The sequence below is a fragment of the Aedes albopictus genome, chromosome 2 (assembly GCF_035046485.1).
Source record: "Aedes albopictus strain Foshan chromosome 2, AalbF5, whole genome shotgun sequence".
NCBI lineage: Eukaryota > Metazoa > Arthropoda > Insecta > Diptera > Culicidae > Aedes > Aedes albopictus.
In genome coordinates this window covers 846,714-918,802 of record NC_085137.1, presented here as the reverse complement: position 1 = coordinate 918,802, position 72,089 = coordinate 846,714, and the positions used below count along the sequence as shown (strand labels likewise).

Sequence of the window (72,089 nt, the reverse complement as noted above, 5' to 3'; positions counted from 1 at the left end):
ATTTTTCATGGAAATATAATTATTTTTCAGTTCTATGTTGTCAAATAAAAATGTTCGACGCTTCAAGCGATTTTTGGGGGTGAAAATAAACGTTGCCCTTGGAGAGGTTATGAGAAATCATTTCTAGTCTTTAAGTGGATTAATAAGGCTATGTGGCAGGTTGATTGTTACTCAAACTGGAGAAGGGCTTTCTAACATGTGCAGGCGGTAACCATGGTAGGGTAGGCCTAAAGAGGTAGCTACCGGCATAGACCGTCAGACTTAATTAGAGTCCGAACTCTGGTCATAGAATGTGTGCTTTATTGATTGTCTTCGGCTTCAATAAGTTTACAAGATTATTCCTATTTTATTTCGTATGTATGCTAAAGGGAGACGACTGGAGCGACTACTCATGATTTTTACGTCAGCACAATTTAGGCCAAGATTTAGGCGCACTTGTTGGACCTACCCGGTTGTGCAATTTGAAACCTTTCGTTTCGGATGTGCTTGGGTACGGACCGCATGCGGCGGGATATGGAAAATGGATAACAGCGATGGGTTTGTTGTCACATACGGTTGTAATTACATTGCTATGCATTTTTTGGAGTACATTGATCGGTTCAAGTTGGATGGCCTTTGGGTTTATTTATCGTTTATGGTTTCGATCTAACAGTGGTTCACAAACGCATGCTACAGCTATTTATAATCCAAAATGCTTCCTCAATATCTAAATTCACAATTTTATCGCTAGTACATACATAATACACCATAAAAACGTGTTAAAACTTTTTGGCCATGAATTGGACCCTGTTACTCCAGTGTGAGACGGTTATCAAGCAGGCCCAGTTCGAAGCCTTTGGAGATGAGGTGATCACGATACAGAACAACCAGACTCAACCAGTTGATCAGCGTCAGCGCCTCGAACGTTCAAGCAAGCTGTACAAACTGTCTTCTTTCCTGGAAAATCAAGGCGTAGTTCGAAAGGAAGGACGGATCGACGGGTTCTCTGATGCGACGCTTGATTTAAAATTCTCTACTGTGCTACGTTACCCAGCTCATCTTCGATTAGTACCATCGGCGGTAAAAATATTCCAACGGAGAGACGTGAGAGTCGTGAAGTGAAGCGATGGGTCGCCCTCTTCACCTGTCTGACAATCAGGGCGATTCATTTAGAGGTCGTCACCAGTTTATCAGCGGAGTGCTGCAAGATGTCATTACCTCCAACCCAGCTTTTGGACGATAGGTAGACTCTTCACACCAGCAGGTTCCTGTGTCAACGATTGCTGGACCAATTCTGGACGCGCTGGGTGAAGGAGTATCTACCCACCATCACCAGACGAACCAAGTGGTTCGTCTGCACCAAGCTGGTCTCTGCCTGTGATCTGGTGGTCATCGTGGACGATCGAGTCCGTAACGGCGATGACATAGTGCCGCTTCAAAGTGAGAGTGAGAGTGCGCGTCCAAAGGATTTTCGACGACCGGTGGCAAAACAAGCCATCCTAGATGTTGCTGGTAATGTTCGAGAGGACACGGAGCAATACGGGTCGAGGAATGTTCAGGACGGTGCCCTATCGACCGAATGGTTTCCCACCGTGTATCTACTGCCAACTGTGAGAAAAAAAAAAAAACTTCGTAGCCGACTTTGATCCACAATATAGTTACTATCCTGGTACACGGTTTATATGGGAAAATACAAAAAATGGAAAAACTCCAACTCCTGTATACTTTTTGAGATCCACTTTGGTCTCATATCAACTGTGCAAAATTTCAGATCGATCGGAGATACGATATTTTAGCGCCCGCCATTCTTAGTTTTTCATACGATTTACTATGGGGAAATTGTACTTCTGCAAAGAAAGATCGCTTGGAGTCACCCCTAGATCCCTAAAAATAAGTCGATGAATGATTTCTGTAGAAAACTTCACGAGGAATCAGACCTCCAAAGACCGCAAACCGATGCGACGTTCGTGGAAAAAGCTATCAAGCCTCACCCGATCGATAAAATGACGAGATTTTATTATTTATTGTTATTCCTTACATGTTGAACAGCGTTGGCATCCCATTCGGTTTTCAGTCAATAACTTTTTCCACACGCCTTAGATCGCTTTGCGGTCTTCGGAGGGTTGGTTCCTCGTAAAATTTCCAATAGAAATCATTCATCGATTTATTTTTAGGGGTTAAGGGGCAACCTGTGGCGATTTTTCTTTGAAAAAGTGGTTTTCCCCATAGTAAATCGTATGAAAATTTAAAATGGCTGGCGCTAAAATATAGTTTCTCCGATCGAGCTGAAATTTTGCACAGTTGATAAGGGACCAAAATGGAACTCAAAAAGTGTACAGGAGTAAAATGTCTTTTGGTGTCCCACGCTAATAGTTACACAACACAGTACAGTTTCTACAGTACAATTTGGATGTCGGATAGCAACCAGATTAAAATGGTTCTCGAGAGTCATCTGACCGGTACAAGACGACGTGGAGCGCAGCGAGCTAGGTGGGTTGACCAAGTGGAGGACGATTTGCGGACCCTACGCAGAGTGCGGAACTGAAGACAAACAGCCATGGACCGAGTGGAATGGAAACGGCTACTATGTACAGCAGAGGCCACCCCGGCCTTAGCCTGATCGGTAAGGTAAGTAAGAGGGTTCAAAATTGACTGAGTTACACCAGCAAGTGCCCAAAATAGGTGCTCCTGTCTAAATTGTCCCAGGCCCTGCGTGAATTTATTTTCATTATCCAAAACTCAATTTGTTCATCCAGCACATGTTTGTTTTGGGCACATGGATGTCAAAGCTTTTTCAAATTGAGATGGTGTTTATTGAATACTAAACTGAGAAACAGGCTTTGTTCCAGTTCAAGGCACTTTAATTAAGTTTTGTGTGGTACTACACTCCGTACTATGATGAAAAAAGTAAAGCTTACTAATTTCTTGAGGAGTTTTTGCCTGAGTTATATGCGCATAAAGATAAGCTATAACGTTTCTAACGATCTACTATGGTTCTTACATACCTAAACTGTACAAATTGCTAGCTGTAAAGAACTTACCCTAATTGCTTATTAACGAATGACCTACATGTGGATTCAAACAAAGTGGGTCGTCGTTCTAAAATATCGACCCAACATGCGTCATAAATCATCTTTTCCGATATGTATCCAATGGATCCATCGCTCATTCGGCGGAGGCAGCCCACCAACTGACGGCATCCTTTTTAATCAACCATTAGAAACCCAACCCCATCCTAAAGTTGGGGAAGATGGGCTGCCATCAGCAATCAACGCATAACGCTTTTCGATGATGGAAAGAAAGGCACAACCAGCAGCCACCAGCAGCGGAAGGCTTGTCATCAATCACAACATCATCGCTGGCCCTCCATGCGTCGTCCTCGACGTCGTTATTGGAACGGCGGTGCGGTGATGAGTTGCTCGTCAATTGTAGTGTTTACCCTTCTCTTCACCTAACAAATTGGAAAAACGACGGCGGCTCTTTTCCCTAGCAGTAGCAGGGTTCCATTATTAGAGCGCGTAGGTGTATCTGTATCTTCATATTCGAGTCCGCCGAACATTTTACAGCAAAGTACATCTCAAACAAACGACCTAACGAAGACAAAACACCGACCGGAGTGCTTTCAGGGCTGATCAATCAATTCTGGGTTGTTTGTTTTGGACGCACTGTAAACTTGGGTTGAAAAAGAGCAATTAAATCGATTTAGTTCGTTCTCCTCATCAAATAAAGAAAAAAAAATAGTCCAAGGAATGAATAGGCCTGGCAAATAAGTATGTCAATTATCAAAAACATACCACAGCGTTCCGTTTAAAACGATTTACATAAAAGTGACCAATTTGAGTTGCCTGCAAAACAAAATTTGCAAAAACTTCAAATTTGTCCATGTTTTTACCTCATAAACCTAACAGAACAAAACCAAAACGAAGCAAATCGTATGTTCCGTTTGTAAGTTATGCACGGTCCCACGTATGCCACTGCATTTTTATATATAAAGAAGATTAGTTGCTTAATTTCATTGAGTTGTTTCACTTTGACAAACTTTGAGGCTTATTTGAAGTATTGATATGCTTCAAAAGCGATATCCGAAGTTTGTAAAAACTTTCAACTAGTCACGCTAATATACATTTAAGAATTCATTTGAGCACAATTCCTTATTAAATACCTACCACATAGCTTCGTTAATTTCAAGCCATTTTATAAAGTCTTCAATCATGAAAAACCATAAATCTGCTTCCAGACCAAGTCCCAGAGTCATATTTTTGTCGATCAAACAAACTTCATAAATATAGAATCACCCGATTCTGTCCTCGTTGGCAAAGCACCCATCAGGACATATCGAGCCAAATTCGACATGAATTTTTAATCGTATCGATGTGGGTATGTTCGGATTTGCAGAGTAAAAGTTTTGCAGAAGAACTTTGCGCCGACTTTCGATCTCAATTCGCAGGAAACTGCTTCGTGGCCGGCCGGTTCGTTCATCGTAGCTAACTGGACGGGGCGGGCACGTTTGATAGGTACTGAATTATTCACCTCTCAGCAGGCTGTACGTATATGCTTGATTTGGTGAGAGTCAACCATGGAGTTGGTAAAAGGGTCATTTTGGTGTTGCGCAATCCATAGTATATCATTGGGAAGACGTCTAGGCCAATCAACTTACCATTAACAGCAGTGTGATATACTTTGAGTTTCTCAAATTTTGAATATATGATTTAAAATTTTAGATACGTTTCATTCGAAATTTCTGACGGTTAATTTTAGAATTTGAATCTCGATGAAGTCTTTTGGAGCAGCGAGTTATTGTACAGCTTACAAACATCTCTTTATTGATGATTTCGTATGTAACGTTCAACAATTCACTTTATAATGGGCGTAATGTACATAACTTCATGATAAAAGTCGTCCGTACACTGTTTCTGATGGTATTTAGAAGCTTCTGAGCTTTTATTAATCAAGTCGCATAAATTTGTAGGTGGTAAAGTTCCAGACAGCTGTTATGGGAATTGCCTTCTGCTTGTCTGAGGGATAGGAAAGGAAGATTAGTTGGACGAGAACCGGAGTAAAATGTTTCATGTGTGTTACATAACACATTCAATGCAAGCTGACTGTATTGTCACCAGTGAGCAATATGGAAGCTACGCTTCCATAAACCGATTGCAAATAGGATGTAATTTGTGATTCCTATGAAACTGCAGCTTTGTTTCGATGTTGAAATGCAACTCAACTGACAAGATGGAAGTTGTGTGTGTGCTTTTAGAGTAACTCATTTGGACCAATGCACATTGGGCAAAATCAAGCCCAAAAGTGGGAAAAATAATAACTTTCTCAACCCTCTATAGGAAACCTTTAATGGTGATCCATTTCTGAAACCTGGGGTCCATTTGGACCCCAAATTCGTTCTTCTGTATCGCATCCTGATTTATTAGAATATTGGTGTCTTCAGTAAAGTTGTTGGGTTGGTCAAGAACTTACAGATGCTGGACCGTTTAATTCGGAATTTCATATATAAGTGGCGCTAGTGAGCATGTAAGTATTCAGTATTTGAGCACATAAATATCAAGATCATGATCACATATAATTTTGGTATCTTCAACAAAGTTGTTTATTAGGTAAAGTGTTTACTAATGATGGGCCGTTTGTTTGAAAATTTCACACATAGATAGCGCTACTGTGTGCAAATTTTATATTGATATATTCCAGGATCCTGACCAATGAGGTACAGATACAGGTGGCGCAGATAAACATTGCAAACCACTAGTTGTCTCTTTTGTTCTCCCGCTGATCAAATGCAACTCAATTAGTGACGTCACTAATTGAGTTGCATTTGATCAGCGGTAGAACAAAAGAGACAACCAGTGGTTTGGAATGTTTATCTGCGCCACCTGTATCTGTACCTCATTGGATCCTGACCACCTAGAATGATGGTATCTTCGGCAAAGTTGTTGGGATGCTCAAGGACTTACAGATGGTGGTCCGTTTGATTCGGAATTTCACACATAGGTGGTGCTAGTGAGCATGTAAGTATTAAGCACAGACAAACAGACGTAACACTTCGAACATTTTTCGATTCAAATCATAGTCACGAAAACATATTCGCCCAATGCTAAAAGGCCTATGTTTGGCCGACCACCAACTAGGTGGCGGTAGTGAGCAAACGTCAAACTCGAACAAAAACGATGCGAGCGCCACGGTTGGGCAGTTGGCCAACTATCAAATTTTGAAAAAGACCGTTAAATCGGTGTACGATGTGAATTATCAGAGTGTTACGTCTGTTTGTCTGTGTATTAAGTATATGATCACATTTATATCAAGATCCTGACATAGAAATTTGGTGTCTTTGGCAAAGTAGTTTAAAGAGTCAAGTGTTTACTAATGATAGACTGTTTGTTTGAAAATTTCACACATAGATGGCGCAACTAATCCTGCAAATTTTATATTTCATATATCAGGATCTTAAGCACCTAGAAAGATGATATCTCCGGCATAGTTGTTGGGTACGTCAAGGACTTACAGGCGATGTAGCGTTTGATTTGGAACTCCACGTTTATGGCATTGGTCAGTATGCAAATTCTATATGTCATATTTTCAGGATTCTGAGCTCAAAGAAACATGGAGTCTTCGGCAAAGTTATTTGGTAGATCAACGACTTACAGTTAATCGACCGTATAATTCGGAACTCTACCTATAGGTGGCGATACCGAGCATGCAAATTAAATATCTCATTTATCTCAGGATTCACTACCATAACTTTCAAGTTTACCCATTTTGTTGAACAAGTTACTTTGCGTCGTGGCTCACGCTGCCCAACTAGTAAGCTATAATTAGTACAAATTTGGGCTTGATTGGTTAGCTCTACGTGAAGTTGAAGTGTTTCTAGTAAAATTCTTCTAATTCCACTGCAGTCTAATAAACTTCTATATCTTAGTGCTAAGTTAATCAAATTTAATGAAAATCTGAAAATGTGTGACCAATAAATTGGTGTTTATTTACCATTTGACATGACTTAAATTTGTCTAAAGGGAAAAAAGTTACAACAATGTTGAATACATTTTTAGAAATTGTAATCATTTGCAACCTATTTGAAACCTATTTGTAACTAAATTTGTAACTAGCACCGCCTAGAGTTGAAATTTTGCATCTTCAAACGGTAAGCTCTTAATTTACCAAACCGTTTTTCCGTGGAAACCATCTTTCTAAGTAACCAGCGTCCTGAGATTTAAAAAAATATAGGCTCTTTAGTGCCACCTTGACCAGCTTAACAGCATTGTCGAGCACAACAACACTCCAAGTAATTAAAAACCTGAAACTCGCCCTGGGATATATGGGTGAAAATTTGTGTTACTGTTGTGTCTGTTTGTTTGTCTCTGATATCACAAGATGTGATGTCTCTTAGCTTTATTTTTGGGATCCACTGGTATGCGTTTGATTCATCAAAATATTTGAACAGCCCCCTGTGAACACTCTGCGTGTGCACTGGAGTTTTTTTTCTGAGTGCGCTCAGAAATAGTGCACTGGGATTATGACTTGCAGGTTCTTGTGCTATATGAGATATAAAAATTTCATGCCCACTGTCGCCACCAATTTGCAAAATTCAGAGTAAAACGACTCATCATTTATAAGTTCTTGCAACTTATTTGCAGAATCTTCAATTTTACTAAATAAGCTGAATCCTGATGTAAAAATGATTCAAAATTTGTATGCTCACTAGCGTCATCTAGTGACAGAGGTTCTCAAACATCTTTGCTGAAGATACAAGAGACGGTAAAAGAGTTATTAGGACCCTGGGATATTTGAAGTATAAAATTTGCATACTCAGTAGCGCCACCTATGTGTGGATTTCCGAATCAAATTTTGCATCATCTGTAAGTTCTTGACATATGAAACAACTTTGCCGAACACACCATCTTTCCATGTGATCAGGATCTTGAGATATATGAGATGTAAAATTTGCATGCTCACTAGCGCCACCTATGTGTGGAGTTTCAAATCAAACGGCCCATCATCTGGAAGTAATTGCAAAACACAACAACTTTCTCGAAGGCGTCATCTTTCTATGTGATAAGGATCCAGTGATTTATGTGATACCAAATTTACATGCTCACTAGCACCACCTAGTGGTGGAATTTCGAATGAATCGATCCATTTTATCTGTAAACGCTCGACTTACTGAGCAACTTTTCCGAAGACGTAACGCTTCTACAAGCTCTAGATCTTCCGATAATTTCGTTTCAAGACATTATGTTATTAAATTGTTCATGCCAAATAGCGCAATCTAGTGAGGAAATCTCGAATGAACCAATTCACCGCCAGATGGTGCATCACGTACCGAACTAATTTACCGAAGACATGAATATATACATGAATAAAACATCAGAATCAAAAGATATAGAGAATTCAATTTGGGTTCCAAATGGACCCCAGGTATACAAAATCGCCCGGTTCAACTTTGACATGGAATAAAAATCAAAGTATGTCATGAAATCAACTTTATTTTTGCTTAAATGATAGAACTAGGTCTAGTTTGAAGGTATTGAAAAAATAATGTCAATATGTTATACCCAACTTGTTCGCCATTACTCCAAAGTTGCCTGGGGTCCAAATGGGCCCCAGGTATCCATTAGGAGGTAATACAAGAACCAATGTGACCATCGAAGGGTTATTCGAAAGCAAATTTTCTCAAGAATTGGTTAGTGGATGATTCATGTACGGGTAACTACTCTGAAGCGAGTTAATGAGCCCGTATTACACCAGTTCCCCATCAAATTTGAGAATTTCTGTTATTTTACGGCATTTGTTATGATTTTAATGATTATTTTGCTGGGATACCATCGCCCCAATTCCATTGAGTAACGTTACATACAAATAGTCATTAATATGTTGGTATTGTAGGGTATTGTGAGGTTAATTAGCCAATTTTCAAGGTAGAAATTCATTTTTTATTTAAATTAAACAATTTTTACGTGGCAATAACTAAATAAATAATCGAATACTTATGGATTATTCCTAAAGAATCCACTTTTGGCGAGTTTGATCTCAAAGTACTGGTAATATTTGAGTTTTCACGCATACAAATATGAGTTGTTCTCATCCTAATACTACCGATTCCAAACATTTCCAAACGATGAACCATTGCTAATATACTCCAAATATATCCTAAATGTTGTTTGCGCATAGCCTCATAGACGGGAGGTGGCGGCAGCATATAGTTTAAGAGCTTAGTTTACCCAAACTCCCCAATAAACTTATTTTTTTATTGTTTTTAAATTAAATCAATATAAACTTGAAATTTCTATTCATGATATGAGCTAATATTGATTGAGAGCTATCCAGTAATATTTGTGCATCCTATTAAATTTGGAAATTTAGGGTACAATGGGGTTGAATGGTAGTCCGAAGCACCTTCTTACTCCGCAAACATATCCACAACGTGCCTGACATCCAAGAGATTGAGGAGAAGGTTGGCCGGTTGAAAAACAACAAAGCCGCTGGAGCAGATCAACTATCAAGCGAGCTTCTAAAATACGGTGTAGAAGCACTGGGTCATTACCAAGATTTGGGAGGAGGAAGTATTACCGGAGGAATGGATGGAAGGTATCGTGTGTCCCATCTACAAAAAGGGCGACAAGTTGGATTGCGGGAACTACCGCGCGATCACACTACTGAGCGCTGCCTACAAGATACTCTCTCAAATTTTATGCCGCCGTCTATCACCGATTGCAAGAGAGTTCGTGGGGCAATATCAGGCTGGATTGATGGGTGAACGCACTACAACGGACCAGATGTTCGCCATCCGCCAGGTGTTGCAGAAATGCCGCGAATACAACGTGCCCACACATCACTTGTTCATCGATTTCAAATCGGCGTATGATACAATCGATCGAGAACAGCTATGGCAGATTATGCACGAATACGGATTCCCGGATAAACTGATACGGTTGATCAAGGCGACGATGGATCGAGTGATGTGCGTAGTTCGAGTATCAGGGACACTCTCGAGTCCCTTTGAATCTCGCAGAGTGATGGTCTTTCGTGCTCGTGTGTGTTCAACATTGCGTTAAAAGATGTAATAAGGAGAGCGGGGATTAACACGAGTGGTACGATTTTCACGAAGTCCGTTCAGCTGCTTGGTTTCCCTGATGATATTGATATTATTGCTCGTAAATTTGAGACGATGGCGGAAACGTACGTCCGACTAAAAAGTGAAGCCAGTCATCCGACCGGTACAAGAAGACGTGGAGCGCAGCGAGCGAGGTGGGTCGACCAAGTGGAGGACGATCTGCGGACCCTACGCAGAGTGCGGAACTGGAGACAAACAGCCATGGACCGAGTGGAATGGAGGCGGCTACTATGTACAGCAGAGGCCACCCCGGCCTTAGCCTGATCGAACACTCGAACACCGTGCTTCAAGCTACGGAGTCACCCGACTATCTTCGTCGCCAGAAGGTGTAGAACTGAGCCGTTTTAGAGCGGTCTAATGGACATTTGAAACACCGACACAAATAGTATTACGGTGGTCCCTACAGACACTAATATTTCCTTATTGCTATATGTTGACAAAGTCTAAAAGTAGATTCTCCTTTTTCTAGCCTTTACGCGATATATAAATTCAGCAAGCATTGCAACGCTACCATCTAGCATTTGCTTACCATACCGCACCGATTTACGACCATTTTAAGCTACCCACTATTGTCTCAAATTGATGGAAAGTGACACCAGCTTGGCCATCGTACTTAACTATGCCAAACGTCGTCCGCCCGTCGCCAGATGGAGCTGCTGTCGAAGGAAAAATGCAAATTTTGAGTAAGTGCAAAATCTTCTGCCAGCCAACCCGTTCGCCAAATGCCGCCGAAGGACACGACGATAAATTGTTGGTCTGCACGGGAGGTTAGATCGAGCCTTCTTCTCTTGGTGCATCGTGCTAGGCACCATCGTCGTCGTCGTCATCGTTCCGGGCGACATTTCGACAATGTGCTCAAGGTTTACTTTGCGTGACTTTGTGTGGACCGAGAGAAACCACCACGGAGGAAGAAAGTGTGGCATCACCAACCAGAACTAGCTTTGCACGCTTCTTCGAAACAAGGAAGTGAGCTGAATTAAGGAGATTATTAAACTGTCAGAGGTGGTGTGGTAAACGGAAGTGCCATATTTGAGGCGGAATTAAGATAATTTTAAAATTGACTCAGTCGTTTGGAGGCAACGGAATGTGCAATCAGTGCACGACTTCTTTTTTGTTGGCGGGACTTTGCAACTTGAAAAGATTTTGAATCTCAAACTGAAACAGCTTGACAACCCAAATTTAAGTTGAAATTGGTTAATTAATGTATCGGTTCAACCCTATCCATTCAACGGCATTGTTGTAAAATTACGAGAAAATGCTACAGATTCTCTTCTCATAAAATTTACATGATGACCGTTATTCCGTATGAACGTTTGTCGAACACAGGCACTGAAACCCATCGCTATGCTCGATTTCAAATTCCCATGACATCAATAATGGCAATAAAATATTGAAATTGCATTGATTGTCTGCCTACCAGCTGGGTTGGCCATCGTGCTGATTACAGTCAGTGGACACGTTGGCGTCGAGTACAAATGAACGAATGGGTAATTTTAATCAATTCCACCTTCTGCTTGCTGTTGGACCGTTCATTGCTGCTGTCTGAATTTTCCCAGTACTCGGTATGCTTTAAATTGGAGCAAATGCAATTTTTTACCCTTTTTATGCTTTCGCAACTGCATTTTCCCGCCAGGCAACGTGTCATACCTTGGTTATTTCAACAGTAGTAAAAACACGTGACTATTCAATTGACACACAGTTCATGGAACAACATGATATTTCATGCATTCTTATGTAAAACAACCTAATATAATTAACTTTTTCTCTAAGGCAGCATCCATTTAATACGTAACGCTAAAATCGACATTTTTCGACCCCCCTCCCCCCACCGTAACGCTTTTTTGTATGAAAATCTTAAAATTTTTGTATGGGCCGTAACGCTCAGCTGTACAGTATTGTTCCGATTTTATCACGCCCCTTCTCAAAAATTCTTTAGAATATTTTTCAAAAACTATACGCATTATCAATAGTTTTAACGTTGCAAAACACGCCTTCAACATTCATCTTCATAAAGAGGGGAAACACTTGTTCTCAAATGTAACAGTAAATTAATGAAAAATAAAGGACTGATGGGCAGAGGGCGTGATAAAATCGGAACATTACTGTACTCCCCCCCTACCCCTAGAGCGTTACGTAATTTGTGGACGGCGCCTAAATGATGCTTGCGTATACAGGCTTGGTTCTCTAATGGCTTCTGGTTTAAATGCAAATCTGCTGTGTGCAGCATAGTTGTCCCATGTTCTATGGGAATCCCTATTAACATGGGAAAACTTTGCTGCACACGGCAGAACAGTTCAAGGATTCACAAGGGTTACAGCCCCTTCTATTTTGTATTTTTCTATAGACTGTTTAAATACACTTTGTTTATTAAATTGAATGAACTGTTCTAATGATTTTACCAACTTTTTTTCAGAATATAGCATATTGTACTCCATATTTTTATATTTCCTTTCAATTGTCTTGATTTAAAAAAAAAACAGTCGAGTTCTCTAACAAATAACTTAATTTTTTGAATTTGCATTTGCACAAAGGTGTTTTTTTTAAGATTTCAACATTATTTATCACTAAATACCAAAGATTATCTAAATTTTTATCACATTCGCTTTCTCAACAAGTTGTCTAAGGAATGCCTTAATCAACATTTGGGAAATATCGATAAAGGCATTTCAGGCCAAACATATCTAAAGGTCCTATCTGCAGAAGAGAGACTCTCTTTGGTTTCCCTCTCTTTCGTTAATTTATCAGCTGTTTGTTTGAATTACGATTGTCTCCTTGCATAGAACGATGGTCAAAACAATCTTCTTTTGATTTGTACTACAAAAGTAGTGTACCATTACATTGCAATAATTGAACGAGAAAGTGAATAAAGAGAGCCTCTCAAATACAGATTGAAATGTTTGGCCTGATTTCCTCAACATTTTTTCGGAGATCAAGTTTCTTATTTTTTAAAGTTTTCTACGGAACATAAGAACTACCACACAGTTTCTTAGCTTTCCTGAATGAATTTTATCTAAACAAACTTATTTTTTCAGCTCATTCGATTTTTCAGATGGCAAAGCATGTCATACCATAAAAACGAATGCAGTAAGCAGTAATTAAGACATTCGTTTGCTTAACGTTTGTTGCTACTGGTGTTGTTGAGAAATTTGAAACAAAAAAATTTGTATTGAGAAGGCCCGTAATGGTGGTTATTGATCAAATATTCCAGTTAAAAATTACTCTTACCAATCGAGAAGTATCTTTTATTATCGGTTCAGCCATTTTTATTGTTTTTGGAAATTAAATATTTTATCTGTGAGATTTTTTTCTTTTCTACTATGCTACTTTTTTTTACCAGTTTGTGTAACTTCAAATTTTAATCATCTAGTTTACAGAGCCCTATTTTTTAACTTTCACCTGAAACATCAACCAAATTGGAATTATTTGCTTCGTTAGCATGTTTAGTATAGGAGCTAGAAGAATTTTTTTTTGGATATTGTGCTCAAATTGAAATGACAGTTAATCGTTAGTGTATTTATAATTTCTGAAACAGTCTATATGTACTTTCTCACTCTTCTTCACATGCATCTGTTCTAAGGCAAGCAAATTATTTAACAACGTCATCAAATTCAAGTGTTACACCACTAAGCCTGCCTCTGTCTCTATTGGCAATCATGCATTTTATCTTGGTTGAGTTTGTCGTCAAGCCTATTCTTGCTATCTCCTATTTCAGATGAGCATAGACTTCCGCTAACTGCCCTACGATCGCTGCCGATGAGCTGAATATCATTCGCCAAGCCAAGAAATATGCGTCAAACTAGGCTTCGGTGAAAAAAAAAACATGAAGCCGAAGATGAGCTCCCTTCAAGATCACACACACTTAATTCGGGTTGCCAGGTCGATTTATACGTCACAGTTGCTGCTTTCTCAGACGCAACTGTAGAGAACTAGGTGTTGTCGTTAGTAATTGATAAGAAACTGTTAAGCGTGCTTTCGTATAGAGCTGGAACGGATGTGGTGGACAATGATGATAATGATGCTTTGGTTGACAATCATGAGTACGCTACGTGCGCTTGAAAAGTTGTAGAAGTCATAAACGACAGAGATCAGGAAGAGAAAAGGCTATTAACTAGCCGATGACGAAGATCATTGAGGCGTCGACGTTTCGGCCTCTGGATTTGGCCATTTTCAAGAGTCTCTTAAATTATGTGTTAAAATTTTAACATTTAACAATCGCTTCGAAGTATTGGCTTTGCATCCTTTTGGGGGCAACGAAAACATAGCTGACGGTAATCTATGCTCCCCTTGGAATTCTACAACTACTCTAAAACGCTTTTGGGATAGTGTGAATTCTGACAAGTATACATTGAAGAATCCTGCCAAGATTCTATGAAGGAATCTTTGAAAAAATACCAGGAAGAATCCCTGAAGAAATTTTTCTAGAAACCTCTAAAGCAATCCATAACGAAATCCTGATGAGTGATGAGGAGGAATTACTGGAGAGATCCCGAGAGGAATCACTGAAAAAGTCCCGGGAAGAATCTTTCAAGGATTACTAGCAGCAATCCTGGCACGTATACCTAAAAAAATCTCACAAAGATTTTTGGAATATATCTCGACAGGAATCTTTGAAAGAATACAAGAAGAAATCCGTGAAGTAATCCTGAAAGAATCCTTTGAGGATTTTCTAAAGTACAAAAATCCCTGTAGTAGTTCCTGAAGGAATTCCTAAGAAAACCCTTAATTGAACGCTTATAGCCGGGGTTTTCAGATTAATAAATTCAGATTAATAAATACAAAGTACAACAAAACAAAGTCAAACCGCAATCACTTTACAAGCGAAAAACTACCGAATGTTCAAACGTTGAATCTACGACATATTTCTACACTCTCAATACGAACTTTGGCACCACTTGCGAGACCAGAGGAGATGCAGCGGCATGCAATCACGCACAAGACACTACACGCTAAAACCGCTCAGCACTAAAGTGCATAATTTCCAGACTACACCAAAAATATGTAACCCTCACACATTTACAAAATCATCTCCAGCGTCCACAAAATCGTGAAATTCGCAAAAAAAATGTACGGTGAATGTGTACTTGTTACACATTTTTGGTGTTGTCTGGAAATTATGCACTTAGCGTGTAAAACATATCCGGAAGGCGTTGTGATGTCTAACGATTGAACTATCATTCTATCCACGAAAATTAAAACTGTTTTGTTTATTTTATCATAAAACAAAGGAAATAGAACGCAATAAAATCACGTTATATTAAAAAAAAAAGATGAGCTCCTTCGATTAGGTTATAGAAAATAGCAATATTTTATTCACTAGACAACCCAATCCACCCCAACTCACCCACGAAAGAGCCATTTGGATGGTGAATCACTGGCGCGAAAGTAATGTGACGAGCAGATAATAACACTTCTGCACGCGGCAACGCCTACTACTTTTTATCCATAATGCTACTACTTCGGTGTACCAACATAAATATTGTTTATCGGTTTCACTGAAAAGAAGGCATTCACTCTAGCAATCATGATACTGCTTAGGAAATTATTTCTGATTAACTAGAGCTCTGCCTTTAGTAAAATAGTATGAGATCCCAATGCATAGTGTAAAAAACAGTGCAAACCGGCACTAAATTCTGTATCTCACGAATGCATCCAATTTTCAAATGAACAAAACGGTTTTAGGCGTAAAACTGTCTGAATAATCGAATGAAAGTGGTTAAACAGACCGCACGGATTATTAACCTGCTCGTTTTGCCCTAATTCGCCTGTTTTTATTGACTTTTATATGAAAGTAGCTCTAAAAACTTATGATGCGATTTTCCTTGTAAAAATTTTCTGATTGATTAAGATGTAGAGAATCGATGGGAACTGATTGCGGTGACCGCGCGAATGTAATTATGCTCTTTTTACCCTAATTTCAGGAAAATATATAAGCAACATAGGGCGGAATTAAAAGGTACGAAACTGATTACACTCATTCAAAGAGGGTATTCTGCTTAGAGGGTTCGAAAAGTCGGTACAAGAAAAAATATATTGAGTTTAATAGGAAATTAGCTCTATAACTCGCAAGATACTTATGGTTGGTACGCTAAGACGTGTTTATTTAGAGAATTAAGATACAAGGAATCGATTAGAAGTGATTACAGTACCCGCATTACTGTAATTATTCTGCAAGGAATCAAAAAACTATCCATAAATATTCTTCCAGCTTTTCCACAGCATGATTGCCTCCAAAAAGCTAGTTTTGAGACGTATTTGGCTTTCCCGAATTTATATAACTTTTGCTCAATTCCTATAGCATTGATGTCAAAGAAGCAAATAATCACAAAACATGAGAGAATATGATGCCGTTTTAAAATATCCAACTTATTACGTATATTAGGGTGTTCCATAACAAAATCTACCAAAAAATCATTTTTTAAAGGTTTTTCTGATTACAATGTGATAATTACACATGTTTCCTTCAATTTTATTGTAACACGTTGTTCGGAGCAAACAAGTATATTTTTCAATTTATGCCGAAAGAATTAAGTTTTGACAAGATTTAGTGTTAGTTCTGATTTTTTGAAGTTCAAAAATAGTCGAAAAAACGCAAAATTCATTTGATGCACCTTTTAATTTCAATGGATTCGGTTGAAATTTTGACCAGTTACCAGTAAAACGATTATAATTGCAGCCACACTTCTTACCATATCACCCGTAAGTTTCTTGTGAAGTATAAAGCTTATATTATACGAAACTCAGTATATGTGGGGAATAAGGGTAGGATAAGCATCATCACATTCACGCTGTCGCTACAATTACTTCTAATCGATTTCTTGTGTCCTAATCCACTGAAGAAACTCTTCATAGGATACCAGCCTTAATTTTTTTGTGAGTTATATAGCTAATTTCATACAAAACTTAATATTTGTGGAGAATTAGAGTAAAATGAGCATAACTACATTCACGCGGTCACTGCAATGATTTTTAATCGATTGCGTGTATTATAATCCACTGAAGAAACTAATCTTAGCACACCATTCAATATTTTCTTGAGAGTTATGGAACTAATTTAAATACATGTAAAGAATTAGGGTGAAATGAGCACTTTACGTGGTCATCAAAATCACTTCTTATCTCTTACTTGTATATTAATCCTCAAAATAAATACTTCTTAACATACCACCCATAAGTTTCATGTAAGTTATGGAGCTTATTTGATGCAAAACTCGATATACGTGGGGATTAGGGTCAAATGAGCATAATAACATTCACGCGGTCACTACAATCACTTCCAATCGATTCTCTACATCTGATTCCTGCTGTTGGGACAGCAACGGAAAGTTATTCGGACGGTCTAGTAGCACGACTCGTTTGTGGGTTCCACATGAATCAGCTTTTTAGCTGCAATATATTTTAATCCAATTAGCACATAATTGAACATTAAATGGATAGTTTTACTTACATTTCTAGTCCTCAAATTCAAATCTGTCCGCTGTCCAACAATTTTAATCTAGGTTTTAATGACTTTTAACTAGTTTTAGGATATATTTTAACAATTCAATGTGTTGTGTTCTAGTTGTAAGCCAATTCTGTTTGTTTTGTCTGCATGTAGCTATAGTTAGGTAGGGATAATTCAATCAATTCTGCATGACACATTCAATACTGTTGCGTACGTTGTCGACTCTTACATACTACGATCTTCTACTGTGAGTGGATCGAGTGACCCTGTCGCACCGGGGTGCAGGTTTCTGCTCGTTCGGAACATCCCCCGACCCGTATTGCTTGAAGTCTACTTCAGCGGTACCTCCTACTTCCAGAACTGCCAATTTCGCTACCGACCGCACCAGCAATCCTGCACTGGTTGTCGCTACTTCCGCATTGCGTATACGGCCGTCCCGTCCTGGAAACACGCGAACAACTCGTCCTCTGACCCAGCCATTCCGTACTCGATCCTCCACAACAATCACTAGATCGCCGACTTGTACGGGTTTGTATTCTCTGAACCACTTGGTGCGTTTCGTGATCGTTGGAAGATATTCCTTGATCCACCGAGCCCAGAATCTGTCTAACAGTTGTTTGCACAGGTCCCAGTTACACCTTGCTGTCGCCCTCTCCTCGATCGGTTCTCTGGCCGGCTGATTGACGCCGCTAGTGCTCAGCATTAGGAAGCAGTTCGGTGTGAGGGCTTCCTGCTCTTCAGAATCGATTGGGAGATATGTCAGCGGCCTCGAGTTCACGATGGATTCCGCTTCCACCAGGAGCGTACGGAGGGTCTCATCATCCGGCTTGCCCCCGATTGACAGTGATGCCAGCGAGCTTTACACCGACCGGACCATGCGCTCCCAAGATCCCCCCATATGCGGCGTGGAAGGTGGATTGAAACGCCACTGTGTATCCGTATTGGTGAAGGTACTAGCGAGGTTGCTGTTGATCTGCTGGAGTTCCATCTTCAGGTCACGGTTTGCACCCACAAAGTTCGTTCCTCTATCGCTAAAGATTTCCCTCGGGGCCCCCCTCCGTGCAACGAAACGCCTTACCGCCATCTTGCAGGACTCCGTTGTGAGGTTGTGCACCACTTCAAGATGCACTGCGCGTATGGTCAAGCAGGTAAATAACGCGACCCAACGTTTCACCTCGCTGCGTCCCTGCTTCACCAACATCGGCCCGAAGTAGTCCACGCCGACGTAAGTGAATGGCCTAACGTGCGATACCGTCCTTGCTTGTGGCAATGGAGCCATTCTCGGGATTTCTGGAACTGCCTTGTAGACTTTGCACCACTGACACAGCTTTCCGGCCTGCTTGAAGGCAACTCTCATCTCCGACACGTGGAACCTTTGACGCATCTCATTTACCGCTGTTTCCGCATTGCAGTGCTTGTACTGCCGATGATACCAATCTACCAGAAGTGTAGTGCCGCCGTGTCGCTTGGGCAGAATAACTGGGAACTTAAAGTCGAACGAAACCTGCTGTGCACCTGCGATTCTACCGTCCATTCGCATGACGTCCTGCTCGTCCAGAAAAGGAGAAAACTTGCGAATCTTGCTGGTCCTGTCCAGCTGCAGTTGTTCACCAGCGGGAAGTTGCTGATTACGCTTGAGAATAACGATCTCGTCCCCGAAAGTTTCGTGCTGGATAAGCTTGAAAATGGTTGTCTCCACACGTTGTAGTTCATCTCGAGTTAGCCATTCCGTACAACTTGTAGGCTGCTTCTTGACTTTGCAACGAAGATTGTGCACGAACCTGTGCACGTAGGCTACAGCGCGGACCAGGCGCTCCCATTTTGAGAACCGCCCAAACTGCAACAGTTGTTCCTGGGCTACGTCGTGATGAAGGTGAACCGGACGAAGCTCCTCAGACGACTCGTTGCCTTTCATTGTTTGCTGAGGCCACGAATCCGGGTGCTCGTAGAGGAACTTTGGAGCTTGAAACCAGCGACTGCCGGAAGTGATATCGGGGCCTTTTCCCCACTTAGTAGCCTCGTCGGCCACATTCAAACGAGACGGCACCCAGCGCCATTCATCGACCTGCGTGAGATCGTGGATTTCAGTTAGCCTGAATGCGACAAATTGCCGATATTTTCGGGGATCTGCTCGCAACCAGGAGAGGAAGGTGCAGGAATCACTCCAAAATGTTTTGCGCCTAATCGGAATCGTGTGGTTCTCAACAACATATTTTGAAAGCCTGGCCAAGAACAGCTGCTGACAACTCCAACCTGGGAATGGATAATAGCTTCAGAGGCGCAACCTTCGTTTTTGCCGAAACCAACGAGCATCGAACTGTTGTTCCTTCGACAATCCGGAAATACGCCACTGCAGCAAAGGCTTCTTCGGATGCGTCCACAAAAATGTGCAGCTCCGCAGTCCTGTAGTCTTCAGAGGAGTAGCCAGGGAAGTAGCAACGTGGGATTTCGATTCGGTCCAGCTGCTGCAGTAATTTGATCCACCGCTGCCATTGCTCTAGAAGTACTTCCGAAATGCGTTCGTCCCAACCGATCCCAGAGCGCCAGATGTGCTGTACAAGCACCTTTCCGTGGACTACGAAGATGGCTACCAGTCCGATGGGGTCGAAGATGCTCATTACGGTTCGCAGAACTTCTCTTTTGGTCGGAACGGCGTCGCTCAGAAGAAGAACCTGGATTTCTTCCCTGAACACTCCTTGGAATACGAAGACATCCGATTCCGGCTTCCAGGTCATGCCAAGAACGCGTTCGTACGCGGCAGACTTATCGATCCAAACTTTCTTTGCAGATTCCGTTTGTTGTTCCCCGACCCGTGTGAGAACGTGATTCGAGTTCGACAGCCAGTTTCGTATATCAAATCCAGCCTTCGAGTGCACTAACTTCACCTGTTCTGCAAGTTCCACTGCATCCTGTTCGGTATCCACACTGCACAGAAAATCGTCGACATAATGGTGTTTCGTTATCGCCTCCGCTGCCTGCGGAAACTCGTCGGCAAACTCCTCGGCGTTCCGGTTTTTTACGTACTGGGCTGCAGAAGGAGAGCAGGTGGAGCCAAACGTCGCTACGTCCATGACGAACACCTCGAATTGCTTGGACGGATCGTCTCGCCATAGGAATAACTGAGCCGACCGGTCCTCAGGGCGAATCAAGATCTGGTGGAACATCTCGCAGATATCGGCACTAATAGCTACCTCGAACTGGCGAAATGAAGACAAAACGGCTGGAAGCGGTGCGAGAAAATCCGGACCAGACAGAAGAGCAGAGTTAAACGACTGGCCTTGAACTTTGGCGGCCGCATCCCACACTAGTCGCACCTTGTTCGGCTTCCTCGGGTTCGTAACAACGTTCAGTGGCAGAAACCAAGTCCGCTTAGGATCGAAGCTAGCTAGTTCGTCTGGACTCGCCTTATGAGCATACCCCTTGGCTTGGTATTGACTGATCTGGGTCTTCACGTTGTCGTATAGATCAGGTTTGGATGCTAGACGACGCTCGAGACAGCAGAATCGCTTTTCCGCCATGGGCCGGCTGTTTGGGAATTCCACATGATCGTATTTCCAAAGCAAGCCGGTTTGGAATCGACCTGACTCCGTCCGTACGGTAGTGGCTTCGAGGATCTGCCTGGCACGTCTATCGTCGTTGTTTTCTATTGCAGAAGATGTAGCATTCACACTTTCCAATGCGAAAAACTCCTTCACGAGGTCGTGGAGCTCTTGATCGGGCGAACGGACGGAAATGTGGAATAGCTTGTTAGCGGATTGTTCGGCTTCTGTGGATGTGCTTCCATAGACTGTCCAGCCCAATCTAGTTTTAGCTGCGATCGGGCTGCCTCTAGCTCCTTCTCTGCTTTTCCGAGTTGCCATCACGAAGGAATTGTCCAGACCGATTAAGATCGTAGGAACGGCGTCTGTGTAGCTGTGGACAGGTAGTCCCTGCAGATGCGGATACTGTTCGGAAAGTACGCTGAAATCCAACGACTGCACTGGAAGGTTGAGACTCTTAACGGTATGCACTTCCTTCAAATCGAGCCTCGTTGAGTTCGTTGCACCGGAAATCTGCAGCTTTATCACTTGTGAATCGTCTTCTACTCGTTCAACACCACTGGTCCACTGCAAGCAGAGTGGATGTATGGCACCGGTGACTCCAAGTTCTTCTGCTACCTGCGCTTCCACCAAAGTTATGGATGAACCATCGTCGAGAAAGGCGTACGTTCTGATGGTTTTGCCATTCCCGTGTAGCGACACCGGAATAATACGGAACAGAACAGCTTGCTGGAACTGCCGATGAACGGTAACCGTGCTTGTAGTCTTTGGAGTGTCGGTAGCTCGGGATAACTGTGGATTCCCTGGATGAAGAAGCTTGTGATGACGATCCTCGCAACCATTCTCCCCACAGTTGCTTGCCTTGCATGGGAACTTGCCGTGAGAGCCCAAACAGCGACGACAGAGAAATCGCTCTTGCACTAGTTTCCAGCGGTCTGCAAGTTGCATCTTCCGGAAGGAGTGGCAGTCCTTTATTCTGTGTCCGCCCTTCTTGCAGGCCGCACAGGGTTTCGGCTTGTTCTCCTGACGGTTGACGGAAACGCTTTCCACTGCCTTCTCCTCAGAGGTGTGCACGAACATTTTCTCCTTCGTCTTCGGTTTCTCCTGCTTGCCACGATGTCCATCTGTTTCGTTGAGAAACGTCACTTCACTGGCGGCTGTCACGATCTGGTCCATGTAGCTGCCAAACGTGGTGAGATCTGCGATGGCATATTGCCGCTTGAAGAGCGACCAGTTTAGCTTGAGGGTAGCTGGCAGCTTACTCACCAACTCCTGAAGCAACAGAGGATTCGAAAGGTGATCCTGTAGACCCGCTGCCTGGAGGTGGCTGCAAAGGTTTTTGCATGCCAAACCGAAACCGATCAGACTCTCCAGGTGTTCCGATTTTGGGGTCGGCGTCGCGCGAAGCTTGGAAAGTAGAGAGTTGATGATTTGCTCTGGACGTCCGTACAGCGTTTTCAACGTGTCGATGATTAACGGTACAGAAGATGGATGCATCAGATGGCTTCGAACTGCCTCCAACGCGTTTCCCTTTAGGCACCGCTGCAGCCGCATCAGGTTCTCGCCATCGGAATATCCGCACATGTCTGTCGTATTCTGGTAGCAGCTCAGGAACAACGGCCACTCGACTGGATCACCGGTGAAAGCAGGGAGCTCTCTGGGCACGACGTGTCTGGCGGCGAGTTGCTGTGAGTTTGGACCGAATAGCTGCCGCCGAGCAACATCGTTGGCAGCGGAGACGGGAGCGGTGATGGGGGCAGATGCGGGAACCATCGGCGACATTATTGGAGACAATCGAGAGGAAACTGTATGCACGGAGGGGGGAGTAGAATGGGCTTGAGGTGTACTCATATGCGCCGGCACGAATGGTAGAATGGGGGGAAGTAAGCATGGCCCGGTGGGCGGAGGGGGTGTTTTATTTATTTGTTCAACAGCTCGTGTCGGTAGCGACAGATCAACCGAGCTCAAAACATTCAATTGCGGTACAAATGCAGAAATAGTATTGCAGCACGTATGACTTACCGAGCTGGTGACTTTGTTATTACCGTCGCTGGTAGGCAGATCGTACGCAACTTTGCGCGCTGGCTTTGGCACATTCACCGTCGATGATTGTGTCGGCTGGAAGTGCCGAGGTTCGTCCGGGTGTCGATCTAGGGTCTGGCCTTGACAAGGTGTCTTAGCCAACAACTGTTGCTGGAAACTGTCCACACGCTGTTGCAGCTCACTTAGCTGCTCCATCAAAGCCTCCGGGGTGCGTGTTGGCGAAATGGAAAAATTCACCGCAGTCGGCAACGCACGATGATCCGTCGAAATTGTTGTGCAACCACCTACTGCGCCTTCACAATCGGTTGCACAGTTTACTGCAGTCGTTTGGTCGGTGTTTTTAGCCAGCAGATGTGCGAGCCGATGACGGGTTGGAGTGAACGATGAACTAGCTGCACACTGTACCTTCGGCGCCACCTGATCCACTGTATTCGGGTTGATGGATAACGATCGCATGTCCAGCACACTCGATTCATCCATGATCATGACACTAGTTGTCACTGCGACCGCTGGAGGGAAATCCTTGGGTATTGTGCCGGTCCGAGACTGAGTACCCACGGGAATCACTGGGGGTTCGGTGGTTGTACTGGTAGTCGGGACAATCTGGCTCTGTACCCAATCGTGAGTCCTCTGCGAACTGCCATGGGACGATCGACGAGTTCTGCCGCTACTGCTACTGCCTTGTCCATCCTCAAGCTGCGCCTGCAGGATTTCGTACTTCCTGGCGAGAAATTCTTTTTCCAGGCGCTTTTCCTCCTCGAGCCGCTGCAGATCGAGAGAAGCACGTAAAGCACGGGAACTAGCCTTGGATGATCTGCTCTTGCGGGAACGGGTGTTGGTCGATCCACTCGGAACATTCATAACCGCAGCGTCATTGTTTGATCCTACTGGATGGCCTACCAAGTTGAGGTTAGGATCACTGTCTCGCTGCAGACCAGTACCTTCTGGCTGCTGCTGATTCGGTGGCACTCCTTGGCCAGAAATATTTGCGGAATTCGGCATCTCCGCGAGATTTCTCTTAGAAATCTAAAAAGTATGTTGGGACAGCAACGGAAAGTTATTCGGACGGTCTAGTAGCACGACTCGTTTGTGGGTTCCACATGAATCAGCTTTTTAGCTGCAATATATTTTAATCCAATTAGCACATAATTGAACATTAAATGGATAGTTTTACTTACATTTCTAGTCCTCAAATTCAAATCTGTCCGCTGTCCAACAATTTTAATCTAGGTTTTAATGACTTTTAACTAGTTTTAGGATATATTTTAACAATTCAATGTGTTGTGTTCTAGTTGTAAGCCAATTCTGTTTGTTTTGTCTGCATGTAGCTATAGTTAGGTAGGGATAATTCAATCAATTCTGCATGACACATTCAATACTGTTGCGTACGTTGTCGACTCTTACATACTACGATTTTCTACTGTGAGTGGATCGAGTGACCCTGTCGCACCGGGGTGCAGGTTTCTGCTCGTTCGGAACACCTGCAGAAAAGTCCTTCAAAGCAAACCGCATTCATATTTCATAAATGTTTCAGAGCTTGTTTCATTTAAAGTCAATAAAAACTGAGGAATTTGGGCAAAATGAGTAGGATAATGATCTGTGCGGTCTGTTTAACCACTTTCATTCAATTATTCAGACAATTTTACGCTTACAACCGTTTTGTTCATTTGAAAAACTGGATGCGCTTTTGAAAATTTAGTGTCAATTTGCACTGTTTTTATTTTCACTGTGCAATGCATTGAAAAGTTCATGAAAATGTGAACATGAGGGCGAGAATGGGAACACTCACTTGCCATTTACTCAGCTCAGAAACCATCTACTAAAAATAGTTTATGGAGGACTTTTAATTTTGTAGTTTTATCTAAAAGTTTGAAAATTATAGGTCGCACACGCGTACCAAAATCGTGAGAGAATTACAAAGGCTACTCTCCACGCTGTGCATGTAAATTACACTCACTTCGTGGAGAGTCGCTTTCATAGCTTTGTCACGACTTTGGTAAGCGTGTGCGACCTATGCTTTATTCGGCAAACTTTTAGATGCTAGTACATAGCTGAGAAAATCTTGAAAATTAGAAGACACAGAATGTTGATTAAAAGGCAAACTGAGAGATGAAATAAATTGTGAAAAAGTTGCGTTCTGGTGGGATTCGAACCCACGACTTCGTATTCGCTAGACTGGTTCTTCAACCTGCTAAGCAATAGACCAGTAACGATTCTGCAGTGTGGAAAGCCAAATTGACTCTGAACGTCCCCATGAACACTCCTATTTTCATAATTTCATCTTTCTCTCGGCTTAGATGCCAACCTCTCAACACGCTCGTGGATGTGCCTTCTAATTATACAAGCGAAAGCGATAAAACGATTCGACCGTACCGCGACTTACCCTCGCACTCCGCATATCTACCCAGCTAACACAAAGTCTTATTTGATGTTGAATAGGATGCTAAAGAGGAGGCCATATGCGTACCTGTTTCCCTTTAACCGCGTGTGAAGTGTGCGTATATCGCTTCCACTTTTGCATCCTATCCAACATCATATGTGATCCTATGGTGGCTGGGTAGGCATCGAACCGTATGCCGGTGTCTATCAAGTTAATATGCCTCAAGAGCTCGGTTTGGTCACACACTCAAGCGACCAACCTAGTTGCATTTCATCGATGACAGAATTCCAGGATGAACTTCCGGAGGAATTCCAGAAGGATCTGTAGAACAACCAGAAGAAAACTCTAAAGGAATCCAGAAAAGAGTTACTAGAGGACTTTACTGGATGGAGTTTCTGAAAAAAAAATCCAGAAGCAGTTTTTGGAAGAAGTTCCTAGAGAGTTCCGGAAGAAGTTTCCGGAAAAAAAATCCGGAAAGAGATCCCGACAGCAGGGATGGCATTCCGCATTCAAAATGTGCATTTTTTTTTTTCATAATAAAACTGCGCACACTTGCAAACACACTGAGGAGCATGCCATCCCTGCCCGACAGAAATTCCTGGAAAATGTTTTTGGGGAAATCTCCGCAGCAACTCCCGGAGTTGAGTCTCAAAAAGAGTTTTTGGAGGATTGCCGGTAGAAGCTTCCAGATGAATTCCAGATGTTCCCAAACGAATCTCGGAATTAGTTCATGGAGGAATTCAGGGAAGAATTCATGAATGATTCCCGAAAGCAGTTTCTAGAAGAATCCTGGAAGAAATGGCCGGAACAATCCCGTAAAGAGTTTCCGAAACAAATCTGGAAGAAGTTCCTGAAGGAATTTCCGGATGAATTCCGGAAGAAGTTCTTCAAGCAGTCCCGGGCGTAGTTTCTAGGAACTCCAGAAGCATATCTTATGGGATTTTGATGGAATTCCGGGAGTTCCTGAAGAAATTATGGAATGAATTTTTGCAGCAAGAATTTCTGGAGGAATCCTGGAAGAAATCTTTGGTGATATTCCCCGAAGGCTTCCAGAAGGAGCTTTTGGTGTAATCTCGGAAGCAAATCCTTAAGAAATTGTTTTCTAGTTGTTTGCATTATAAATTGGTTCTTCGTTTCAATTCTTCATTACACCAATCAAACTAACATAGAAAATGTTTAACAGTTCTCCGGTCACTTGAACGATTACACACAAGCAATATAAAGACAAAACATATTTTCTACTCTATCGAACTTGTTGCCGTCAAGTGACCTGAGAAATGTCAAACATTTTTGAGGTTAGGTTCTGTGGTGTAATAAAGAATCTCTTCATTTTTTATGGTCCGGTCCATTCAGTATCGAAATGTGTTACACATAAGAAACTAGTTTGGTTAAAAGTAGTCCGAACCATCCGAATAATCCGTCCCCAACATATAGTTATAGGTTTGACATTTTTCAATACAAATTCCATATTGTAATATTGCTGAAATCATGTCCCTTGGTAACAATCAAGCCTGATTCAAATTCGACAAAAGGTTCAATTTGTTCAATCCTTTTTGTCCAACGAGCTGAAAATTGCACTTTCACGTATGTACAATGGTTTGTACCCGTGTTGCCTAGCTGGCATTTTATTTCGGGCAAAGGATAAAAATCTGCTCGTTTCTTGTTCGTGTCATCCATCCTACGTGATAGCCGTTGTCATAGGGTAGGGTTTGTTGTACTAGGAATCGTCGAAACAGTAGCACATTCCATGGCACACTGCGCCGGAAATATAACGGATCTCTGAGTCAACCACGCAAACAGCAGCGAGCGCAGCGAGTGTGCAGCACCATGCATGTTTGTCATCATCCTTTCGGTGCGGCATAGTTGGGGTAGTAGGCCGTGTCTGTTTCACTGCGAATGGGTAGCGGGGATAGTGGTTGATGTCGAGAAGAAGAGAGCGGAGTTGTTGAAAAGCAATACAATAAAAACGAGGAAATGTGTTGCAATATGTGTTATTTGAATGGAGTGCATCACTCAAACCGGCATTGTTTGTCGTCACCCGAGGCTAAACTGCGTAATGAACGATTGTTGTATTTATTTGTTCACGTGCGATAGTCGACAAACTGTTCTGGGTTATTGCAGAAGGATTCGCTTTTTTGAACGTGTTTGCTGAAAGCGTTGATGACTCTTTTGAACTTGTGTTAGCTTTGCTTGGGAATAAAAATGAAAAATGGTTTTTATGCATTTCGATGCGGTGTTGACGATAGTTAGAGTTGTATATTGTGTTTTCATAATGTCTGTCAATAAAAGAGATGATTTAACAGTGAGATGAATGTGAATGTCAATATTTGCATGTTTGTGTTTCAGTCAAGAAATGGGAAAATATTTTCGCAATTTTTATGTGTTTCTATCCAGAGTCATATAAATGGAAATTGTTTCGACTAATTCCAAAAACTGTCGGAACCAATAAAACACCCCCTATCGGAATAGCGATAGTGTACCTGATTGGAACAGTGATGCGCTGGAATAAATTATGACCGCAGGATCGAAGAGAATACTAGTTTTTATTGTTATAGGTACAGTAAGGACCCGATTTTGTCAGCCCCATTTTACGACAAACTTTTTGCTCTCGTTATCTCACGATCAAACTTTAACCAATTAATTTGTATGTATCATCAAACTACAGCAATAATACAGAACATAGGGGGATAAAATGTTTGAAAAACTGCTCAGGTTTTTTAGGAGAGCATAAAATGTGTTCCGAAAAGGGGCTGACAAAATCGGGTCACTTATGTATATGAATAACTGGTCTTGATGGTACTCACCCGAAGCATTCGAAATTAACCGAACTATTAAAGCACCATGCTTCCCCACGCCTCACAGCTTGCTTCGATCCACCACACCAAGAGCGCGTTTTGTCCTACACTGAAACAGGCGAGGCGAACCAGATAACATAAATTCTATTGGCGTCGCACGTACACGCACGCACAGTCATGGCATGCTACTGTGTCGCTCGCTGCATGATAAAAGGTTAGATTTGAATTTCAATTTTGCGATGAAGTGCTTGTGCATAATTGTGAAACCATTATTTGTGGAGATTAAATTTTGCATGTTAATTATTGTTGGACGGACTGGATGGCAAGAGAATTGGAGCTTGAAATCGAACTTCTAGATAATGGCTCCCGCTGGGGTAAAAGCTGTGTAACAATTTCTGATCAATTTATGTTTTGAGCATTATGAAAGTATGCAATAGATATAGGTTTCAAGGAGACATTGCAATTTTTGAACTCGTATATAAATGAAACAAAAAAAAAATACAGATAAAATTGGTATTGATTGATACACACAGTTGCACTATAAAACAGAAATCCGATGATTGTTAGACTACAATACATAAAGAGTTCCATCATTTCCGATTCGTATACAAATACGATAGACAACGTCATCCATCAGTGTCAACAAGCTGTCGCAATGAGATTGAAAAAGTTTTTCAACCGCTCTGGAGTTATTCCTCTCGTCTGTGAACAACATCAGTGAGATGATTTATATGCGGTTACCGTAAATTGCGTGTTGGAGAAATATCAGCTCAGACACGTGGAACCGAAATGAAGGAGAATATTAATACAATTTTCAGTAAAATTAGAAACCACATTTAATCCTGAAATGCCTGTTCGTTACTTTTTTGACGAAAATAGAATAGTATTACTAATTTCGGTAGTTTCGGTAATCGATTTTACCGAGGCACAGTGCAAAAACTGTAAAAAATATGAGAAAAAGGTAAGCAGTCCATTTTTTCTGTGTTCAGCTGTTCTATTTTTGTCAAAAATTGAACGTACACGGTATCCAAAATTATTCGTCAGCAGTTCTAAATGGCATGTTATTTTTGCTACTTTCGTCTAAAAATTAGTTTTCCATCGTTCTCGCTTTTCTACACTCAGCCAAATAAACCATAGATAATCATAAGGTCTAACTTATGAAATGGCCTTAGGCCTTTGGATATAAATCTATAAGACCCCAACATAGAAACGGCAGTATGAATTCACACATCCAATAAAATAGAATACGGCAAAGTTATTGCAAATTGAGTCCTCTGTTAAGGAAAAATGGGAACATTTGAATTTGAGACTTCACTGACACCCTAGAACATCCTGAACACCATAAAGTTTGGAGAAACAAACTAATTGACATACCAGTTGTTCTAAAACCTGAAATAGGATAAGGGTTACGTTCATTTGTATTCATTTAACCATCGTCAAGAATATCAGAAGTTGGATTATATTCTGGAATGTTCTAGGTATTCCAAACTGCCCTGTAGGAAAGTCCTTCAAATCTACTAGAACAATTTTATGTGTTTTTGCCATAAATAATAGCATTACATAATCTTTTGGAATCCGTTGTAACCGTTCGTCGAATTCGCTTGAGAGTTTTAAAACGCGATGGCGTTTGCGCCACTCTTGCGAACAAGAGACCATCGGTTCATTTTGAAGTTTGCCCGACCGTTTGACGACTCTTATCCCAAGGGCTCCTTCGAACAGCCGCTAATTTGAACTGAAACCCAAAACGCACTAATTTATACACACAAAAACAAACGAACTGAAACTATAACGGAAATTTACACCAAAACTGATCAAATTTTCATAACTCACAAAATACTCAAAAAAAAACTACACAGTTGAATCAAACTTAACGTAAAACACAAAACTTATGTCCAGTTTACATTGATGGTCATAGAGCAATTAACAACACGGAAAGACTCGAACACGACTACCACAAAGGCAATTCTCCACTGTCAAACAACTTACATAATCGTTACTCGATGAACGATTACCACAATGGGAACTCCTCAATGTCAATAAACTTACATAGCCGTGATCTTAACGTAATGGAACTACAGTTAGTTGCATCATCAACGCCTTCGTTGACGCATTCGCAAATCTAACTGTTTAAACTCGGATCATCAGAGTCCATCAGCCCATTGCGTCTGACCTCCTCCCTGACTCTCCTTAACGTAACGGAACTAAACCGCAGCTGATTGCACATCAAAACTCTGTTTGACTCATCTGAAATCAAGTACAGTCGGAACTCGCTCGTTGAGCCACAACCAAGCCACAACCTCCACCCAACCAACGAATTCGATTCGCTAGTTGGGTGAAGTGACAGCAGCACAAGGGGCGTGCTCATTGTTTTTTTAAATCATGTTTAGGTTGAAATCGAGGTTGAAATCAAAAAGGAAAATTTTTCAATTTGTTTCACATTCAGAGCAATACTGATACGTTTTGCAAGATACATATATGGCCAATGCGAGAAATAATTATTTTCACCCATTTTTAGTCGGTGAAGTGAAAATATAGATGTTTATGAAACCACCCGGACCAAAAGCAAGCACAAAACGCTTTCAACGATCGACAAAATAAAGATTGCCGATGTTTTGCATTTGTTTCGAAGTAATTGTACATATTCTTTCTTTTTTTAAGAAATATGAAATATAAATTCTTTTCGATTATCAGTAAAGTTTAAGAAACCAAAAACTCATTAGCTCGCCCCTCGGAATTACAGATTGGTTGTCATTTTCAATTTGACTTTGAATTATGACATCCAGGTACTTTTTAGTTGGCTGACAGCTCAACTAACGGGGCCCCAACTAAAAAGTCACCCAACTATTAAGCCCCCAACCAGCGGGTCATGACTGTACTGCATAAACGTAAGCAGAAATAAATTCTAAACATCAAACCTAATTTGACAAAACTCAGAATCTGCTAAAAATAACGCACAGCTCTATGTTAACATCCAATGTAAACTGACAGCATAAAATCTTGCATGCAAGTTCTACTACCAACCTACCAACTACAACGAAACGTACTGTCAACGCGAGTGACGTCTACGCTGTCACCGACGCGAGACGAAAAAGAACCGAAAAAGAAATGAAAACAAAAACAAAAATCCTTAAATTCGGAGCGGTGGTGATCGTCGCGGTCAAAGAAAAAATCTCGGTAGTGATTGTCCCGCGGTTACGAAGCCCGGAAGAAAATAAATTAACTCATCGGATAAACCGGGGGAGTATTCGCTGCTGTAATATAAACTGCCTTAAGGACAAGGTATTTGGAGTACATTGCTCAAAATTTCTAGAGCACCGTTTTTTTGAACCGTTGAATGGATTTGGATTAAAATGCATCACGCTGTTGACAACCACTGAACAATTAGCGTGATGCATTTTCATCCAAATCTGTTCAACGGTTCTAAAAAACGGTGCTCTAGAAATTTTGAGCTATGTACTCCAAATACCTTGTCCTTAAGAATTAATTGCTTTTTGTATTTATCTACAGGTATTCATCGAGGGACTTCGTCGGGATAAACAGTTACGGTAAAAAGGTAAAGTGGGAATACGGTTTTATTATTGAATATGGCGGTCATTTCTATCGTCATAGTTACGACATAATGTAAACATCGCTAACGGAGTTTGTTTCCGTGCACGTCGCGATCACTTAGTTAATTTTTATTGCGGTTGTTGTCGAGGGAATGTACCCGAGACTGACTGCAAAATAAAAACTTAACGCGATGAAATAAAAACTAGTTCAACGTAAAAAAAATAAAGATCAAAAGACTAAACGTAAATATGAACATTCTGTGTAGCTTTCTAATGAGCATGAGCATGAGCATGAGCATGATTGACCGCCCGCGGTTGCTCCTCTGTTATTGCAAGGACAACTGCATTTACACAAAGAACCAACAGATGATGCTTGGGATTAGCTTTCTTTTCATTGTGTAAATGCTGGAATCCCAATACTTTTCAATAAGCAATACCAGCGCCGGCCGCGTCCGAATGCAGGTCAATTGAGGATAGAGTCATTCTGTGTAGCTTTCTAATTCATATTTTCTCCTTACAGGTTGCACGACGATGACGATTCTTCGATTGCGGTACTAAAAAAAATGGAACGCGAAAGAACTGCGCTTGGCTCCCACGAACGGTTTTCACCATATAGAACGCTAGTGAGGTGCCTGATCCTCATGGATTCCAGATGATCCACTAGCCGGCGAAGGAATCAAACCGCAGCAGAACGAGGAAATTTAAACGACCGCTAGTTTTTAAAACACGACGGCGAAAGATGAAACGTACGCGACATAATTTGACGACGGAGAATTTCCTCCCACGAATCCTAAAACGGCGATGATGGATCTGGAGTTTCCCGTGTCAAGAACCGGATCAACGGGTGAGTCCTTTTCAATTTTTTTTTTACTAATTCTAGATTTAATACTAACATAGGATAAGCAAACATACTAAATTAGTTACGTAAGCCTTTACGCTAACCAAAAATTCCTTAAGCGGCAAATATTTGGTTGACTAGCTAAAAGCAGTCTTCCAAACACGTCTCAAACACACAAAACTAAACAACGAATTCAAAGAACAATCGAATTCGGTAGTAATTTTGCTTAAAAAGAGAAAAACGTCGAAAGCTACAAATTAACTAAAATAATCATGAAAACTAGTAAATAATTATAAAAAAAAAACAAATTCTAAAATCAAAATCAAAATATTCAAAAAATATATCAACTTAATCTAATTGAATTCAAACTTTATTTTACTTAAACAGAGTTTAAGTCGCTAGTCGCTTGGAACATTGTGCCAAGAGGTGCCAAGCACACCGTCTTATACGCTGTGTGGCACACCGAGGCACTCTGAGGCACAATTTTGACACTTGAGTTTGGGTGAAAAAACTAGGCAACCATGTGCATTTGACCTGCAAAATGAAAACAAACAGTTGGTTGTCTTGGTAGTTGCCAAGCAAAATCTGAATCATCAAGCAGTGGCACTTCGGGGCACACTGAGGCACAATTCAATACCCGGTGGCACACTGAAAATAATTGGCGCAAATAAAGATGTGCTCAGCGACTCCCCCTTGATAAAAACGTCAAAACGTTACACCGTGGAGGTCTTGAATTCTACAATGTCATTTATGGATACTATGGAGATATTTCAGGTTAGCCAAAATACCTTGGAGTTCAGAACTTCAGGTCCACACTCGTAACAGTAGCCATATCTGTTATATCGAGTAATGCTGCAAAATCAACCGCGCTTACTGGACCAATCTGAAGTCTCTCGATATTATTATAAGCCTTTGATACGTTCAGGGTCGTCCAAACTGTCCTTTAATGAAATCCTTCAAATCTACAAGAATAGCTTTATGTGTTTTCGCCATAAATAGTAGCATTGCATGATCTGCTGGGATCCGTGGAGCTCTTGAAATCTCAAATGTTGTGTAGAGATGCTACAGGGATGTTCCAGGTCAGCCAAGCCACCTTGGAGTTTAAAACATCAGGTCTATACTCGTAACGGCTGCCATATCTGCTATACTGAGTAACTTTGCATAATCAACTGCGGCTACTGAACCAACCTTAAACCTATTAGAAATTATTTTCAACCTTTGGGACATTCAGGGTCCTCTGAACTGTCCTATAATAGAGTCTTTCAAATCTATAAGAGTAATTTTATGTGTTTTCACAATAAAACATTGCATAATATGGTGGGATCTGTCAAGCTCTTGGAATCTGAAATGTCATTTAGAGACATTATAGGTATTCCAGGTCTTCAACTTCAAGCCTACACTCATAACAGCAGCCATATCTGAAATACTGAGTCACGTTGCACAATCAATCGTAGTTACTGGACCAACCCGAAGTCTACTATATATTATTATGAACCTCTGGGACATTTATTTATTTATTTATTTATTTATTACATATAACAGTAGCGTAAGGACAATCCTTATAAATTACTACATTAGTAAAGATTAAGTATACAAAAATTAATTTACAGTAACTCTGTTAACCTTAAATCTAATATCTTAATACGTATTATATGCTAGTCTATATTATTTAGCATTTAGGGTCGTTCAATCTGTCCTGACAGTAACAGTAGTTATTCTTACAATGATCTGTAACATTACAAATCCATCTGTAATATGTAATCCTCTTGGCATTTCATGAGTCATTCCAAAATAGTGTTGAAATATTCCAGATCAACCAAGCTACTTCGGAGACCATAGTTTCAGGCAGTGAATCAAAATTCAACCATCGCGCAACAATAATGACAATGTCGCAACCTGTATTTGTTGCGACAAACAAACCCATGCGACATAAGTTTGTCCCAACTTGAATATAATGGGATTAACATCGTACACCACGAGTTTAGAGATTTTTAAGCCTTGCATTGCGATTTTCGAACGGTAACTTCGAGTCGGTAAACACTGCAACTCTGGTTAAGCTCTATCATCAAACAGTTTCGACTTTGGGTTAGCAATAATTGATTATTCACGAGTTGGAAAATACGCAACAAATTCAGCTTCCGTTTTGTCTGCAACAACAAATTTCGAGATCATGTCATTATCTGATACCAGTAGGGATAAAGAGTAATCGTCGCACCTTCTTTGTTGCTTGTTTTGTGCCTCTTTTGTCTGACAATTCTCTTCACTGGTTTCAGGTCTACACTTGTGATAAAAGCTTTTGCCAGTACATTAAGTAGTGTTACATCCCACTGTATTTATAAAAGTATTTCGAGGCACACTAGTGTTGGCATATATTTTTAGGATATTATGGGCAATCCTTACTGTTGAGAAAACCAACCACTGTAACATGACGTGATTTTGTTTTAGATAGTAACGATACACAACCAAATAGGATCCATGAACCTCTTAGCTATCAAGGGTCACTTCATGATAGGTTTGTGATTATTTTGGTCATCCAATATTTCATGGAGTACACAACTTTATATCGTCACTTGCAATGCTAGCCTTCTATACCTACTGTGGTGATATTGTGCGTTGCATGAAAAGGACAATTAAGGCGACTATTTTCCAGGGCCTTCAATAATGAACCAAATTTAATCGCAGTGCAAATGCCAAACAGTTTAAAACAGGTTTGTTTTCCTAGGCGACTATCTCGCGCGTATCTTTTAATGCGGGTAAAAGTAGTCGCTATAGTAGATTTTGTTTTGATTCGTATAATACTTAGTAGGCCGATAGTTGAAGGGAGCAGCCTGACAGAGACTTCACTTGAGGACCACGCATTGGCTCCGATACGTATTGTCACTTTCCTGTGTCCAATAACATAACCATGCGATAATTGTTTAGTTTATAGTTCTTTGCTTACACTAGTTTACAGCATTTTTGAACTCGGTGAGCTGATGATCATTTTCGGTGTAGAATCGTGCCCTGAGTTCGAAAACACGAAGGAAAAAAATTACAGTAGAGCGGAAATTTTTTCGACTTTCCATACAAGGTTGATGATTTGAAATCGATTTTTGCTCCATTTTTAAGCAACGTCACTCACTTCACACATCTCATTCTCCGTAATCAATGCTCCGATTGAGCTGATTTTTTTACTGTAACTCGCCTACATATGATATGTCAAATAAACGTTGAGAAAGATTTTTTATATTGTTTTTTTCTTATTGAAAAAAAAAAATACATTTCTTCATATATTTTTGGAAATTTGGCTAAAATTTAAGGAGATCGTCCTTAAAACTCGCTAATATCTTGAATTTCATCAATCTGACGCAAAACCTGCATTCAGATGATCGAATGGTATTGTAATCAGCTTTTAATTTATGGAAAAAGATTTGTAATTGGTTGAACAAAACGCAAGATATTTGAATTTTAGTAAATTCCATATTTTTAAAAGTTGTAAAACTTGATATTGAGCTAAATCTCAAAAACCGCCCTACTTAGAATTTTTTGAAGCGCGGTTTCGAAATCAGTGCTAAATTGTACTTCAAAAACTTTGGTCGTTGACAGAAGTTCACGACTTTCGTTTTATTTTGTAAACTAGTGTTATTAATTAATGAAAAATACCACAAATGGCGATGAGGATGAACCTGCAGCGTATGGTACCGTAAACCGGGGTCAAATTGATCTTCGGGTTGAAATTGATCAGTCGTTTTTCAAGTAGATAAAGTATTTTTTTAATAGTTTCCTTACAAATAGCATTAAGTATCACATTCGAAGAGCACGATACCTAGAAGGAAACTATTAAAAATATGCTTTTTCTAGCGGAAAAGCGTCTGATAAATTTCGACCCGAAGATCAATTTGATCCCGGTTTACGGTACCGCGTAAAAAAACCGCGTAAAAACCGCGTTATTTCAAAACCCGTCGTAAAAAAACCGCGTTATTAAAAAAAACGTCGTAAGTCACGAAAAGTCAAGTCACGTTAGATGTAATCCTGACTATTTTGCGCGTGTTTTTGAAAAAAAAAACTCGTTTTTTTTCCACGCGGTTTTTGAAATAATGCGGTTTTTTTACGCGGTACCGCGTAAAAAAACCGCGTAAACAAACCGCGAAAAAAAATTCAGTGTATACCGGTAGAACGGTATATAAAATTGAACCAAGTCCCATCATGCGACATATCAAACTGCGGCGATTTTTGTAACATTTAGCAGTAATTTTGTGCAGAAATCACACTGGAGACCAGAAATTCAAAGATGTCAGCCCAAAGATGGTGGCTCCAAATTCAAGATGGTGGCTGTTTAATGCTGTTTTAAGCTCCAAAATCATGCAATATGGGGTATATTTGCTAAGGGGAAGTTGTCTGGAGTCCAAAAATGGCCACCAGAATATCAAAGATGGCAGTCTAAAATCCAAGATGGCGGCTCAAAATTCAAGATGGTGGCTGTTTAAAAGGAATTTAAAGGACTTAAACCCATGTTATATGAGTATATTTAGTCTGGATGAGATGTCCCGGAGTCCAAAAATGGCGATCAGAATATCCAAGATGGCGGTCTAAATCCAAAATGGCGGCTGAAAATTCAAAATACTGGCTGTTTCATGGAGTTTTAGGCCAGAATAACCAAGATGGTGGTCTAAAATAAAAAATGGCGGATTTTTTAAGGGAGCTTTAGGCTCTAAAAAAATACAATTTGGTTATATGGGGAGAAGTTTGAACTCCAAAAAAAGCGACCAGAATTTCCTAAAGGCGGACTTAAATCCAAAATTGCGGCTCAAAATTCAAAATCGCTGTTTTTTTAAGAGTTTGAGGCACAAACATCAAAGGCTAAATAAACGGGTTGTTCGGTGGAAAAAAACGAAAAGTGACACGTGTTTGGGGCAGCTGCACATTGTCCTTCCTAGTGAAATGATGAAAATGGATGCACACTTGGTAGCCAACGGTTTTGCAGAAAATTGGAGGAGTCAAGGAGTTGTTCATAAACCACATAGACCAAAATTTGGCCATCTCTGACCCCCACCCCCATCAACCCTTATACACTTTTGTCCACACAAAAATTTTGAAATTTGTGTGGAGCGTAGACTTTGGTATGACCTCCCTTTCCCCCAAAAAGTCTACGTGGTTTATGAACGGCCCCCAAGGAGTGGTCGCGGTCATCCGACGACATGGAACTGGGTGAGTTCATTCTGATTTTTTTCTTAACATCCTAGAAGGAGTTGAGGTAATTTTGCCAATACGTTTTCATGAGGACTCCAACGTAAAACGATTTGAAGAAAATAAAATCGAAAAATATTTTTTTCTATTTATTGTATAAATAAGTATGTTTCGGCTCAGTGCGAGGCACGAGCAGAACCGATTAAAACGCAAGGAAAAAAAATGTGACTCGAAAAAAAAACAAAATAAAAGAAAAAAAATGAACAAAAAAACCGCGTTATACAACAGCAAAAAACATCTCAATTTATCTAAAAAAAATAAAACAAGATCGCGTAAAACGAGTAAAAAAACCATGATTGACAATCCGAAAAAGAAAATCAATTTATCTAAAAAACGCATCTACACCCCCATTACGACACAAGGTTCGAAGAAAAACGACGCGGACAACGTGGTCTACCCGCCACCGAATGATATGGCGATCTTGACCCTTCAAAAAAATAAGAGGATGTTTTGCGTCCCGACTGCAGGGTTGCCCGCTTGTACATCTGAAATAGAAAATAGTATTAAATGATGATAGGCTCACAACAGTTACATAATTTTCGGAAATAAATCTCTCTATACATAGACAAAAATTACCTGAATCCTCCTGAAACAAATGGTTTATTAACAATGAAAAACATAAACCAAAAAAAGTAGAGCAACTTTTAATCTTGTAATTTTCCTGCATTTAAATTAACAAAGCCAAAAAATTACAAGATCAGAATTTGTTATGGTAGATCTTACACTGTAACGCGCCATTATAAGGTGATCTACCCACGTTATGGGGCATATATATTATATATGCATACATATATTTATATATATCCCTACACGAACTATTGTTTGAAAGTGGGCCTCATATTTCGCAGCCTAAGAGTTTAACTTTTAACACATTTCTGAGAAACTTGAAGGGAGACTCCAAACGTCCTACATGATCATGTGTGATGTAATTCCATGAAAATCAATGGGAAGCCTCCATAAATTTCACTCTGGTGGTCTCCCGTGCACCAATTTGTCTCACAGCGGCAAGTAAAGCCAAACACACCAGCACCAAAAGTGGAAAGTCATCTCTTTTCCCATGGCAACCTCGGAGAGAATAAGTTCCGGTACATTCAGAACGAGTGTAGAAATCCAAGAAAAGCGAAATAATAAGGACATCCGGTACAAACAACATGCCGCATACGGAACTCGGTAATTTATATCTTCTGCCGCCTGGCATCAATCTGAATCAAAACAGGTCAGAAAAAGACGAACCACTGCTACATGAGAGAGTTTGGTGATGTAACGTCGAAATGCGAAACATCGAAGATCCAAGACTTTTAAATGAATGTAACGTTAGAATTTCTTTGCTCGTTAACAAGAGAAATTGAATGTATCTTGGTAATTTGAAAAAAAATATCACTGCTCTTATGTTTTAAGGATCGCTAAGCTTTTTCAGTTTACATCTGCCCTGGGCGATAAAAGTATGGATATTCAACAACTTCATTACGTTTTCGATTCCCAGTCAATCCAGGATTATTTTGTAAAATAAATCTTGACTTGTTCCGGCATACAAATCCAGGTAGAAAATGCAAATGGTAGAGAAATCTATCGGTTCATAACTGTGGAAATGCTTCAAGAACACTAAGCTGAGAATATGTCCGAATTTGTCTACTTTTTGATTCTTGCAAATTGCAATTCGATGTTTTGCTTATTCGACATTTCGGCTGTCGATGTTCTTTCTCTTCCCAATTGGCAATGGAGATGAAATGCGCAGTGCTTATATCCAGCTGATATGTTACTTCCCAGCATAAAATTGGGTATCATACTGGGAATAGCACAAATTGCTACGTAAAGAAGGAAAAACAGGTCACTAGGCGCCTGGATCGAAAATAAACTTTGCTCATATTATTCAGCACAAAGCAGGGAGAAGACTGCCAACTGAGCGCTTGAAAGTCACGCCAATTGTGGCCTGCTGACTTTGTGACTATATAATACCGCACCGCACATGTGGAAACGGAACGGAATACCATCACCGACCGACCGGATGGAAATGCACATGGAGCTCATCTGTGATTGGCACTTTTCCAATTGGCATTCCAGTTTTCTTTCGGGGTTTTGTCACAGATTCAAAAGGAGTGTCGGTTGGGGATGTTGAATCCTTCGGTCTCCGCACTTGTACGACATGGGAATGCATGTGATATGCTCCTACCAGCCCGGATGAATGGGAGTTCAAGAAAAGGCTGTCGCCAACGGGGGGATTTAGAACGTTTGAACCAATTTTATTTGCCATTCGTGGGGAGATGACTTCGTTGTTCCTTTTTTGTAAAACAGCGCTTTATATTTAGATCATAACTCGGTTATTTCATCTCAAAATCGTATTTAATTGCTAAGATTACTTACACTTAAACACTTATCTTGTTTAAGTGTAAGTAATATTTGATCTGAAATCCCTCCAAAAAATTTCAAAAATTTTTCCTAAGAATCTTCATAGGCATCACCCGGAGTATCTATCAGAAATTTTTCAAGTATTGTTCGTGTTCGTGCTTGTGTTTGTGGAATTTCTGTTGGACATTTGAAGACATTTATTGAAGAATTTCTGAAAAACCTCATTTGAGAGCTTTCAAAGAAATCTCCTGCTGAAACTCCTAAAGAACCCCTAAAACTCTGAGTTAGTTTTGAAGATACCCAATTTCGTAAAAAATATCCACTTGAATCTCAGGAAATACGTTGAGTAAATCTCTAGAGAAGTGTCTGAAGAAATCTTTGGGAAATTATTGAAAGAATACTTCCTCAGGCAATAATTTTTCCAATAAAATATGAAAGTATTCTTGGAGCAATCTGCGAGCGTTTTCGTCAAGAAATTTTCGTAGATCACTTTTTGTAAAGGTTCCTAGAAAAACCTCTTAGAAATATTTCTAAAGGAATTTATGTGGAAAATCCGAGGAATTATTTCAGAATGAATTCCAAAAGAATCTGTGGAGAAGTTTTTAGAGTAATGCTTCGAGGAAATACCGTAGATATTTCTAAATAAATACTTTATGAATCTGGTGGTAGAGCATCAGGATCTGCATCCAGGTTTATGAAAATTATTCTTGGTTTCATGAATGTTTCTCATGGTCTTAGCATATTTAATCATGGCTTCATGATTATATTTTCCATTTTTGTTCGTCGAAAACCAAAACAATAACGGGTGCATAGCGTTATGGTAAAATCAACCATAAAATCATAAATTAAAATCATGGTGTATATTTATAACATAAAATCATAAAAATATCGGAAAATTATGAGTCATATCCATAATCTTGGGAATGGATTTTTTTTCCGTGAACATCAGGAGGAATCCCTGAATGAACTTTAGGAGGAATCTTCGAATGAAGTCTAGAAAAAATCCCCGAAGAAATCACAGGAGAAATCCCTTCAGGAATTCTAGAGGGCATTTCTAAAGGGATTCCATAAGGAATCTCCAATGGAATTAAAAGCAGATTCTTCGAAAAGTAAACGCCGAAAGAATTCTAAGATGAATCCCCATAGAAAGTCCAGGAGGAATCTCTGAAGAAATTCAAGAAGGAATCCTTGAAGGGACTCTAGGAAGAATCTTCGAATACCAGGGGAAATTTCCGAAGGAATTATTGGAGAAATCACCACGGAAACTCAAGAAGGAAACCCGAAGGAATTCCCGAAGAAATCCTGGAGTAATTCCATGAGGATTTTTTGATACAATTTCAGGAAGAATCTCTGAAGGAAATATAAGCGAAGTCACCAAAGGAATTCCAGGAGGAAACTCCGAAGAAATTCTAGGAGGAATCCACGACGAAATATCAAGAGGAATCCTCGAAAAAAATCCAGGAGGAATCCTCTCAGCAATCATCGTAAAAATTCCATGAGAAACCCCTGAAATACTTCTAGGAGGAGTTCCCGTAGGAATTTCAAGAGAAAACCCGAAAGAATTCCAGGAGAAATTCGAAGAGGAATTCCAGGAGAAATCTCCAAAAGAATTCCTGGTGCAATCCATAAAGAAACTTTAGAAGGAATTTAGGTGGGATTTTTTTTAATTAATTCCAGGAGAAATCCCTAAAGAAATTCCAGGAGGAATCCCCGAAGGAAGTCCAGGAGAAATCCCTGAAAGAAAGTCCAGCAGGAATACCCGACGGAATTCCTGGAAAAATCCCTGATGGAATTTCAAGAAAAATCCTCGAAGAAATAACGGGAGAAATCCCAGCAGGAATCCCAAGGGAACCCTTGAAAGAACTCTGGGAGCGATCTTCGAAGGATTTCCAAGCGAAATACTCGTAGGATTTTCAAGAGGAATCTCCATAGAGGGTCCAGCAAAAAACTCAGAAAGAATTTAAGGAGGAATTCCCGAAGAAATTTAAAGAAAAATCTCCGAACGAATTCCAGGAGACATCCTCGAAGGAATTCTAGGAGAAATCACTGAAGCAATTCCAGAAGAAAACCCCAAAGGAATTCCAGAAGGTCTCCAGAACCAAATCCAGGGGAATTTCCAATGGAATTCTAAGAGAAATCATCAAAGAAATTCCAGGAGGAAACCCCGAAGAAATTTCAGGGGAAATCCACGTTAGAATATCAGGAGAAAGCCCCGAAAGGATTTCAGGAGCAATCCATGAAAGATGTCCAGGAGGAATTCTCAAAGGATTTCCAGGAGTCATTCCAGAATGAATTCTAGGAGGAATTCTCGAAGGAAGTCCAAGAGGAATCCCTAAATGAAATGTAGTAGAAATCCTTGGAAGAATTCCATGAGGAATCCAGGTGGAACCTCCGAAGGAATTCTAAGAGGAATAACAAAAAAATCGGCGGAATTCTAGAGAAAATCTCTGAAAGAATTTCAGGAAGAATTCTCGAAGGAAGTCTAGGAGGAAACCCCGAAGGAAAATCTAGGAAGAATCCCCGGAAAAATTCCAGGAAAAAGCCAGGAGGAATCCTCGAAGGAAGTCCAGGGCAACCCCTGGAGGATATCTAGGAGGAATCGCCGAAAAAATGACAGGTGAAACCCCTGCATGATAGGGATATCCAAAGTATTACCAGGCGGAATCCTCGAAGGATTTTCAGCGGATCTTTCCGGGTAGAAGGAAGGATTTGCAGGAGGTATTGTCTAAAGATTTCCTGGAAGAATTTCAGAAGGAAATCCTTGAGGCATTCTTGTATGTAGAAACTCCATGAAACATCCCTCAAGAATATCCTGGAGATATGCCTGATTATAATCCTACGGAAATCATTGAAGGAACTCCTACAAAATTCCCTGAAGGAACTCCTGTAGGAATTCCTGAATGAGCTTCTGGAGAAATCTCAGATGTAACTCCTTTAGGCATCCGCGAGTCTTCCTGGAAAAAATCTCAATCTCGATCTATAATCTGAAAGAACCCCTGGAGCGATCCTTGGAAGAACTTCAGGAAGAATTCCTAAAGGAATTTCTCTAGCAATCCCCTAAGGATATTCTTAAGGAATCTTGGAAGGAACTCTTATATAGGAATCTCCGAATAAACTTCTGGGGTAATCCTTGGATCTTCATATAAGATTCTCTGAGGAACCTTCTGTAGAGATTTCTAAAGGATTTTCTGTAGGAATCCCTGAAGAATCATCTGCAAGAATCCATGAAACCCCTGGAGAATTCTCTGATGGCACTCCTGGAAAGAATTCCTGTAGGAATTTCTAATGGTACTTCAGAAGGAACTCCTAGACTAATTTCTAAAAACCTTCTGCAGGAATTCCTGAAGAAGGTTTTCACGGGACTCTTGATGTATCTCCAGGTGGCATTTATGAATCCTCCTGATAGAATCTTTAAAGGGACTTCTGGAAGGATACCTGAACGAACTCCCGTTGAAATAGCTTAGGGAACATCTGAACGAATTCCTAATGAACACACGGAGGCATCCCTGAATCCTCCTGGAGCTTTCAGGGAGATCCCTGAGCGAACTTCTGGAGAGATCACCGAAGGAACTCCTGAAGTAATTCCAAGAGTAATCACCGAAGGAATTTCAGGAGGGTTTCTTGAACAAATTCTAGGAATTCCTTATGGATCTCCTGGAAGAATCTCTGAGAAAACTCCTGGACTGGTTGCTAAAGAAACTCCTGTAGGAATTCCTGAAAAAACTTCCAAAGGAATTCATGAAGGAACTCTCAGATTAATCTCTGAAGGACCTCCTATGAGAATCCCTGAAGGATCTTCTGGATGAATCTCTGATGCATCTCTGGGAGGCATCCCTGAATTCTCCTGAAAGAATTTTTGAAGGTAATCCTGTCGGGATTACTTTCCTGAGAGATCTTCTGAAAAAAAAATCATCCTGGAAGCATCCTTGAAGAAATCTCTGGAAGAATCCAAGTTGGATCTCCTGGAGGCATCCTTCTGGAAGAATCTCCTTTGAAACTTCTGGAGAGATGTGAATGTTTATTCTTATGTCAGTGATCGTGAGATTTTTTTTTGTATCTCATCTTTATATAAACTTAATTTTGTTCGTGCACTCATCACCGGCGCAAAAAATGAAAAAGTATCGGAGGCGGCGGCGTGGCGTGTCAGCGCACAGGTCTAATTGGCACATGCATTTTCGTGATTATGTTGGGTTTCAAGTATGTCGGATATGCTTTTTATCATCGAAACTTAATTTTCCTAAGTTGTGTCCCATATGGGGTACGACAATATCACAAACACGTACCTTCCCATCCCGATGCGATGTGGGTCACGCTTGGACCGACTCGACCGACGACCGAATATGGTAAACCAATCGCTGAAGAATGACAGGTTCACAGCGCCTGTCCATCGCTGGCACACGCTCCGACTCGATCCGTACGTACGTACCGTACGTGAGATGTTGGAAAGCTCCATCTTAATCGGATTATTTCCGCAGAATACACACATCGCACCGGGCTGCATGCACTACAGTATCTTTCCTCAACCGAGTAGCAGGCGCCGGATCCTAAATGAAGCAACATTTTCACCTACAAATTGTCAACACCCCCGTAGAGTGCACGTGAGAGCGATTTGCTGTGGTGCTGCAATTGTGAACTCACACCAGATTGGATTATTTTGTATCGAATGGTAGGTACCTGGAGGAGAGAAGAGGACGGCAGCCCGGTGACCGGAAGGACACGAAATCCGGTTTGGAAATTATACATACGATTGCGTACAAATTGTTGAGTTCAACACCAACAGCAACAACTGGATTGGATTGGAAAACAAGTGCAATTGTAGTGACTTGCCGTTTCGACGATGAGGTTTTATACGATAGGGCAGTGCAACAAATCCTGGAAAGCAGTCTACTGCTGATAAGCTAGCCGAGAAGCTACAAGGTTTCCGAGAGTGCGGAGTCAATTTGATTTGCATTGTTTGCTTGTTTTTTCGTATAGATTTATTGGTTTTGTCAGCCAATTGCTCTTGATCAATCGAAAACTCAATGTAACGAAGGTTTTTCTTCTCCTAGAAAAGAACTGTTTGTTATGAAGCTTACAAAGTTTGCAATTTGGGAGAAGAAAAGTATGGAGCTGATAATGGTCTCGATATTTCAATTTCCTAAGAGGCCAATTATTGAGACATGCACACTTATTTTTTTATGTCTTTATTTATGAGATTTTCAGCCCGAGGCTGGCTCATCTCAGCGCACACTTATTTTAAAAATTACGAGTTCTGTAATTTTTTGAACTGGGATCGAGTTGTAATCCACAAAATTGGCGATATAGCAGTATCTTATTGTCGAGAAAACAAACTTTTACTGTGTACTTCAATTTGTAGGTCTATGTGTTGCCTGTAACTTTGAGCAAAACATGAATCTAGATCTTGTACCGATTTTTCGAACCCTCTAAGCAGAATACCCTCTTCGAATGAGTGTAATCAGTTTTCTACCTTTGAATTCCGCCCATTGGCGTATCTAGGATTTTTTCCTAGGGGATGCCTAGGGGGTGCCAGTTCCAGTGGCTCTCAGGTTGCTTTTTTAAGGAAATACCGATCCGAACTCAATTTTTTAGTATAATGATATATTGCGTTGCGGGAAAATAGAATTTGTATTTTCAGTTCGAACTTAAGTACTTAACAATAATCGCGACAACCCCTGTTTTGTGGATTGAAAACAATCAGGTCCATTAGAATACATTTTCGAAGCAATTATTAGACGTGTAAATCTTGGAAACTATACAATATCTACAATTTTGCGTGTATTCATTGTGACATCCTCTTTGTTTTATTACATGATAACAACCCTTAAAAAAATAGCTTTCAAGAACAATTTTAAGAAATATAAATAAATACTTAAAATTTTAAAATCAGAATACATATTTGCATTTGTACAAAATTCCCACTCGATTATCCTGAGTTCCGTTCTGAAGCTTCACTAACATACTATCAATCCAGTTGAAACCCGGAATTTGGTGCGAGCGAACTTCGATTTTTCTCATCGGGATCCTGATGTTCGCACCAAATTCCGATTTCTGGATTGGTAATTACCATATATTAATATATCTGGTGAATGGAATGCTGTATAAAGCTGATTTTTTAAACAGTAATATCAAGCATTGTTTCGTTAATGTCAGCAATTCTATTGATATTTGCTCTTAAAGATTCTCCAATTATTCTTCAGGCAATTCCTTAGGGAATTCTTTTAGTGAAGCCATTCAACAATGACTCTGGAAACTTCCGCTCTTTTTTTTTATTATCTTTGGCAAGTCATACTGCTTTTTTTTGGATTTTCGTCCATTTTTTTTTTGGACTTTTATTATTTATGCTATTCGGTATTCCTTCGCCAATTCCTTCGAAAACTCCTTCGGAAAGTCTTTCATGAATCGCTTCTATAATTTTATTGAAAAATCTTTAGACACTTTCTTCTAGATTTCTTCAGTTTTTATGTAAGGAATTACTGCAGCATGATTGCGGAATACCTTCGGCTATTCCGATGTTACTTACATTGAACATTTATTCGGGAGTTTCATCAGCAATTCATTCGATAATTTTGGCAACTTCGATTATTACTTTTGGGAACTTCTTTGGTAATTCCTTTGGAAATTGATTCGGCAAATTTCTTATTGATTTCCGTCGGGAATTTATTTGTAAAAAGCTTTGGCGGTTCTTAAAAAAATCCGTCACGGTGATTCTACGGAAATTACTTTTGGGGTTCGTTTTGAATTTTCTTCAGAAATTCCTTTAATGCTTTCGGAAAATTCTTTGAGAATTTCTTTGAATTCAATTCTTTGTTTTTTCATAGAATATATAGAATATTTCGGCAATTTATTTTGCGATTGGATTTGGCCAATTTCCTTAAAAAGTCTTAATATTTTTTATTCAGGAATTCCTCTGGTAATTCTTACATGAATTCTTTTGGCAACTACTTTGATAGCTCTAATGTAATTTTGATGGAATTTTTTTCCGACAATTTCTTTATGAATTTTTTCATTAAGTTTTTCGTGGATTTCATGGGATTTTTTTTAACCAAGACCAGTTGAGAATTTTAGATTTTCCAATTCAGCAACTTTCGGAAGCAATGAATATAAATACAGTTAAATCATAAAGAATTTCAAAAATAATCACAATAAAATTGCTCAATAAATCCGCAAAATAACTGAAAAAGAAATTGCTGATATAATTTCAGAGGAATAGCCATTGAAATTAGGCAAAAAAAATCCGAAGAAATTGCTGATGAAATTCTAATGAAACTACCGCAGAAATTAAAAAAAAAAGAATAATAACCATGTCGAAGGAATCCTCAAAGAAATTGTCATACTACGGTATAGCGAATACGGAGTCGTAGGTTCGAATCCCACCAAAACGCGATATTTTTCGCAAATTCATCTATCAATTTGTCAATTAGCAACATTACCTGCCATCTATTTAATTACAAGTTTTTTCTCGTACATTCCTATAGGATTTCACTAGAGATTTCTCTAGTAATACCTTCAAGGATTTCTCTGAAAATTCCAACTATTTCCGAAATTCGATTAGGGATTCCTCTAGAGATTTCTACTGGAATTCCTTTAAGAAGCCTAAGAGGAGTTCCAGGAGTAATACCGTGATTAATTTTTATAGTAATCCACAAATAACTCTAGAATAATTACTGGATGAGTCTCTAGAAAAATCCCTGGAAGGATCAAAGGCATTTCTGGAAGTATCCTAGGAAAACTACCTAGAAGAATTTTAGCTAGAAGGCCATGAGAGGGATTCCTGCAGGTATCACCGTGAGAATTTCTTGACGAGACCTACAGGAGGCATTCCTGAAACATTAGAAGCAGCAGGAATATTTTTTAAATTTTTATTATTGTGTATTTTAACTTATGCTAATTCTACACTTCGAAACCTTGGAACCCCAAGAGGAGTACCTGGATGAAAGTCAAGAGTATTTCCTAGACGAATCCCAGAAAGCTTTGAAGTAATCCCTGGAGCAACTCTTAGAATAGTTCCTAGAAAATTCCCGGGAGATATTACAGTAAGAAATTCTGGAGGAGTCCTAGGAGGAATTGCTGGAAGAACCACAGTAGAGGAATTCCACGGAGTCATGTCAGTCGATCCTGAGCGACCATTTCAAAAATATCTGAAACTTTGCACAGTTTTTCAATTTCATATAAATCGCCATTTTTTGATATTAAACCTTCATATTCACTCACGACTAACTTTTCAAAAGGGTGTATGCGAAATTAGTTCTAAAATATTCTAAAAGCTGTACAGCAAAAACGGATTGTTCGATTGTTATAAATTTTTCAGCAAAGTTAGATAACTAAATGATGATTCCTTAGAAAATATACACTGTAAAAAATTTCTTTTTCTACTTTGAAAAAATATGATATTTGTCACAAAAACTCAAATATCTCAAAACCCTATCTTTTTACCAACTTCAATTTTTTAGGGGAAATGGCCCATTATATCAGCTATCTACCATAAAATTTTGGTGATGGTAAACTGATAAACAAAAAAGTTATGACATTTCAAACATTTCACAATTTTTACATTTAGTAACAAAAAAAAATTTTTTTCTGTGTAAATTATTTCGAGAATTATATTTTGATGCTGATTTTATTGTAAAGGCTACCGCCTGAATTAAACAAGTTGTTTTCATGATACTTTAGTTTGATTATTCGTAATTACTATAGTATCTATTTGAAACTTAGACGCGATCCAGTGTTGTGATCAAAAATATTGAGATTGTCATACTTTTTATTGTACGTGACTGGTGAAAAAATCCCTTGATAGTGTTGAAAAGCTGTTGATTATAAGAAAAATGGAATTGAATTTATTTTTAAGACAAAAGCTGTATAATAAAAGTTTTTTTATACGCGTATACGTCTAGTTTATCCGCAAAAAAAATCCCTCTTACACACTTATTTCTGAATTGCCTGTTCGGTACTTTTTTGACGAGATTATAACAGCAGTACGATCTCGGTAGTTTCGGTAATCGATTTTACTGAGGCTCAGTAAAACAACTGTCAAAATCGTATGGAAAAGGTAAACACTGCATTTTTGCTGAACGAGTTCGGTGCTCAGCAGTTTTAATCTCGTCAAAAAATTACCGAACTCGGTACACGGCGTGTGTATGGGAAAGGTTTATAACAAAAAATTGGGCATCGCCAAATTTTTCGCTATTCAAAAATAGAGACTTCCAGCTTTCATTTGCACGGTCCCTCAAAAAAATCCACCGAGGGATCTCGAACAACTTTTTCAGAATACTGTTTTTCCCCATACAAAATGAACGGTTCCAAATTAATCCCTATTTCTACTTAACAAACGTATGAAAAAGTTCCCCCGATGGAATATTTCGATGTTGGGCTTGAATGAAAGCTAGTAGCGTCAACTTTCACGTAACGTAAAAATTAGCGATGCCTATTTTTTTGTAATAAATTTCTTATACCAGACACACCGTGCGGTAATCAAAATTAAGTGTGTAGAGAACAGACTTTATGATCGGAAGAATGCGAGTAACTTCAACAACAACAAATGCATAAGAGGTACATACCACAGACAAACAGACGAAACGCCTAGAACAATTTTAGTGAAAATTCATCGCCCAGTTCACACTATCACCACCTGGTGGAAATGTTTCACGAAACACTGCGTTGTGCAATATCGTCATCAGAAGGCGCTAGTGTGAAACGTCAAACGCAAAGAAAAACGATGGGCGCTCTTCTTGTTATGAAAGCCACAACCAAGATTCAAAATGATCGTTGAAGGCGTGGTCAATGAAAATTTCGCCAGTGTTACGTTTGTTTGTCTGTATACATACCTGACAATGCTCACGAAAAAAACAAAAAAATACTACCGCTATGAATATTAAAAATTGTATAGTATTTTTTTTCTTCAGCCACCAACACCAAACAAGTAAGTTAAAATTAATAAGTGATTTTGTTTATTATAATCTAACGAACAAGATGAACAGTCGCTTTCTCAAAGGTCTTCAACTCAACGCTCTCTTGTAGACCGTTTGATGAAAAAAAAATGTTCAAAAGAGTTACGAAATCTCACCGAAAGCACCATAGATAAACTGAAAGAGACTGGTTATGCCCAAATGTCCACATTGTGTACAAAATTACGCATTTGCACGTCCTGCCGTCTAGAATTTGACAAACGAGCCATCTGTATATCATCGGTAAAGCAGGGCGCAGGAAGTTCGAAAACGACAACAACTGAGAAATTGCCATCAGCGACATCTGTTTAAACAATTTAATTACGCCCCTTTTCAAAAATGCCCTGTAATATTCTTCAACATCTATACCCATTTCAATATTTTTAACGTTGCAAAACACGCTTTCAACATTCATCTTGAAGAAGAGGGAAAACACTTGTCCTCAAATGTAACAGCAAATTAATGAATAAACGACTAATGCGCGGAGGGCGTGATAAAATCGGAACATTACGGTACATAGTATATTATATTATATGTATATATAATATATAATAAAAACAACTTGTTTTACTCACGCAAGGCCATTAACAATAAAATCAGCATCAAACTTCAATTTCCGGCCGAAATAATTTACACTAAAAAAAATTATTACTAAATGTGAAAATTGTGAAATGTTTGAATTGTCATAACTTTTTTGTTTATTTTCATGGTAGATTGCTAATACAATGGACCGTTTTCTCTAAAAAATTACGTTGGTAAAAAGATAGGGTTTTGAGATATTTGAGTTTTTGTGACAAAAATGATATTTTTTAATGTTAAAAAAGATTTTTTTCACAGTGTATATTTTCTTGGGAATCGCCATTTAGTTATCTAACTTTGCTGAACAATAAAATCAGCATCAAATCGCGATTCCCGGCCGAAATAATTTACACAGAAAAAGTTTTTTTACTAAATGTAAAAATTGTGAAATTTTTGAAATGTTATAACTTTTTTGTTTATTAGTTTACCATCACCAAATTTTTATGGTAGATTGCTAATACAATGGACCGTTTTCCCTAAAAAATTCAAGTTGGTAAAAAGATAGGGTTTTGAGATATTTGAGTTTTTGTGACAAAAATGATGTTTTTCAATGATAAAATAGATTTTTTTTCACAGTGTATATTTTCTTAGAAATCACCATTTAGCTATCTAACTTTGCTGAAAAATTCATAACAATCGAACAATCCGTTTTTGCTGTGCATATTTTTGAATATTCTTGAACCATTTTCACATACACCCTTTTGAAAAGTTAGTCGTGGCTCTAAATAAAAATTTGATATCGAAAAATGGCGATTTAGATGGAACTGAAAAACTGTGCAAAGTTTCAGTTCAATAGAAAATCATGAATTAAAAATTTTCCTTAATTTTGATGCTGTTGCTTGGAATCGCTCAGTAGGAACTGCTTGAGAAATTCAGCTGAAATTCCTGGAGGAAGACCAAGTGGAGTTCCGGGAGAAATCCCATGAGAAATTTATGAGAGAATCTTTGGATAAAATATCTTCCATAAAAATGCCTGGAGGATCACCGGAGAGCTTCTGAAGAAATCACTGGTAAAACCTCAGGAGGTATTGTTTAAAGGATTCTGGAGTGTATCATTGTAGAAATGTCAGCAGAAATCCTAGGAGGTATTGCTGGAGGAAACTATACAAGAATTTATAGAGAAACCCAATCAAAAATGCTTGGCGGAATCCTAAGAAAAAATCCTTGGAATGCCAAGAGAAGTCCCTGCAAGAATCGGTAGAGGTATTCTGGAAGAATCTTTAGAGAATGTCCTGAAGGAATTGCTAGGAATTTACGTATCATACTAAGAATTTCTGAAGGAATAGCTGGAAGAACCTTTGGAGGAGTTGTTTGAGGTATTCTTGGAGGAAGGCCAAAGGGAGTTTCTGCAGGAATTCCATGAGGAATTTCAATAGAAATTCCTGAATGAGTCCTTGGAGAAATCTCTAGTAGGACAACCAAAGAAATTTCTGCAAGAATTCCAGGAAGATTACCTGGAAAGATTCCAGCAAAAAAGCCAAGAGAAAGCTCTAGAAGAATCCGTAGCATATTTCCTGAACTACCATAGTTAGAATGTATTAAGGAAGATTAGCTGGAAGAACCGCAGAAATTGCTAGAAGAATCCCAGCTGAAATAACTGGAGCAGCGCTTCCCAAAACAAGGAAGCGGATCTTGGGAGTTTGGAAAGCGCGGATCTGGAGGAATTTCTACACACAGATCGAAAAAAGAGTGTAAAATTCTGTGACATATGATGCACATAATTGGAGCGTGGGATATCGCAGAAGTTTACATGACATATCATGTAAAGTTCATGAAATATCATGTTAACTTCCATTATATGTCACGTAATTCAGCATGACTTTGAGAGTTTACATGACATATAACACAAATATACATGATATATCATGTAAACCATCATAGCTGGAAATTTACATGACTAAAATGAAGTTTACATGACGAGTAATCTTCATTATTTTTATCTGTGTAGAATTCAGTGAGGTATCATAGAAGTAATTTCTAGAGAAAGCCTTGAATCAGGAATGCCGGGGATATCCTGCCCGGAGGAATACCTACAGTTCAGCTTGAAAGAATCGGTAGAAGTATACTGGAGGAATCCCTGATACAATCGCAGCAGGAATTTTTTGAGGAATCTCAGGAAGATTTCCCGAAAGTACACAGATAAAAATAATGAGATTTACACGTCATGTAAACTTCAGTTTGGTCATGTAAACTTAGTGTTATGATGGTTTACATGATATATCATGTAAATTTGTGTTATATGTCATGTAAACACACAGAGTCAGGCTTAATTACATGACATATAATGGAAGTTTACATGATGACTTATAACTTTTACATGATATGTCATGTAAACTTCTGTGATATCCCACGCTCCAATCATGTGCATAATATGTCACAGAATTTTACACTCTTTTTTCGATCTGTGTATTTCATCATGTAAATATGCCAGGTTAAATTCCTAGAAGTATTTCTGAAGGAGTTATAATGGGAATTGCTTGAAGAATTCCAGCCGGTATTCATGGAGGAAGGCCAATAGAAGTTCTTGGAGAAATCCCCTGCGGAATTTCTGGAATAACCTCTGGAGGAAGTCCTGGTTAAATCCTTGAAGAAATCTCTGTAAGAATCACCGAAGGGATTTTTAGAAAAATCCCAGGATAATTTTCTGGAAAAATTTCCGAAAGAACTTCCCTAGTAAAATTCCTGAAGGTATCACAGTGAGAATTATTGGTGGAGTTCTAAGAGAACTTGCTGGAAATCCTAGCCACAGTTCTCGGAGGAAGGCCAATATAAGCTCCTGGAGGAATTTCAAGAGAAATTTCTGGAAGAATCTCTGAATAAAATCTCTGAAGGAATTCCTGGAAGATTAATCGGAAGAAACTTCTGAAAGAATCCCAGGAAGGTTGTCCTGAATAACCCCACCAGGAATTCCTGAAGAGATCCCTAGATATTTTTTTAGAGGAATCCGTAGAAGAATTCCAAGAAGTACCATAGTAAGAATTTCGAAAGAAATACTACGAGAAATTGCTGGATCAATCTCCTCTGAAATTTCTAGTATGTACAACCCCATCTGAACTGCCTGGAGAATCCTGAGAGAAGTTTATTAAAGAAATATCAGGAGGAATCCATAAAGGAAGCCTAGAAAAATCACTGTTTGAATATATTAAGGTATTACTGAAGGAATCCATGGAGAACCCAAGTAACACACATGTTATATAAAAGTTACGACAGCGCAAGTTTTGGTTGTATAGAAGTTTATTTTACGTTATTTCAACACAATGTTAGAATTACGTAAAATAAACTTCTATACAACCAAAGCTTGCGCTGTCGTAACTCTATTATAACATGTGTGTTGCTTGGGAAGTCTGTTGATTGTTGTTACCAATATCCAAAACGCCAAAACGTGCAACAGGTGTATAAGTAATTCCAGGTGTGTTTAAGTTTTATTCGAATGTGCCTTTAATAAATATTGAAATTTATTGTGTGAAATTTAAAATTTTAGGTGACTGTCAAGGAAAAATTCTAAGGGGTGCCAAATTTGTTCTAGGGGGTGCCAGGCACCCCTGGAACCCCCCCTAGCTACGCCAATGATTCCGCCCTATTTTACTTATCCTTTGACAGATACGCGTATTTCGACTACCACTTGTAATCTTCCTCAGTGTCAGTTATCTAGTTATGGAACAACATGGCAGGTACCTGAAGCTTATGCGTTACTATCGATCCCTCTAATAGTGTGCATGGCTCAAGGTTAATGCGAAATAGGTGCGCGCTGGCAGCAGGGGTCTGCCAACAAGTCATCTTCCGGGAGCATCCGCTCGCTCGTATCAATCCAGATTCCACAGCAGACTTTGTCCTAGTGGGGACGCTATTACAACACCGGAATCGTAAAGTTCACGATTAAATGAAAAAAGAAGAAAACTTTTGCCTATTGACGATAGCAATGGACCAGTTGCCGATCCAAGTTGGCTTTGCTGCTGCCAACTAATTATTTTCCGAAGAGTTTCCCACTTCCGATTGGGAGAAATCCTCCGGGAAATCAATAATTCAGGTTTCGATTTATGGTGTAGGAAGTAGCTTCGCTAATGGATTCACAATCATCTCATTAGGAACAAGGAAACTTGTCTCCCCTTGGCCATATTCAGAGATTAAAGCCCGAAGCTTTCCATTAGTAGGTATGGGCGAGTGCAACGAAAGGTGTATCTATCAGCGTTATTAAACACACGGCGCTGCTGCTGCTCGTTAATGGATTTGGAATGGAACTTGATGCCACAGGATTGATATGGTTCCATGAATTCGATACTCCCAGATCGCTAAATGTTACCGTGGTATCCACTAAAGATCCATTAGCTGATTAGTGGGGAGTGAGGGGTTGTGGAAACGAAAGTTGACAGCTGGCTCCTTAGAAAAGATGATGAAATTTTAAGGGTAGCTAAAGATGCCATCCATGCACCGAAATCGCTTTAGACGGCAATCACTGTTTGCAAATATACTATATTAATAATATAACTCACTTCCAGCTATTTCTGGCGACCCTTTATCCAATGCTTGTGGCGCCGCTTGTGACGAACGTGGCAACTATTACAATCTAAAAACGTATGCCCTTCAGAATTACACACGCTATCAACATTAATGAACTAGGGATGTCAATAATCTCATCAGTTATCTATAAATAATATCAAAATGTTTTGGGTTTAAATAAACAAATCATATTCTTTGCGTAATAGTTTTTGCACACAATATACTTTTGATAGTTTTAGTCAAAATGAACCAACAAGTATCCCCATTAGCCATTGCAATTTGACCAAAATATTTCACTTCTCGGTACTTATAAATACAAATATGCTTCTGAAAAAAAAAAATTGCGAAACGTCAAATTTCGTATGTTTCATCACTGATATACGACAGTGACAAAATATAAACTTAATATTTGCTTTGTCGGTACTGCTTCATTGATTGTGATGTTTTTCCGCTTCATCGATGAACTTCACTTTTACCAATTCTGGTATGTTACAGAACGCTTCAACGTTACTTTCAGTCCCAGCGATGCCCTCTGGTGATGGTCCTTCGTCGCCCAAGTATCCTTCGTTGTGGTTTTACCTCGAATTAGCCCGCACTTGTTCTCATCCCCCGTCAGTTGGATCGTGGCCAGCGCTATTTCGTCTCCTTCAAGCCACGTGTCCATCACCGGATTCGGGTGAGTTCCGGGGTCGACATACTTCCATATTTGCTCACGTCGTAGCAGTCAGTGCTTGCATCGAAAAGCACCACGCTTCGAAGTTCGTGTTCGTCTGCTTCACGATCCGTGTCCACTCATCTTCTGATAGCTTTCGGAAAACAGGGTGCTTCTAACCTGAGCTGTATTTTCAGGAACGGTTTCTGTTTCTCAATTCACACGGATCACACGTGCCGGGCTACTGAATCAGGTTCGGGATCAAATGAAAAACACGTCTTTACTACCACAAGATCGAACGCAAGGAGAAAGTTTTATTTATTTAAATTGACAGCAGATACCTACACCGAAAAACAAGAGAACCCAAATTTGAGTATTTTTAAACTCACTTTTGAGTTCTTTTTGCCTTTCTCGCACACTAAGTGTACTGGAAAGGCTATATGTTCACTATAAAAATGACTTTTTGTTAGAAGGCCCGGAGGGTCGAGTCACATATACCAATCAACTCAGCTCGACGAATTGAGGTGATGTCTGTGTGTGTGTATGTATGTGTGTGTGTGTGTATGTGTGTGTGTGAGTATGTGTGTGTACAAAATAAACTCACATCTTTTTTTGGCAGTAAACCTCAACCGATTTTATTGACCGACGGTTCATTCGACACGGAATCTGGTAGCATTGTTTCCTATTGAAAATGGTTCGGATCGGTCCAGCCGTTCCGGAGTTATGGCCATTTAGGTGTTCCGGATCGGTACCCCAGGGAGGGGCCAGATATGAAAATGCTACAAAACCATGCATGCGACATATCAAACCACGGCTATTTCGATAACCTGACGAACGGTAAGCAGGAAAATACTCTCAGTCCATATCTGAACCAGTTGTATTCCGGAATCGGTTCCGGATGTCCCGCCGGAAGTGGAAACATATAAAAGTGAGCCGAATCCATGCATGCGACACATCAAATAGCGGCTTTTTCGATAATCTGATGAACAGTGAGCAGGAAAATAGCCTTGGACCCAGCAGAGACTACCGGTAGTGTTCCGGAACCGGTTCCGAGTGCCCCGCCGGAGGTGGCCAAATATAAAATTGAACCAAACCCATGCATGCGACACATCAAATAGCGTCTCTATAGATAACCCGATGAACGGTTAGCAATAAAATGGAATCAGACTATATTTAGGAAAACCAGTAGTATTCCAGAACCGGTTCCGTGTGTCCTGCCGGAAGTGGTCAAATGTAGATGGGAACCAAACCCAAGCATGCGACACATTAAATAGCAGCTTTTACGATAACCTGAATAACGGTAAGCAGGAAAATAGCTTTGGATCACAGCAGAGACTACCGGTGGTGTTCCGGAAGCGGCTCCGGATGTCCCGCCGAAAGTGGTCTGATATAAAAGTGACCCAAACCCCTGCATGCGACACATCAAATAGCAGCGTTTTCGATAACCTGGTGAACGGTTAGCAATAAAATGAAATCAGACTATATTTAGGAAAACCAGTAGTATTCCGGAAGCGGTTCCGTATGTCCCGCCGGAAGTGGTCAAATGTAGATAGGAAACAAACCCATGCATACGACACATTAAATAGCAGCTTTTTCGATAACCTGAAGAACGGTAAGCAGGAAAATAGCCTTTAATCACAGCAGAAACTACCGGTAGTGTTCCGGAATCGGCTCCGGATGAATCGCCGGAAGTGGTCAAACATAAGTGACCAAACCCTTGACAAAATCCATGCATGCGTCACATCAAATAGCGGTTTTTTTCAATAACCTGGTGAACAGTAAGAAGGAAAATAGCCTAAGATTACAGCAGAGACTACCGGTAGTGCTCTAGAAACAGTTCCGGATGTCCCGCCGGAAGTGGCTCTCTAGATAACCTGATGAACGGTTAGCAAGAAAATGGTTTCAGACCATATTCTAGACAACCAGTAGTATTCCGGAGCCGGTTCCGGGTGTCTTGCTGGAAGTGATCAATTGCATATAGGAGCCAAACCTATGCATGCGAAATATCAAACCCCGGCTTTTTCATTAACCTGGTGAACGGTTTACAAAAAAATAGACTCAGATCACATTAGAGACTACCGGTACAACCCATTTTGTATGTCCCACCAGAATGACCAAAATGTAAAATGAATCAAATCCATGCATGCACATCAATTTTCGGCTTTTCAGAAAACCTGTTGAACAGTAAGCAAGAAACTAGTCTCAGACCATATTTGAGACAATAGGTACAGTCTTGCAACCGGTTCCGGGTATCTCACAGGAAGTGGTAATAACAGTTAAAATAATCGATGCAAGCGATAAATATGTGTAAAGTGATTTTTGGTTGTGAAATAAATTATATTTTTAAGCTTGTTATTATCGTCTTGGTATTGATGGGTCTCCAGTAATAGTAAAGGTGGTCACGCAGTCAACTAAGAGGTCTGATATTTTTCAGCTCTGCCTATAAATTGAACTTAACACCGGAAATATGTGCCATCAGTAAGTTTCCCAACTCGACGGTGGCTTGGATAAAATTCTTGCTTTTATAAATAAAGTAATCACAGGATTCAGGATGCTTACGTCGACGGAAAGATCATGAGTACATATTCGACGAGAAAGGCACTATCACCACTAGGTGGATTAACCCGGGTTTTTGCATCCTGTTTCATTCGCTCTCTTTATTGTTGTCAGAGAGTGAATAGCAAAACAACCCAACTTTGAGAGTTCGATGCGGGAAGCCAAAATTGAGTAAGTGGCACAGTACCGAAAGTTGAGTAATTTTAACTGACGGTTGAGTAAAAAGAACCTTGACTTTAGGTACTTTTGCCGAATACGCCTAAATGCAAACTACCTACCTAAACATCGACTCCAGCAACTCAAAATTGGCTTCCCGCACGCAACCTCAAAGTTTAGTGGAATGAACTCAGTTTTGGGTACTTTCGTTTTTCCGTGTAGTACACAAAAGCAACCAGGTTGCTGTGATCGATTCTCACGTCAACGACTTAAATTGGGTTGTTAGTGAATCAAATATTGCTATTTTCTTTAGCCTAATCGAAAGAGCTAATTTTTCTGAGTACATATTAGGTGATTTTATTGCGTTCCAAGTCCTTGATGGTTAAATAAACAAAACAGTTTTAATTTCCGTGGATAGAATGACAGTGCAAACGATAAAGTGACAGTTAATCCCGAACAAAAAAAATTCTCCATACAAACTTTAAATGCATTTTAAAAATAGTTCCCGCGCACCAAAAATGATGAAATTTTGGATTTCAACTAATTTTTGGACGGAGATTCCGATTATGCAATAATCTGGATACCCCTAAAAACCAAATTCACCTTCAGCCACGTTCGCAACCGCCATCACGTTGATGATGCACTAGGGTGTGCCTCCTCCAACAGAGGAATCCCTGGTGGAATCTGTGAAGGAAAACCCAAAAGAATACTTGTGGAAATATGAAGAAATTTCGTCAGAAATAGGGTGACCGTTGGGTCAAAGCGGCAGTTTGGTTGGGAAAGATTTGTGACCAACTTTGAGTTCAACAGGTTTCAAACCCAAACCCAAATTTGAGCTGAGCGTGTGATCTAAACAGAGATATTGTATTACTCTACAAGAGGGTATAGGCCGATTGCCGAACATGTTGCTCACTAGCCAAAGGTTAGTGTAAAAGATACTAATTCTACTTATACCTAGGAGTTGTATTTTGTACAGGGTGTGTTCCCGAGCAGGAATCAATAACTGACACATAACTGCACCCAAGTAACACATTTGCCACAGAAGAATCACGGTGGCGCAGGTTTTTGTTGCGCAGAAGTCACTGTGTCTTACTTCTAACAAATAACCACTTAATTGCTAGAAGTAAGTCACAGTGAATTCTGCGCAACAAAAACCTGCGCCGTCGTGACTTTTCTGTGACAAGTGTGCTACTTGAGCAGCATACCAAAGTCAGGTATCATACCGAGACAAGGTATTGATCGATTATCCCGGTATTGAAAATAACTCACTTTAGTATTTTGTAGGTATTGATAAAATACCTCAACGAGTTATTGGTTTGGTGTTGAGGACTGCTTGAGGTATTATTGAATTATGGAAAAAATAGATATTTGCATGGAAATAATGCAGATTATTATTTAGGTATTGCCATACCTGATGTCATTATTCACGTGTTATGCACAGAATACACACCAGTTATTATTTTAGGTATTTTACCTCTTATGCAGGGATTCTTAATACCTCATTCAGGTTGTAGGTATTCGGTTTTCCATACCTGAGTTTGCTATTTATTCTTCAGCTATTTTCTCCTGCTCGGGTCACAATGGGTGTATTATACAAATTACTAGCTGGCTCGGCAAACTTTCCCAAGTAACAGTTCCATCGCTGATTGGTTTTGTTTGATATTTATTAGGGTTTTATCACAGAAATAATCAAAACTCACAGTTTTATGACTACTTTTATGAAAACCATTGGTGAAATGTTTTATAGCATACTCGAAGATATTCATAAAGCCAGATTTTAAGAGTAAACAAAAATCTCCGATATGTAAACCTTCTGGCATTCATTAATACCACAATAAAACTGTTCAAACTCTCAACAGATGCCGATCCGTTCGATTAATTACGACATCTGTTGGTGGAAAAGCAAAATCTACGACACTGCTAGGTTTATTGCGGTGATCATAAAAGTAAACTTGCTTTCGTTTTATTTTCGCTAATTTTGGTCGCCTGACGTGAATGAAAAATAGTTTATTTTGTCCAAATAAGCAATCAGTTGATAGTTTGTCGCCGTTTCCATAACATGCTCACATAAATAAACTCTTTCAGCTGAGTTTTCTTGCGATTCGAGATAGTTTTACTAAACATCCAAGTTGATTTATTTCATTTCGAGATCATAATATTTATTATTTTCGAAGCGCATTAATTTTATGTTTCTGCAACCCCAACATTCACGGTAAAATTGAATGCGCATAAGCCTACCACCACAATAACTACTCAAATATTACTTTGAAATGATCGCTTTCTACTTACGAATGATGTGCGCTCCTGAACTTTACGTGCCATCGAAGATACTCTTCTGCATCTTGAGGTGTCATAGTTTTTGTTAAAAAAAAACAACAACAATCATCATAACCTGTTCTCGTGGAAAATTTTTCAACTAAGTTTTAAAACAGTTTTATTGCTACTCTTATTGTGGTTTGCAAAACCTCTCCGAGAGTGGTTCACTAATCCGGAAGATACTCTTAAAGAGGTTATCAAGAGGTTTTGATGTACAAATCAGTTTTATTGCAAGTTTTATAAAACTGCTCATGAAGATACCTTATAGAGCAGTACAAAACTTAAAATGTTACTTGGGTTTGTCTTGCCGTCTTGTGGAGGTTTGACAACTGTTGAGCTCAAAATAACACCGCACTCTAGATCAGTGTTGGTAAAAACTCAAATTCTCAAATCTCATGGTTGAGTTGTTTCACGCGCGATTCTTGACTCGCCAAACTCACCGCCGAAAAAAATCATGCATGAGTTGACTCGTGATTTTACTCATTGCTTTATTTCTTGGTGTTCTTATTGTTTACACCGAAGTTTTTAGGATTGTATGATAGAACAAAAGCAAATCCAGCATACAACAACATTGATAGCCGTTTAAATTAATTTGGATTCGTTTTACAAGCGAACGAGATTTCGGCGCTTGACTCGTGAGAGCGAGATTTTGCATGAAAATCTCGCGCGTGAGAAAATGATTCAGAATCGCGCGCGAGTTTGCTCACGCAGGAGCGGCTCATGAGTGCGCTTTGAGTGTGAGTTTACCAACACTGCTCTAGATTGGTTTCATTTTAGATCGTATTGATTTTCTTCCCAGTTCATAGAAAATCAGTAATTTATCAATTTTCTTACTTTTCTACTAGATTTTTGTAACTTTTTATACATATAAACACAACCATTACGAATACGAATCAAACCCTGCAAGAGACATCCTGATTGGTTCACCCATTCGTGAGTTTTGTTGCCTCAAAGGGTCTTCTTACTCATTTTTATATACATAGATATAAGAACTACAATCATGCCCCATAAAATCGTTTGAGGTTTTTTGTTTTGTTTTTGAAAACTTAGTACACATTCTGTAACTGTAACAACATAAAGACAGGTTCAATGAAGAAAAATCAACAATGAAAAATCATTGTCGAGTTCACGTTTTTTTTGGCCGGTGAGCACTATTTGAAGTGTCGTTTCTTCTAAGCTTCGTACTGAAATCAAGGACAATAAAAAACGCTTTCTTGCCTGAGTTCTTCATGCATAAAAATTGACAAAAAACCATTTGTATTTACTGCACCTACCATAACGAGTGAATATGAGCATGGGTTCATTGTAAGAAGTTAAATGGAACCCAGAATTGTCCTGCTATACCATAACATTAGCATAACAAATATACCATTGAAAACAATTACTCGGATTCCCCGCCCAAAAACCGAATGCACTCAATTGTTTTATTGCTAAAATCAATTTAGTTCATCCATGCCTACAAATGACCACCACCCAATCTAAACTGAAAAACAGTAACTGTTATCCGGATTGCCATCAGCTAGTCGCGTTTTTGCACCCAAACTATGAATATCCATTTGCTTCTAATGCACTGTGCAAACTGCAATCACCTTCCATTCCGGTCGGTCGGTGGCAATCGGTCACTTGGCCAGTAGTAGTAGTTGCTCCTGGTGGAAAACCACACCTCCATTTACATTTCAATTCAAGTAAAACAAACACAACCCGGAGGACGAGACTCGCTACCAACTAGTGCTCTGCGTATAATATTCCATGCGACCACGATGACGACGATGACTACGCCGGGTCACGAAGTGGTCATTCCCGGTGTGATCGTTTCACTATTTATTTAACTCTTTATTCATCAGAAAGAAGCAAAGTGAATAGTTTAGCCGCGAGGGAAACAATTTCCACTGGAGTTGTTCAGTGCGTTCGCGTTCAGGACAGCGAATAATATAATGGTGCAAAGTTAGAATTTGTGAATCTTATATGTTATCACGTAGCAAGCCATGAATTAATAAGGATTGTTATGATATAGTTAGGGCCCATATAGCCGAGGCGGTAAACGCAAAGGAAATTTCCTTGACTTCCTTGGGCATAGAGTATCTTCGTGCCTGCCACACGATATACGCATACAAAATGGTCATTGGCAGAGGAAGCTCTCAGTTAATAACTGTGGAAGTGCTCATAGAACACTAAGCTGAGAAGCAGGCTTTGTCCCAATGAGGACGTTACGCCAAGAAGAGAGAGAGGATATAAATATTAGCGTGGTTCAAACAATCGTTTTTGCTCCACACCGTTTTTTTATTCGTAACCAGATTCTATGCCTTTTCCCAAAATTTGAGTTCATTTGGTTGAAAATTGAGACTGCACAAGCCCTTCAAAGTTTGTATGGGAATTACTATGAGAAAACGATGTTTTTCATCCAATCGACCGTAGCATTTCCCCAAGTATCCTATTGGGTTAGTCGATTCTTGGTGATCCTAGGTTACCTTATCAGCTACAACTTTGCCGAAGACCGCATTCAAATCGGACGCCTCATTAATTAGTTATCGATTTGTATCCAACTGGACAAACTTTAACAGTGATCCTCCAGCTTCCCAGCAGGCAACATTGCTGCATATGGCGCCAAAGATAGCACACTGAAATCATGGCTACTATGTTTCACTGCAAAATGCAGGGATTTTTTTTCCCTGTAGGGGTACACATCCACTGCGACCATTAATTGATCTATTGTGGTAAGACCCAGTTGCTTTATGCAGTACATTAGTACACTCCAGAGCGTTAATGATTAATCATAAATTTAATCATGATTATTGATTGATGATTAAGATTAATCAAAATCATTAATCAAAATCACAAAAAAAATCTCATTCAATCATTAATCATTAATCTTAATCACACTGTTTTTGCAATCCAATCATTAATCAGTAATCATAATCATAAGAAAAAATATTAATCAATCATTAATCATTCATCACCAAAAATGATTCATCATATAAAATATATGATCCAATTTAAATTGGTTTAAATGCTGTTCTAAATAATATAATTTATGATTCTTTTTTCAAAAATCTCTCGGACAGAGTTACCTTTTACTTTTGAAACTTCAAAAACATGTTAAACAATAAATATATTTTAATCATTTCCAGTTTTTTGTGATTGATTAATCATGATTAATCATGATTTTTAATCAATGAGCCATTTTTAATCATTAATCATAATCAATAATCACCAAAATTGGAATTTTAATCATCAATGATTAATCATGATTAAAATTTTTGTTAATCATGAACGCTCTGGTACACTCACTAGTATTAAGAACTAGCGATTGTTTTTTTTTTAGGCCTGCATTATACCCCAGTCTGGAATAGCTTCCAAAATGAAAGCCACTACCTTCTTGGGATTTATATTCCACCAGATATCTCGGGGATGCATGATGCATCCACCGAAATAACGTTCTCTCTTCTTAAAGAGAAAACTACACTCACAAAGTAGATGTTCCGAGGTTTCAGAGTTGAAACCACAGAACCGACAGTCAGTTTTTTATCTAGTATGACTCCTAAATATTTCACCCTGGAGGAGAATGTCAACTGTACCCCATCCAAGGACGGTGCCTTTATATTGACATTTCTTTTTCTTGTAAAAATTACAAGAGTAGTTTTTGAGGGATTTACGTTCAGTCCCTCTCCTTTACACCAGGCAAGAGTGTAGTTTAACGCTATTTGCATTCTGTTTGATAGCGTTTCATCATGCTTCCCTCTTACCACTATCACGATATCATCTGCATAACCAATGACTTTGAATCCCATTGCCACTAAACTATTAAGCAAGTCATCAACAACTAAAGACCACAACAATGGTGAAAGTACACCTCCTTGGGGACAGCCCTTAGACGTACTTACTTTAATGGTTGATTCGCCCAGTCTGGAGACAATACATCGATTTCTCAGCGCTGCAGTGATCCAGTCAACGATTGAGCCATGAAAGCCCCGTTTATTCATAGCTGTTCTGATTGAAGCATGTGATGCGTTATCAAACGCACCTTCAATATCAAGAAATGCACAGTACGCTACTTCCTTGTATTTGATGCTTTTTTTTCTATTTTTTGTGTCAACGTGTGAAGGGCTGTTACCGTCGACTTGCCTTTGCAATAGGCAAACTGTAATTTATTTAGCTTGTGAGCTTTTAAAAACAAGCCTTTGATATGCTCATCCAGAATCTTCTCCATTATTTTGAGTATAATTGAGGTTAGGCTTATTGGCCTGTATGCTTTAGGCTGTGTTTTATCCCGTTTGCCGTTTTTTGGTATGAATATCACTCTTACCTTATTCCACCAACTGGGAATGTAGCACAGTGTCATGCTACTAATAAACATCTCAACTAAAGCAGGGATGATTATGTCCCTACCGTGCTGTATTAGCGCCGGAAAAATGCCGTCTTCTCCAGCAGATTTGAAAGGGTCGAAGGAATTTATTGCCCAGTCCACCATTGCCACTGTGAAAATTTTTCGGGATTCCATGAGTGCATCTTTTCTGTTCATATTGCGTCCAGAATTTGTCCTCAATTGTCCCGATGAATTTTCATCAACAATGTTTCTGAAGGTTTCTGGTGAATGTGCCATTATCCTTCTTAACGTTGCCTAGGCCATTTGAGTGTTCCTTAGAAAGGACTTTTGAAGCCTGGCCGCTTCTGAAGTGTATTGGATGTTTTCACACATGAATCTCCAATGTCTTCGTTTGCTTTTCCTTATTTCAGTGCTATATTCGGTTAGAGCCTTTCTATATTGGCCCCAATCCGAAGTTGCTTTTGCTCTGTTGAAGAGTTTTCTTACTTTCCTCCTCATTTTTTGTAGAGCGTTGTTCCACCAAGGGACTTTCCTGTTTGAACTCCTTTCCCTTTGTGGACAACTTTCGTAGTATGCTTGTATAATTTTGTTAGTGACCATCCTAGAAGCTTCTTCTAGTTGCTCTGCTGTTCTTATTTTTTCGTCCAGCAGAGGTTGCTTGGTCGCAAGAATTTGCTTGTAGAGATCCCAGTTGGTGTTCCTGGGGTCTCGATAGAATTCCCTCACGGTTTCTCCCCTCTCTATTGAGACGGTGATATGCTTATGATCTGAGAGAGATACCTCGTCAGATACTTCCCAAGAGGTAATTCTATCTGTTAGAATTTGGCTACAAAGTGTTAAATCAAGTACTTCATGTCGCCTTGAGTTAACATATGTTGGTTTGTCCCCTCTTTTTTTTTCTCTCCCTTATTGACACAGACCTACTGGTCCATATCGATTTTTGTCCCCTCTGTTACATATTGATTGATGCACCAAGCGAAAAGAAGAAGAAGTTTTGACATCCAAGCGGTGTGCCGTCGATTAGATCCTCGTCGCTGATTGGTCGATGGATGTAAACGGCACACCGCTTGGATGTCAAAATTCTTCTTCTTACCGCTTGGTGCATCAATCAATATCAATGTTATTAGCAGAAATATATTCTAAAAGGGACTCACCTCGTTTGTTGATGTCACTGCTTCCCCATACAGTGTGGTGAGCGTTGGCATCGCAGCAGATAATAAATTGCTGGTTTTGTTGTCTGCAGCTGGTGACAAATTCACCGCAGATTGAGGACGTCGGAGCTTCTTCTTCATCACCAGGAAAGTAGGCTGATGCTATATTAACGATAGACTTACCCCTGGTTGTTGGAGCCTCCACCCTGATGGCTACGATGTCTCGTTTGATAAATTCTGTAATGGGAGTAAAATTAATCCTTCCATTTACTAAGATAGCTGTCCTTGGAGAAGGATGGCTATCATCATAGAGTAACTTACATTTTGGTGTAGTAAGGCCCATCACCCTATGATTGTTGACCCACGGTTCCTGTACTAACGCCAGGTCGAGGTCTTCTTTGGCAAACCTTTGCAAAAGTACGCCTGATGCCCCTCTTGCATGCTGTAGGTTTGCCTGAACCAATTTTATGTTGGTCATTGCGTTGACGATCCGCTTTTTTGTGACTGGCGGATCGTCGGCTTAGTTTTTGTGCCTTTTGTGGTGGACTCTTTGGAGATTTCTGGGACCTTCTTTTGCATTCCCAGTGAACTACTGCTGTTCTCACCACGGTTGTTATCCTTTTTCGGATTCGTTTTAGCAGTTCCTTCTTGTGATTCAGTTTTAGGCGAACTTTCACATTCATCACCAGTAGTATTTACCGGACTTGGCCCAGGAATTTGTTGCTGCTGGTCCACTTGAGGGCCCGGCAGCGTGTTCCCTAGGTCTTTGCCCTGTATCATACTGGCGACTTCCGTTTCCATTGCCATATCCTGAACCTCTATGCAGTGATGCCCACCGAATAGTTTAACCACCATGAGTAAAGATTTCGATTCTGGATAAAAATTGGTAACTTATTAATGAGGCATGCGATTTGAATGTAGTCTTCGGCAAAGTTGTAGCTGGTAGCGTAGCCTAGGTTCATCAAGGATCAACTATCCCTCTAGGATACTTGGGGAAATAGTAGGGTCGATTGAATGAAAAACATGGTTTCACATAAATAGTAATTCCCATACAAACTTTGAAGGGCTTGTGTAGTCTCAATTTTCAACCAAATGATCTCAAATTTTGGGAAAAGGCATAGAATCTGGCTACAAATAAAAAAGCGATGTGCAGCAAAAACGATTTTTGAGCAACACTAATAGTTATTACTATGATTGTTTTTATCAATATCTATATAAAAAAGTGTTTAAGCCCTTCGCAGGTTTATCTCTGATATCTAGTTGTTTTCTTAAGTTTTGTAAATACTTTTTTTTCGGATTTCTATTTTGTAATCTCAATGTGAATCAAATGTTTAATTTGATCTCCTTGTGGTTCACGTACCTGGAAACATTTAACCAGTTCCGCAAAAATCTCAACAGAAAACATTTTGCACACCTGCGGGATGCATGCAAGGCGTAGCACTGTACCCTGAAAATGTGTAAATATGCAAACCCCATCCAGCAGGGACCAAGCCCTAAGTGGCGACGCGTGACTGTGTGGTTAGGATCTGGTATGTGCCGTGGTAATTTTCCTCCCTCTTGCATATTCAGCAGTTTTAAGTTCACCTTTTGCCACAGCAGTGCATTACTGTGTGTGCAACTTAGTGCCACCTCTTTTACTTACGTTAAACGTAAACTGGAGGCAGAGGCATTTATCTACTCCTTCCTTGCGAACAGGATTCTTTCGCTATGACTTGTTCAACCGCAGAATCAATAGCAAATGTGGTCACTAGGTTCGTCATGTCAGCTGCAATGTTTTGAGGTTTTGATTCAACTGGACACGGAAATGAATACATATGAGATATGTTCTAAGTAACACTTTCAGACCAGACTGGGATGTTTGAGATGGATGAAGATTTATAACGGCAGCTTACTGGTGCTTGACAACTTACTTTACATTCATTTTATTTGCATTTTCTTTTGGTTTTAATAATTGTTTTTTTTTTTTAAATTTCAAGTGGTCTGCCCTTCACTGCCCATATTCGCATAGTCGATGTAAGCGCCACTGTACTTTTCAACATGATTTTGGAATTTTAACAATGAATAAATATAAATTTTAAGATTTTTACCACGTTGACATCTAACTAGATGTGTTAGATCTTGTGATCAATTGAATAACACTGGTCACAAATATGCACACGCGTTAAATATTAGCATTTGTACGGTGGCATTGCCAGTGGTGGTTACTCCGGCTATGCGAATATGGGCACACACTGGGGCAGAACTGAAAATACATGAAAAAAACCTCTAGCTCATCGAGATGTCGTGATACTCATTTGGTGTCTTCAGAGAAAATATTTCTATGAACATGATCGATATTCTGAGCGGTAGTCAATTTTTCTTACGTTTTTCGCATAAAAGTCCTATAAGTCATTTTGGTCAAATAACATTTTAGCGATATGGTGTCTTCGACAAAGTTGTTCGGCTATTTATGCTGACAAAGTTTGCTGAAGACGTCAAATTACCAAAGCCTACTATTCTTGAGATATTAACCGATGTATAAAATACCTACCTAAAATCGAAATTTTTCATTAAAATACGTTTTTAAACAAATTTGATGTCCGTTTTCGAGTTATAGTAATGAAAAATACTAAAATAAAACATATATCGAGGAAATTTGTTGGAAAAAATAAAATATACATTGATTTTATATAGAAAGTTCCCGAAAATCACGCAAAATGTATATAGGACGTTCATGCTGTCGGGCAACTTCGGGCAAGTTTTTTCATCGGCAATCACCTAAAAAATGCATTAGCTTTCATGTAATCAATATAAATGATACAAATTTATGTGAATGTGGCATATCCTATGAAGACATTGATCACATTATAATTAATTGTTCTCGGTTTATTGTACCGAGGAAAATATTGTTTGAGAGCATTATTGCAGCAGGTTTTCCAATTCCTGTATCTATACGGGATATTTTGGGTTCAAAAAATGAAACCATATTAAAACTTTTATTCAAATTTATAAATGAGATTGCATATTTCGTTTGATACTGTTTCCCTTTTTTTGGTATAATTTATTTTCAGCCTTGAAGATTCGTTTTTGGTGAATCCCTGACCCCTATCCTCTCCCCCACAGGGATTTCTGGATTTCTGAAGATTCGTTTCACGATGTGGCATGCTGTCCTCCTTCAAGATTGCGGCTCTGCTATGGCTACTGCCGTGTGAGCCTTTAATTTTAAGTTATTATTGTAATGTTATTTGAAAAGATGAAAGAGGTTTTGTGCCTCTTTGAGAAAGATTTCGTTTTTGTAATGTTGAAATCACTCAAAGGGGTTTTTCCCTCTTTCAAAATTTGAAGTTAAAATAAACAATAACAATAATAATAACAATAGCTTTCATGTAAAAAATTTTCGCAGGCATGATATTTAATGTTTTTTTTATAAATTGAGTTCAAAGTTTACTGTTTTGGGTAAATTAGTACAAAATTTATATTCACAAAATACTACGTTTTAAGATGCCAAGTGAACCATAAAAGGTATAAATACAATCTAGTCATAGATTTAGTTGTTTCTAATCTCCAAACAAATTGTAAAGCACAAAAATGTCCCAAATGCCGCCAGTGGAAGCATGCCTTGATTTTATCATTCGTTAATGATTTATTCACACGTAATGGTGTATTTGCGTGATGATTCTATTAGAGTACGCAATAATAACGACTTGCTCGTACTAAGGTTGGAACAGAAGTGAAAATTTATTTGACATAATCCTTAACTAGCATAATCATGGGTTACTACGATAGGTTTCACAACACTCCTCCTTAAGCCAGTTATGTGATTCCCATGGCTCCTCGATTTCGCTCCAGCTTGATTTGTTGAAGCGGTTTTGTTAATCCGTCAGCTACTTGATCTTCGGTGTTTTTTTCAGGTATTTTCCATGTATTTTCAGTTCTGCTCCAGTGTGGGGCAGTTCAGGCAGTTCATCTTTTGGGATATTCATATTTTTGCCTTTCTCGTGCACCAAGGTGTACCGAAAGGCTATGTTCACTCCGAAAACGAAAATTGGATAGAGCCCTCGGAGAGGTCAAGTCTTACATACCAATCGACTCAGCTCGACGAGTTGAGATGATGTCTGTGTGTATGTATGTGTGTGTGTGTATGTGTACAAAAAGGTCACCTCATTTTGAGATAGTAATTATGAACCGATTTCAACGACCGATAGTTCATTCGACGCGGTATATTGTCCCATTGTTTCCTATTGAAAATGGTTCAGATCGGTCCAGCCGTTCCGGAGTTATGACCATTTAGGTGTTCCGGATCGGTACCCCAGGAAGGGGTCAGATATGAAAATGCAACAAACCAGTGCATGCGACCTATCAAACCACGGCATTTTTGATTTTCTGATGAACAGTAAACAGGAAAAAAGTCGCAGACTATATCTGAACCGGTAGTGTTCCGGAACCGGTTCTGGGTCTCCCGCCGGAAGTGGCCAAATAAAAAAATGAATCAAACCCATGCATGCGACACATCAAATCGCCGCTACCGACAGTACACAACTATCTAGGCTGATTGGAAAAGAAGTTAACATTGATGGTTAACTTCCAAACGAGCCCGAGCAGCATGATTAGCCTTTTGGTTTAAATAATTGTTTTTTTACATTTCAAGTGGTCTGCCCTTCAGGCACTTCATCTTTGGAGATTTTCCTATTTTTTTTCCTAATACTATTTAGTTTTTGCCTTTCTCGTACACCAAGGTGTACCGAAAGGCTATATGTTCACTCCAAAAACGAACATTTGATAGAGCCCCCGGAGGGGTCAAGTGTTATATACCAATCGACCAATTGATTGTCAAATGAAGTCGCACATAATTTACGAATGATTCAGAATGTCGTCGGAATACAAAATATATATTGTCGGGCCGCCACCAAACCGGACGTCGCACAACTGAGTTGCGACGATTTCTGAATAATTTCGGAAGTAGTGCGCGAAAAATTTGCGACACATGTCACTGCCAGAGAATTTTTAAGAAATTTCGCCGGAGATTTATCCAAGAATTCCTTCGGGAACTCTCTCAGGATTTCTTTCGATAAATTAGTTTCCTGTATATTTTCCTGTAAGTTTTCTAGAGATTATTCCTGAAATTAATTCAAGAACTCCATTTAGAAGCCTTCCCTGGATTCCTCCTGAAATTGATTCATTGATTCTTTAGAAATTTCTCAAGGAATCCCTTTCAGAAAGTCTTACACGGATTCCTTTTGAAGTTCATTAAAAACATGATGATTGTGAATCCATTAGCGAAGCTACTTGCCAATACAGAAATCGAAACCTGAATTATTGATGTCACGGAGCATTTCTCCAAATCGGGAAATGGGAAATTATTCGGAAAATAATGAGTTAGAAGCGGCAGAGCCTACTGGGATCAGCAACTGATCCGTTACCACCAACAATTAGCAAAAGTATTATTATTTCATTTAACCTTCCTCTTGCATCATGTTGGCAGCAGCTCGCTGACGTAGTTTACGGTTTGGATCAAAAATGACCCTAATGCCAAAGGAGGGTTAATGATTACGGTTTGTTGTAGTGTCCCCACTGGCATAAGGCCTGCTTCACTGATTAGTGCTTTATGAGCACTAGCACAGTTATTAACTGGGAGCTTCTTCTGCCAGTGACCCTTTTGCATGTGTATATCGTGAGGCACTCACGAAGA

General features: G+C 39.6%; 1 protein-coding gene across 1 annotated transcript; it reads right to left on the bottom strand.

The window, feature by feature from the left end:
• Positions 1-17,766: 17,766 nt before the first annotated feature.
• LOC134285951 (uncharacterized) lies at positions 17,767-55,930 on the bottom strand. Its single transcript, XM_062847508.1, has 4 exons — positions 55,778-55,930; positions 19,788-24,142; positions 18,409-19,627; positions 17,767-18,360 (listed from the first exon to the last, which is right to left on the bottom strand). Exons 1-4 carry the CDS (start codon positions 55,928-55,930, stop codon positions 17,767-17,769), a joined length of 6,321 nt encoding a protein of 2,106 aa, XP_062703492.1.
• Positions 55,931-72,089: the final 16,159 nt, after the last annotated feature.

Coding starts and splice junctions, on each gene's coding strand:
- LOC134285951 (XM_062847508.1), bottom strand. CDS start 55,930: ATGGACACGTGGCTTGAAGGAGACGAAATAGCGCTGGCCACGATCCAA. Junction 24,143..55,777: donor GGGCATCGCTGGGACTGAAA/GTAACGTTGAAG, acceptor CATACTTTTTAG/ATTTCTAAGAGAAATCTCGC. Junction 18,361..18,408: donor GGGGATCTTGGGAGCGCATG/GTCCGGTCGGTG, acceptor ATCGGGGGCAAG/CCGGATGATGAGACCCTCCG.